The 70,844-nt window shown below is 45.2% G+C and overlaps 3 protein-coding genes across 3 annotated transcripts in view; all 3 read right to left on the bottom strand.

Moving 5' to 3' along the window:
• The window catches only part of LOC128907347 (protein ELYS-like), a 20,357-nt gene extending 15,620 nt beyond the window's left edge, over positions 1-4,737 (bottom strand). The window contains exons 1-5 of the mRNA XM_054196113.1: positions 4,596-4,737; positions 3,623-3,876; positions 1,745-1,925; positions 729-936; positions 1-12 (exon numbers count right to left, since the gene is read on the bottom strand). The exon at positions 1-12 is cut by the window's left edge and continues 105 nt beyond it. Of these exons, the coding sequence (XP_054052088.1) occupies positions 1-12; positions 729-936; positions 1,745-1,925; positions 3,623-3,876; positions 4,596-4,716 (776 nt within the window). The 5' untranslated portion in view covers positions 4,717-4,737. The remainder of the gene's footprint in view (positions 13-728; positions 937-1,744; positions 1,926-3,622; positions 3,877-4,595) is intronic.
• A 12,010-nt stretch (positions 4,738-16,747) lies between these two features.
• LOC128907359 (protein ELYS-like) lies at positions 16,748-37,028 on the bottom strand. The gene is made up of 24 exons (XM_054196141.1): positions 36,887-37,028; positions 35,914-36,167; positions 34,147-34,327; positions 33,131-33,338; positions 32,298-32,414; positions 31,247-31,331; positions 28,081-28,228; positions 27,298-27,430; positions 27,029-27,210; positions 26,586-26,647; positions 25,625-25,753; positions 23,796-23,886; positions 23,618-23,707; positions 23,315-23,455; positions 22,434-22,538; positions 21,569-21,662; positions 20,564-20,687; positions 20,386-20,442; positions 19,271-19,417; positions 18,992-19,179; positions 18,678-18,822; positions 18,451-18,582; positions 17,103-17,250; positions 16,748-17,015 (listed from the first exon to the last, which is right to left on the bottom strand). Exons 1-24 carry the CDS (start codon positions 37,005-37,007, stop codon positions 16,861-16,863), a joined length of 3,237 nt encoding a protein of 1,078 aa, XP_054052116.1. The 5' UTR covers positions 37,008-37,028; the 3' UTR covers positions 16,748-16,860.
• A 12,013-nt stretch (positions 37,029-49,041) lies between these two features.
• LOC128907327 (protein ELYS-like) lies at positions 49,042-69,326 on the bottom strand. The gene is made up of 24 exons (XM_054196059.1): positions 69,185-69,326; positions 68,212-68,465; positions 66,445-66,625; positions 65,429-65,636; positions 64,596-64,712; positions 63,545-63,629; positions 60,375-60,522; positions 59,592-59,724; positions 59,323-59,504; positions 58,880-58,941; positions 57,919-58,047; positions 56,090-56,180; positions 55,912-56,001; positions 55,609-55,749; positions 54,728-54,832; positions 53,863-53,956; positions 52,858-52,981; positions 52,680-52,736; positions 51,565-51,711; positions 51,286-51,473; positions 50,972-51,116; positions 50,745-50,876; positions 49,397-49,544; positions 49,042-49,309 (listed from the first exon to the last, which is right to left on the bottom strand). Exons 1-24 carry the CDS (start codon positions 69,303-69,305, stop codon positions 49,155-49,157), a joined length of 3,237 nt encoding a protein of 1,078 aa, XP_054052034.1. The 5' UTR covers positions 69,306-69,326; the 3' UTR covers positions 49,042-49,154.
• Between the last annotated feature and the right edge of the window lie 1,518 nt (positions 69,327-70,844).

Below are 70,844 nucleotides of genomic sequence, written 5' to 3'. Positions count from 1 at the left end.
TGAGAGTGGTGCCTACAGGTTTAGGGGAAAAAAAAAGCAAAACGAAAAAGAAAACAAAAGGTGAGCCTAGTGGCCCAAACACAGGTAGTTTCTCGTTTCTTGGACTACGTCAAGCATTGTTCTTCCTGACTTCTGAACCTTATTTGTACCTCCACACTCTACTCTTGCCACCTAATTATTCCTCCACTGTCTATTTATGCATCCAACAGCTTCTGGGGAGTCAGTGCAGATCTGCTGAAGTGAATCCCGACCAGAAGTTAGCCAAATATTTCAGGTGAGATTGCTCTTTCGGCCAAAGCTGACATGCAGGAAAGAATACATTTTTCAGGCACAGGTCAGCTATTGAGTTTTCATGTCTCACTAGTTTCACCCTGGACACTTTAGAGAATATCGGCACCAAAATCACATCACTGACATACTTCAGCCTTTCAATGGATGCCCCAGTTGCAGTAACCGGTTCTGAAAACCCCAGGAAGCATGCTTTCCACAGTTCCTCAATCCACAGGCACAATAAGGAAAACAATCCTAGTCCACTGGGGAGAAGGCGGACCACTTGATCCAGGTATGACTGAAAAGTTATGTCAGAAGAGGATTTCTGAACGTGCCAAGATTATACTCATACTCATGTCAGTCCCTGAAAAAGTTCTCTTTACATTCACATACTTCCTTAAGCAACAAATCGAGAGCCCCACACCTCCAGGCATGGCCAAGTGTAAAGGCCTACTTACTCTCTCTTCAAAGTTTTCATATTCCAGAGCGACAGGTAGCCATCCGAGAAACCCACAACGAGCTGGTTGCTTCTGCTTATGTAGCACAGGGCTGATACTGCTGTTCCGGAAGCATTTTGTAGTTGAAAACAGAGATGTCTCCCTTCGCTGGTCACAGTTTCTCTTCTTTGTGCAACTTCAGCAGGATTTTTAGTGACAACTTCTAGATCTACACACACAAAACCAAGCAATAAATGAATACGTTATGCCATTTAGGCTGCATTTTAGGCACTGATGTGACAACCCCTATCATCTAATGCTACCGTGCCAGGCAAAATAGCCATTTATGCAACACTTTTTTTTGCCATTTCCATTATGTATGTCTTCAAAGAACATAAGAACTCTCGGATAAGACAAGTATTCTCACTCACGTTTGAAAGCTAGGTAAAAACGTAACCTTAATAACGTAACCAAATTCTTCCTGGACTCTGAAAAGCAGGAGTTTGGGCCTCGTGATGAAATTTGAAGTGGCACCTCGTGTTTGAAGTGGCACCAATTTCTGAAGCTGCTGTTGTAATAGCCAAAATGGTGTATGCAATCTGAGTACACCTATTCGAGATTTCATTCATCCAAATGCATGGGTGTTGGTAAGTCGGGTTTATTTTAAAAAACAAGCCCAAAATTTGCCCCAAGTCAATTAACACAAGCAGAAGAGCATTCCCGGGAAACAGGGCTCCTCCAACACAACTTCCTACCAGGCGGCCGCACCGGCTCACGTGGCAAAATTCCTACACCTCTCTGGCAAGAATCATAGTGGCACAGGGATCTTGGTGGGAGGGGGCATTTACAACACTGCGAGGAGCAGTCAGACACTCCCAGGTTTAATCAGGTCAGGACTATACGATGTCAAACTGCCACCTGTAACCAGTCGTCAGAAATGTCTGACACAAGGGTCTTCAAAGTGGGATGCATACTGTTTCGTTAGAAGACAGAAGTTTTCTTGCGTTTAAATTCATGTGGAAAAACTGCAGGCTCACCCAATGCTTCGATATCATTCTGAGTGCAGGAGCAATCATCCAAACTAAGGTCAACCAGAAGGAGATGGCCAGCATCTGTAGCCACTGCTGCCACCCCAAAGAGCCATCGCAGACTCTGATGGAGGTGCTGAGTGCTCACGCTGGGTCCTCCGTGATTCGCTATGGGTTCTATAGCGGTTACCTACAGGAAAACTACAAGTTACTATTTGAGCTCTTTGACAAGCTCAATAGAAAAAGTAAATCCAGGAGCATCAAAGCATTGTTTGCAATTAGATCAAGAAAAGAGACAAAGACAAAAAAGCCCCGTACAAAAACCTGTTACTGCCTTCCACTTACTAGATTTCCTGCGGGTAAGTGACTTAACTTCAACTTACATGGGGCATTCTATTAGTACAGCTTAGCAATTTCCATTTCCTACTTCGCAGTAATTAACTGGAGGAAAACACAGAAAATCAGTTATACGCAAGAAACTTTATCGTATTCAAGGGGCTTAAGACAGACAAACACAACTACATCGAGGTCTCCCACCGCTCACAGCCCACCAGCACCGCGATACAGTCTATGCCTTCTTTGACAAACGGGCGTTAGGATAAATCAGGGCTCGAGAGTCAGACGAGGCAGCGGCCAAGTTGCATGGGAGACACGCCATTTCCATGGGAGTGAAACGTATTTAGAAAGCGTTGAAGGGAGAGACCAGCTTAGTAAAATTCACACTAGTCCGCATTTAGAAGAAAAGTAACAACCACATAAAGGAAAAGAAGCTTTAAATGCACACCAGCGCTTTCACGAATGTTGAGAAAAATGTTAAAAGCCAGCCTAAAGCAGCAGCTTCTCAGATAAAAAGGTGACTCCACCTAAAGGAGGAAGCGCACGCTGCTCTTTCACGTGCCCAGCAGTCTGCACGCAACTGTCTCACAAGGCGAAGACAGACCTTTCAGCACACGTTGCAGCACATCCCAGGACAACACTGACTGCTAGAGCAGAGACACGAGCACACGAAGACTCCTGCGCTAAAGCTGCACGTATTTCTCTCTCTCAGTGACCCCAATACGAATGCTTACTACTAGTCATCACACTGTAGCATTACAAACAAACAAAACTCCACCTGTATTCTAGCAAGTCAAACCAAAGCACCTGATGGAAAGCTGGCTAAGAAGTTAGTTAGTTAGTTGTTGCAGATTCTAAGATGATAAAAATGAATCTTCATGTTCTATTGACTTCCACCGATTCTTGTTTACATTAAGATAATGAGGCTAGGGGACACACATCATTTGAGTTTCTGGGTTACAGAAGACAGAAAACATCAGCAACATTACACCAGTGTGTCCCATCTACACAAACACACTAGTCAGAGAGCAGAGATTCAAGGACTGCAGGCTGAAAGGTGACCTCCCAACAATCTGTCAGATAACTCACTAGAGGCTCTTTTTTCCTCTCCTAAGTCAACAGAAAAATGTGTTCTCCTCAGCCTGCTTGCTAGGCTGAGATTCAAGGCAATGTGTCGAAGTCATTTACAGCACAGCTATGGAATTCTGAGCCATTTTAAAGACGGTATTTCTGATGGAAATCAAGCAATTAGGGCCAAAAAAAGGTGCTTTTCAATGCCTTTTTGTGGAAGGAGAGAATCAGGTAACTTTGTGCTCTACAATAAAACCAGAAAACTTGTTTTACTCTCAGTAAACTCAAACAATAATGGCACATTAAGCCCAAGATTTTACAGCAACACCGTCTTGACTGGATACTCTCAAGTGACAGGATGTTAACGCACAATAGAAAAAATACCTCCTACAAAGAGACGCTCCAAAGCTTGTCCTAAAACAGGCCTACGCAGCACCTAACAACATCAAAGCTTCGTTTCTCCAATGAAAAAGTACCTACCCTCCCGGGAAGAACAACTGCTTTAACCACTCTTGAGAGTCCAAGGTCGTACAGACAGAGAACACTTCCCTCTGCGTCTTCCAACCCAACCAGCAGTCCAGTTCTCTTCTCCCAGGAAAACTCCTTCACCACACGAACAGTGGGAGGCTGTTCATTGACTCCACTGAAACGGTACGCAGAGAGCCGCTCTCCTGTCACAGAGTTCACCACCTCAAGGTGAGGACCACGTGCCAACCACGCCAGGCCGTTTCTCCCTGTGAGAGAAAAGAAAGAGGACGGAAGCAAATGTCCAACGGAAGACTGAAAACAGCTGAAAAAAAATCACAGTGCCTGCCCCTTTCCTTCAATAAACGTACCTAGCAGAGGAAGACCGACCTACCTCATTCTAGTCAATGATTCAAAATCACCCGTTGAAATCCCCAAGCAATCCCTCCTAAAATTAACCACCTTGTTATTTTGCATTTGTACTTGTCATTCCCGCACCGAAGAATCTGGGTTGTTTGGGATAAAGATTACAAGGTCCTGATCGACAGCCTTTATACCATATTCGCCTTGGTTTTGCTAGAAATGATCTAAACGCATATGGGAATACAAGTCTTGGAGCGTAGAGGAAGAATTGAAGGCATTTTGTTTCACTGAACTACTGCCAGCCCAAAGGAAGTATGAGCTCAATTCCTGCATTTACACTCAGGTAGATAGATTCTACCTGGTCTTAACAGAAGCCTAGACCTCCAGATAGGCACCCAGCTCTACTGTCACATCACCTGGAAAGTCCACTTCAAAGTTTAACTACACTCACGTTTTAATATTAGCATTTGTCATCGCTGAAGCACCCTTTTTGTTCTCTCTCTCTAAACAGGATGCCCCTTAACAGCACCAACCTGACACAGCTGATACGATGACCTGAGGCTTCAGGTAGCCTCCAGGCAAGAACAGCTTTATACCGAGACCAAATTTAAAGGAAAATGCTCACCTCCAGAAAACCTCCCGCACAGCACAGAGCCGAGGGTTCCCTCATCTTCCCCAAGTGCCTGAAGAGTCACCTCTGGAAACTGCAGCAGACTGCTCGTTACCTCAGCTGTTAGGTCTTGCATTCTTCACTGTAAATACAGGAAAAAATTGCACAACTAGACTCACGCCAGCCAGAAATATTCTTGAGAGTGACAGAAGTTTCATCAGTATGCAGTGAAAAATCCCCTAGACGTCACCTCTAGCTCTTTTTCTTGCAAATAATGGCACTCGGGAGACTTTTTGCTCTCCCAGCAGAGCAAAAGGAGAATCCTTTGCTTTTCTGATGCCTGTGAGATCACCAACAAAAAGTGACCCAGACGTATCAACAGAGAAATAACAGGAAAAAGCCCAATACACTGAGTTCAAGTCTACTCACACAGGTTAGGAAGATGGGAGCTGAGAAAAATCAGATTTTAAAAAGCTTCTCAGTAACAGGTACAACTTTCCATTTGTCCTTTCCCTTGATTTCGTACTTTACCCTTTGTTACTTATTGTCAGTTGTCTTCTAGCAGCCAAAATTACCATTGTTCTTCACCTTAGGTACTTAGGACTTCCAAACTATTTCCAAAGAAAGGAGCGTACCACGAGTCACAGGCTGAGGATAGATTTTTGCATTAAAAAGCTCCAAGAAAAATAAACATGGAGAAATTACATGTTCAAGCAGAATCGCATTCAGCCAAGTCAGGGTTCAGGGACGTCAGTTTTGACTGACGGTAGTACCTGAAAATCCGTTTCAAGGGCCAACAATGCAATGGGCTTACTGACGAAAAAGCTAAAAATATGGCCAGCCGCAGCTGAAGAGATGGTTTCACAAAACATGCTGACTTCCCTGCCACCAAAAGAGAGGACTTGCCGCCGCCTCCCATCTCTCCATCTGCTCCTTTGTTCTACTACCATACTCCTGTGGCTCACCTCGCACTGCCTTAACAGTGCCTTAGAGCACTTTAGGAGCCAAGTTCACTCCCTGAGCAGGCAGGAAACTCACCCAGAAAAGCAGGTGGTGTTCCACCAGCTTCGAGAGCTCAACTGCCTTGCAGAGACAACCAGCAAGCATAAGAGGTGGCACAAGGAAGGAGGCAGGACCACGCATCGGGAAGAAGGAGAGGGAATTTGTCCATCTCCTTTTTGTGGCAGTCAGCCCGGGCTGCTAGCTCATACCCGGGTGAAACGACACACTCCGTTTGCAGGGAGGGCTAAAAACCCCTTTACTTTTAGAAAGGACACCACCCAGGACACAGTCAGGCATCTTTTAAGGCAACTTTTAACTCCCTCTTGCACGGAGAGACTCCCTAGCTCTCTGGGAAAGGCTGCAGCTGACAGGCGTCGTTCTTTCCTTCCGCCAGAGGTGGAAGCTAAAGTGATTTCAGGGAAGGGTTATAAAAGGGTTTATAAAAGTTATACCAATTTTTGAATTGTTGTTAATGACTGGTTCCATGACATTTTCCCCAGAGAAACAGGAAGCAACTCACAAGCACTGGAGGAGCAGCAGATGGAAAAGTCACTTTCTGCACTCTCGTAGTCGTCAGGTTCAGTGAATTTGCACTTTGCCGGATTTTACTCCTGCAGAAAGAGGATTTAGCGAGTGAGTGAGCAGGTGATTTAGGGAGTACCACCGGGTCAGGTCTTTCCTGCTTAGGCAGAAAGCCTCCCCGCTCCCGGCGGTTTAGGCAAAAACCCTACATTTCATCCAAGCCCTAAGCTGTAGTCTAAAAAGCCACCAGCGTGACAGAGACGGTCTGTACCAGAATCCTACAATCGGCCTTATTTCACTCAAGTGCAGCCTACAGATTGTCTTCCAGAGTTTGTGCAGATGCTCCACAAGCACAAAGCTACAGCAGAAGGTGAGACGAGGAAAGAATTTCAGCTCTCTACCCCAACAGCCCCCAACAGCAAAGACCCTGTGTCTGATGCAGACCACAGATTTGACATCCCTCTCCATGAAAACACAAACAAAACCAACACAGATCAGAACTTGACGCTGGAGCCACTTTACCCAGCTACCTCCTGCGGTTATTCCCCAACACGACTATACTTCCGTTCAAGAGTTGCAGTCCCCGTCTACCGTGGCGAAGCTCGCAGCAGTTCCCAAAGGCACTTCTGACCTTACGCTCTTTTTTACCTTGCTCGGTGCACCTGGACAGACAGACGTAGGCGCTGAGTGTCTCAGGACAGAACATACACGCAGCCTTCCCAGCACAGGGAGACAGTGGTGAGCAAGGCACTCCCAGCACACCACACCGCTCGCCTCTCCCAGCACGAATTCCAGAATCCCAGCACGAATTCCAGAATCCCAGCATCACAATGAAGAGAAAGGCCTTCCAGAATCACTGGAGGTCCTCTGGTCCAGCCCCCCTGCTCAGGCAGGGTCACCTACAGCAGGCTGCCCAGGACCGTGTCCAGGCGGCTTTTGCGTATCTCATTCTGAAACATACTTTGACAAAGAGCAACCTGACAAGCCCAACTGCAAATGCATTTGCAACACGTGCAACAGGCCCGGCTTGTTGGTGACTCTCTCCTGCCAATTTAAGGCTTCTCTCCACCACACAAGTCAAGCAATACCACACCAGCAAAGCCTTGTCACCATTAGTTCTCTAAAACTGTATCCGACAGCTTCCTAGGGAGAAGGCACAAAATTAACAGAAGCCTGATTATGTTCGTTTCACTGTCTTAACAAAGCAAACCCCAGGCAGGTCAATGCAGGAAAACCAGTTGATGCAGCAGGTGAACAAGAAGCTGTCCTCAGCAGAACAGGGTACGGTACTGTGTGCCCAAACGCCTGTGCCAGCTGCCAGCCAAGACCGATACAACCATCCAGAGGGAGCACCTGAACGACCCCGGTTAGCCATACACCCCACACAGGGCTCAGCATTCCCGACAGAATTAAGTCCCTAATTTTTATCAAACCCCCATCATTTTATCAAACATGATCAGGAAGCAATTATTAGATCTGAAAGACTGATGCCACGCTTCCTTTCTATTGGCAGAAGTTCCAGACCTGGAGTCACGGTTTATTAAGGAAGGGCAGAGAGGGGCGTGAGTAACAAATCTTAAAGATGACAAAAAGGGGAAAACATCAGACTCAGAAGACCAGAGGTTAATGGATCTGGCCGCAATGCCCGTTACTGGGAAACTCGCCTGAGCCACAGCAATGTACTGGTGCTCCCACTCCTTCCAGGCTTCCTCCGGACGGGACTCCCACGTGGCCTGTGTGCTCCGGATCCGCCACTCATTCCCAGCCAGCAGAAACTCTTCTCCCTCCTGCCTGCAATAGCCTTACTTACACTGGGTTTGGGCTTTTGTCTTGATCAGCACTTGATAAGGGAACTGACTCTGAGCAACTGGATGTGCCCACGCCAGTGCTGCGGATGAGGACAGGGACCATTTCTCAAAGGCAGAGCTGTCTTCTTTTCTTCTCAAGTTTTTAAAAACAATGTGTCTGTGGAGAAAAAAACCCAACAGAACACCTTTGAAAAAAAATCCCAAGTCACAGATATTAAGTACTACTCCTGTATCGCCAGGCAGAAATGCAGCAGTGCTGCTAAGATGCCTTAATAGAGCAGAGCACGAGCTGGCCAGCAGGCAGTAAGGGGAGAGCAGCCGCTGTCAGGGAGCGCCCACCCCAGACAAGGCTTCTGGGGGTCTTGGTTCACATGGGCCTCATCTCCGGGTCAGATGGAGTCCTAATTCAGACACAACAAGGGGTCTGCGTTCATCGGCACGTGAAAGCAATTCAGCTCTTTGCAGGACTGAACTGGTGCGGGAAACGTTAAATCTTCTGGCCACAACTGGAGTACTGTGTCCAGTTTTGGGCTCCCCAGTTCAAGAGGGACAGGGAACTACTGGAGCGAGTCCAGCGTAGGGCAACCAAGATGATTATGGGACTGGAGCACCTCCCTTATGAGGAAAGGCTGAAAGAGCTGGGACTCTTTAGCCTGGAGAAGAGAAGGTTGAGGGGGGACCTGATTAATGTTTACAAGTATCTAAAGGGTGGGTTTAAGGAGGACGGAGCCAGGCTCTTTTCAATGGTTCCCAGCGACAGGACAAGGGGCAATGGGCACAAGCTAGAACATAGGAAGTTCCGTTCAAATACACGGAAAAACTTCTTTACAGTGAGGGTGACAGAGCACTGGAACAGGCTGCCCAGGGAGGTTGTGGAGTCCCCTTCTCTGGAGATTTTCAAGCCCCGCCTGGATGCAGCCCTGAGGGATGTGGTTTAGGCAATCCTGCTCTAGCAGGGGAGTTGGACTAGATGATCTCTAGAGGTCCCTTCCAACTCTGAAGATTCCGTGATTCCGTGATTCTGCTCCTGATATCTCCTCGTAGCCAGGCAGCTGCAGCCACGCGGTCACTGAGCCATGAACCGCGTTGGGACAGCAGACATCTAAGTGCCTGAGCTCTTTTCAGGGGAGCTGGAATAAGAAGGAATAATTAGTGCTGGAGTCCCAGCGAAAGCCTGTCTGGAAGGACTGCAAAGAGGGCCGTTTTCAGTTCTGAGCCCCAGAAAGGCCAGGAGGAGAGAGGGAACCTTCTCTTGCAGAAGGAGACGAGGGACTAGGGAAGTGGCCGGGAAGCAAACTGCTCCTGGGCAGGAAGGAATAGCTCTGTGTGGCACTGTCGCTGGGATCCGGCATCGGGAAGCAGAGACAACCAACGCCTGGCAGCAGGGGTCATCTGTACGCTCTACGTTTCAACTCTGTGCTGCATTGCCGGGAGAGAAAGGGAAGGAAAGAAGCTGAATTAAGCCACGCACACGAGAGAGACCCAGAATTCTCAGGAAAAAGAGCTACCTCCGTCACATAACTTAGCTGTCAAAATATACGCCGTGCGTTAATAAGAATACAGAATAAGCTCTTAATATGCTGCCCTCCCTTATTGGCACATTCACCCTTTCCTTCCTCCTCAGCCGTCAGTCACTTTGAGCTGGTATCTCTTCTCATTTTGCCCAGCACCTGACCGCAATTGGCACCGAGACCAGAGCGGGAAAAACTATGAAAGTGTGCCTTTCAGCGTATCGTCAGGTTGACAGAGTTCCTTCGTAACAGAGGTCTGCTGGAGTCTCGGCTGCAGTCTGTGAGCGTATCAAACGTATTACCTGCCATTGGATTTTGAAGGAGGTTTTTAAAATTAGTTTTAAACCCTACCAAAAATGAGATAGGGATTAACATGGAAAAGATGACCATAAAGTCCTTAAACATAAAAGAAGAATCCTAGTGTCTTAGCAATCTGGCTATAAACTAACTCTTTTTAGCAGGTTAGCAATTTAGGAGAAAGAGAGACAGACAGATGAGAAGACAGAGGTGGTTTTTGTCAAAGTGAATACTGAAGGTGCTCAAATCCCGGTAACTCTGCCTTACGCTAGCACCAACGTAAAAAAAAACTCAAAACCACGTCGATGGTATTGGTACAAGTAACAGTTGAAGAATCTGTCCTTAAATTTGTTCAGAACAGTAAGAAAGTTAGCATTTGAAGAAACTCAGGTAAGCTGTTTGAAGACTGTCAGCATTTACAGTCAACATTTTCACATGTGCACGTTTTCTAGTTGTATTCTTCCATCTTTCATTTGATAGTACTTGCTTTAAGAAAAAATACCTCTTCAAAGGTGCTGGAGTATACAGTTAATTCACCCGAGACAAAGAGGACCCTGTGGGGGTTTCATCTTATTTAGGAATGCAACATCTGGTGCACAGGACCAACAGTAATCTCAGATTCCAGGAAACAAAACTACTTGTTTTATAATACTGCCTCGCTTTATGTAAAGAACACGGCGTTTATATAAAACAGGTGCTTATAGTTTTATAGCTGCATTTATCTCTATTTAGTTAAATTTTTCCAAATATGCAGAGAACTCTTGCAAAAGAAGTGGGGTTTCAATCTCTAACGTAGAAAGCGAGAGATCGATTTTGTGTCAGCCACGTTTCTGTTCTGAAAACAGAAATGGTCTCCATTTGAGTGATGCATTAATAGTGGTACGAATCTTTTAGAATCACAGAATGGTTTGGGTTGGAAGGGACCTTAAAGATCATGTAGTTCCAACCCCCCTGCCCTGGGCAGGGACACCTCCCACTAGGCCAGGCTGCTCAAAGCCCCATCCAGCCTGGCCTTGAACACTTCCAGGGAAGGGGCATCCACAGCTTCTCTGGGCAACCTGTTCCAGTGCCTCACCACCCTGACAGTAAAGAATTTCTGCCTGATATCTAATCTAAATCTACCCTCCTTCAGCTGTAAACCGTTACCCCTCATCCTATCGCTACACTCCCTGATAAAGAGTCCCTCCCCATCCTTCCTGTAGGCCCCCTTTAGGTACTGGAAGGCTGCTATAAGATCTCCCCAGAGCCTTCTCTTCTGCAGGCTGAAGAACCCCAACTCTCTCAGCCTGTCCTCATAGGAGAGGTGCTCCAGCCCTCGGATCTTCCTTCTTAACCCCCTTTTTTCTTCAAAAAAGGAGGACAACCCAGAAAAGAGAAAGAAGGAATGTACTACAAGAGATGAAACAGCTTGGTCAGTGTTACGGCAGAGCAGCCGGGTGGCTCAAGCAGCAAAACAATGCTCTTAGGTCCAGGCAGCACCCACACACTTCAGCCAACATGCCCAGAAGGGTCACGTTAAGAGAGCATAAAGGATGATTTTCAAATTACAATGAGCAAAAAAGAAATCAACGTACACAGAAAACTAAGATTTGTTAATACGGAAGCAAAGCGACCTCATTACCTGGTCATTATAGATTTCCAGCACGTTGAAAGTGTTCTGTAAAGACAAGAAGTAATTAGAAGGTAAAAGAGACAGGCAACAAACAGCAAAAGCTAGGCTCTGTATTTCAGCAGCTTAAAAATTAAGTTTCTGCCCCATGACTTTTCTCTTCTCCCTGTTGCTTATTCCGTGTGCCTGCACTTTCAACAGAACCAAAGCAAGCACCGTGAGCTGCGCTGGAAAACCCGTGATTTCAGCAAAAATCCGGTACTGGTAAACCACTCTTAGAAATCCTTTTGCTCTGAAACAGGATATTTCACCACATCGTTCTAGTAAGAAGCCATTTGCTACAGATAGGAGGGTTTTAAAAAATTTAAAACGGTGTTTAAACTTTGAGAGAAACTAAGGGATATTTTCAACATTTCCTACTAAAACTGTTTTCTCTTATCAGAGAAGACTTTCTAAACTCCATCGTAACATACGTTTCAATACACCATTTTATTGTATTTTTGTTGTATTTTCCCCTAGCCAAATGTGCACGAGGAAACCGCTAGCAGACCTCAGGGTGGGCTAGCCAGTGAGCAGGAGGAAAAGCCATCTCTGGAAAGATGCGGTGTCTCAGCCAGAGGTCAGAGACGGAGCCCAGAGTTGGGGCACAGATGACAGCTGGGCTCAAGGCTCTGCTGATCCTCTGGGGCTCTGCAAATGTGGCTGCGTGGGGGAACCTGCAGAGTGACAGCATGCCTCTGGTGTCACTCGTGAGCTTCAACTGCAACAAGCCAGAGAGGCGGCTTTCTGTGAGCTGCCCCAGTGCAAGATGGCAGGTGGTAAAGGCACGGCCCCGTCTCTGGCAGCCTGCGTAGCCAGCCGCGTTGCTGTCGTGCATGTGTGTGGTGCACCCTCAGCCTTGCTACTGGCCTGACCTGCAAACGGGAAAGCAGCAGCCGCATCCAAGGGTCTGGGACAGAGACACCCCCAGGTCTGGGGTGCACCAGGCCGGGCTCCTGCCGCCAGGAAGGACGAAGCCCGCCCCGGCTCAGCAGATTTGTAACAACCCTTCGCTACTTGGCAGACACCGGCATCAAGCTTTAAGCATCGCAGTATTAAGTTCACCAACGCCAAAAAGAAACCTGTTCTGTACCAGTAAGACTACGGATAAGAAGTAAATGACTCGTGAGACACTATGGATTGGTTTCTGCCCGTAGCTTGTTTTCCCCACCAGAAATCAACAACAAAGCTATTTACGAGTGGTTACATGGGAACTGATGAAATTGCAGCAAACAATTTTATTGAAATAACAAGCCTGAGAGTAGTGTTCCACGAGGGGAAGTTCTGATGGGGGATTAAACTGCTCGGTTATCCTCAGACATATTTGCACACTGGGCATATTCTTGCAATACGATCCATGGCTTTATCCAGTGCACTTCCAAAAGGAGAGACGAATTTTATTTCCACTGGTGGAGGTGACCAAGAGCCTCCTTTTCTTGTGGTCCTGAAAAGAAAGAGAAGTATCAAATTGATTTTTTGATTACCAACAGTATTCAGTAGAGGAAAACGTTTTGCAATGTTGGAATTACAAAATCGATGCCAAAGAATTATTTATGGGCTTCTTTGAAGATAGGGTCAAGGCAGAAAACATACAGAAACAAGCTTCCTTTTGCTTTCGTTCCTTACCAGACTGTCCCAAGCATTCTCACTCAGTATTCGCGTGAGCTTTTTGAGCGCCCCCACGCCCTGATTTTAAGAGGCAACTCTCCCCAGACGGTTTTCCAGAAGGAACCGGAAAACACGGCCAGAAACAAGACGTTCTCTTTACTCGTTGTCTGACCCACTCCTGCCTTCTATGGGGAACTAAAGACCGTAAGAGCGTGGTTTCGTAAGGTGGAATGACAGGAGAGCACGCCATCATTGCAAAGAGTAGCATCCACTTGGCCTTTCCTAGCCCCTCCCTCTTCTGGTTCCAATAGAAAACTGAACCGTGAAGTGGGGAAAACGGTGCCCAGGAGACCAGCAAGCTGGACAGGCTCGCAAAGTCAGAGCAGAACTGTACCGCCAAGTGAGGAAGAGCAAGTGAGGTGGCCAAAAGCTGAATCGCTACCATTGTTTCTTAATGACTGCAACCTGGCTCTGTTCAGGGGAAGAGTGGGATTCTTTCCCCTTCTCAGACACTTTTTCAAGCATTTCATGAAGAAGTTTAGCACTTTTCTCATTTTGCTCAGCTATTGTCTTAGTCATTTTCTCCACCGCCTCCGGGCCGGAGCCGTGGCGTTTGCCGGGGCCCGTGTGGGGGCAGCCCATGCCGCTGGCGGCGGTGTCCCTACGGCCAGGCCGTGGCTTTGGCCTGCATGGGCGGAGGCGTGGCTTTCGCCGGGGCCTCTGGGGGGCGCAGCCGCCGTGGGCCTGGCCGATGCCGGGGCCGGTGGGGGGCAGCCGATGCCGCTCGGGCTGGTGTCGGGGCCGGTGGCGTTGTTTGTGCCTGTGTTGCGGCTTGGGCAGTCATCTGAGTTGTTTGAGTTTCTGCTGTAGCTTTCCGTGGGGGGGTTGTCTGAATTCCTACTGCAGCTTTCGGTGGCAGGGCTGCCCGAGTTTCTGCTGTCTTTGGCTTTGGCCCCGGGGTCTGAGCAGCAACATCACATGTCACATCATACTCACTCCTGCACCGATATTTAACAATAAACCAGCCCTGCAACACACTCGGGAAAACCGACAACAGGATCACGTACGAATGAAAGTAACGTTCACTCTCGAAACGGCCCGAAGGTTTCTCATCCCGATTCTGTTACTGTCGCTTTGGCATCATCACCGAAGGGCAAAGTCAACTTTCCCCAGGTACGACCAAGAGCGTAATTAGGAAAAGAATCCATCCCGAAAGTGTAATTAGGAAAAGCCTCCATCACGAGATGCCCAAGATAGGCAGGCAGAACCGTTATCCAAGCAATTATTTTATACCTCTGAAGGCAAACCCACGCCAACGTGGCACGCTTAGACCACCGCGTCCAAACACAAACGAGAAACAGGCCATGCAATATATTTGACCGGTTAAACCCCACTGCATCCATTAACTTCATACAAAGCTCTCTAAAGGCACGATACCAGATTTCACCTAAGACCGACATGCTGTGAACTCTCTCTTCTCCCTGAACAAGCTGGAATTCAAACTATTCAGGCAATCTATCAGAGCTGCATTCATGCCCCACGTCGGGCGCCAATAAATCTGTCGTGGTTTTGGCCGAATTGGCCAATGGCCGGCGACAGATGCTCCCCCCCAACTTCTCGTACACGGAGAGGAGGAGGAGAGGTAGAGAGAGATTTACGAGCGTAGGAGAAACTAAACTGCTTTCATGAAATCCTAATAATAAAATAAAAAGGGAAATAATGAAATAGATACAGTCTATACAAAACTGGACGAAGCTCCCAGGATGACATCACCGCACAAACCTCAAATCTCAACTTCTCCTAATTCCGAGTGTTCCTGCAGGCAGGCAGGTGACGTTACAGAAGGCCTAACATAGCCGTTTAAGACCAAATTCAAGTCTGCCATTCTGATTTGCAGTTCCAGTTCTCAACGTAAGCAGTTTGAGCAAACTCTATAAAACTGCAAGTGTAATCACGGTCTGTAAAGCCTTTAACTGGAAAAATCACTAACTACAGCCCACCTTACTCCATCAGTCCACGTGGGGTTCGAGTTCTCCATCCTGGAAGATATTCTGGGTTCCTTTGCTCGTAGAGGAGGGAAAACTGATCATCCCGGAGATGCAGAGGGAGCTGCTAGGGGTGCGGTGCGAAGGCTGGGTCTGAGAAAGGACTCAGGAGGAAAAAAGACAAGATCCTGGGAGGGCACGTAGCCAGGACAGCTGACCCAAACTGACCAAAGGGATGTTCCATACCCTCTGCCGTCTGCTCAGCTACAAAAGCTAAGCGAGAGGAGGAGGGCTGGGGGGCATTCCTTATTACAACGCTTGTCTCTGAAAATTACTCTGAGGTGTAAAAAGCTCTCCGTCTCCTTCAGCTGCATCACATTCAACAATGTTTATTGACAGTCAAACAACATGCTAACTATGACTCTGTAGAATCCTAGCTGTATGGACGATCGCCCGATGGATGTCCTTCACTTTATCCTGGTGTTGCCGGTGCTGCTTCTGAGGTTGGTGACTTAAGCGCACTATCTTCCATCACCTACAGTTAAAAAAAAGCCTGTTAATGCAATAGTCATTACCAAACAGACTGACTTCACACTCACACAGATGAAACTGAGGACAGTGAAATGCCGCTTTTCCTTTCAGATCACTGCTGGGTGTAAAGTCAGAAACATACAGTGTACTCTCTGCTACCGATGACAGCTTCTGTGTTTAAGGGACGGAGAAGAGAGTGTTCAGTGTACGCCATCGCGTGCCCCGTTTCTGGTATTTCTGTTCCTGACTACGATTTGCCGCCACTCCTGGACAAAGTGAGCAGTTTTACAATGCGAGCTGTAGCCACAACTGGCAGAAATCATCCCATTGCAGTACTTCCTGCACTGACGACAAATGCCCACACGGCGACCCACTCTGCATCTAACAGGGTAAAAGGCAACGATGAGAGAAAAGCTGAAAGTTCCAGTCGGCAACACTTTGTCAAACTAGCCAGCCCTCACATCCGACAGCTCAACCCTGCACTTCAAGGAATCGCTTGGACTGCCTGAGACAACACAGTATATTCTAAATAGCTCCACCTCGTCTCTTCCCGTTCCCTGTGCTGAGCAAGTATTCGTTCCTTCTAGATCCACGTGAAGATACTCGGGGTTTTATGGTGAGAACAAAAGCAGTAACCGTTACTTATTTCCAGGGACTCGGATGGTCGGGATAATTGAATCCACGTGTAAAGACCTTTGCCCAGCCCTCTAAGTTGCAGTGCTAGCCAACAACGGCAGAAGGAAGCAGCCCCTCAACAGCAGTCTCCATAGAATCAGCTTATTTTCTTGCCTCCCGCCTCGTCAAAACTTGCTAAAGCGATATATTATTAGCAACACGCCATGCTTCAAAACTAAAGTCAAGAAATACTAGTCTGCGTAAACTTTCCTTTTATGCTTACAAATCTACGAACAAGAAAGCAGTAAGCAGTTTGTCCTAAATTCAGTGAGGGCCCACAAGCCAAAACCAGGCGCTTACATCTAAATCAGTACCCACCAGCTATAACGAAAGCAGAAACACCTTCACTGCACTGCTACGGGAATGACTGCGGAAGCTTTGTGACCTGCTGCCTTCTTCCCATCCCAAATTTTCCATTGACTCCCATGAGGGATTTGCGTATTCCCAAGTCCAGCCCCGTCTTCTCTACAGTGTTGTCCTGAATCCCAAAGCCGAGATGAGCTGAATAAGTGAATGCATCTAAGGTCTCTTCTTGTTCCTGTCTCTAGTGAGGGACTGGCGGGTGCTGTTGAAACCCAACTGCTTGCTCTCCTGTTTGGATCTCAACAGGTCCCATTTTAGAAACATCCTCAATTTTAGAAACATCCTGCTGAAGAAACAGCACGTTTAGCAGCTATAAAAACGACATCATCTTTAAAATCCACCTTGTGAGAAACCGGTTTTCTCCTTCATTCCTGCCCAGGATTCTTTAATTCTGGACAATATTTTCGCCAGAAAATTTGGTCTTTGACGCACATTTCCTGCTTTAGCTTGTTTTCTTACTGGAGTTAATGGCTTTGGTCTTGAGACTGTAAAGCAAGAGGGGAAAAATTTCAGCCTGGTGTCATCCAAGTGACAGGGAATTCTCCCCTCTATTTCCCCCCGCTAAAAGTTACCTTCTCTTGAGGCCAATGCAGGCACATGGTAAAGCTTGGCTCTCTCTACGGCCAGCTGCCTTTCAATTCGTGGAAGGATCTTGCCATATTGGGCTAATAGAGAATTTCTGGCAACTGCTCTGTCGGTCAAGCGATGATCGCCGTCGTTCTGATGAAGGAAAAGCGCAAAGCAAAAGCTTAACTAATTACAAGAAGTTCATTGCACAGACCTCTCCGGGCTATTTCGCATTAGTGAGCAGATTTCCTCTACGGGTGTGGTAAAACACCTCCACTGCACAGAACAGCGGCAAGTTCTACCCATCCGCACACACCGATTTCACCTGGTACTTGTAGCAAAGTGGAAGGAAGACTGGAATAGCAACAGAGCCTACAACTTGAAGTTAAAACAATGCTGGCACTCTGCAGAACCTTCTTCTGATACACCTGTTATCACCTGCAATTTTCTGATATCACCTGCAATTTGCAAACGACTTACTACATAGCAGGCTTTCCCTTGTTCTTCCTGAAACGCCAGTGCCCTGAATATACGGGACAACTGGAAATTACCCTGGACAACATGATGTGAAGATTAAAACAAGCAAGAAAAAGCGACCTACGCACACCACCTGGCCACATGACAGTTTTCAAATGCAGGACCTACGACTTCCAAAACCACCTTAGAAGTTTGAGTCACTGGAAAACTATGATTCCAGAAAACGGCAAACGCGTCACAAATCCAGAACACAAGTTCATGTAACACAAAATGTAATCTGGCTATTTTGAGAAATAGAGGTTAGACAAGAATTTTTGTCATAAAAGCCGTGAAATGAAAGTTGCGGAATTGGAGAGCACACTGTAACTCGCAGAAATTAAAAAAAAACAAACAAAACCCACAGAAATTTAACCTGTGGATTGGCACCTAGCCTGCTCTCAGCTAGAAAAATACAGTTGCGTGCAAGACACAAGCGATGACATACAACCTACTCGTCATCCCATAGGAAGGAGTGACACAAACAACTTCCAGTAATCTAAGCCACGCATAACATACGTATCTCAATAACGGAATGGTAAGATTGGCTGATGGGAAAGATACATGTTTATTCCTCAGATGCAAACAAACTGTTCTCAGTGGGGTCAACAGTGGTGTGTAACATTTAATTTATAGCTTCATAGAGTAGCTTTGGAGTAGTGACGTATATTGGTCAACATTTAGCTTCAGCTGTAACCAAAGGTGTAGAAACTTGTTCCGAGTGTTTCAAAGACTGGTATGAAAAAAACAAAGCAGGATTTTTATTGAGTACTATCAAAACCAGTTAGTAACACCCAGCAGAAACGTGCACGCTTGACAGAACAGAACTTTCACGCTTACCATAAGATTTACATTCATGGATTGATTCAGCTCTAGTGCTGCAATGTAGTTGGCACGCTGCAGATGGTGAACTAAAAGGAATTCTTGATTCTGAACACCGGCACTGGTCCTTAAAAACTTCTCCAAACACTCCTATGAGAAAAAAAAAATCATTCCAAAAATCTGTTATGGCTCTGCCTTTTCTCTTTTCAAAAAGACGATGAACATTTTTCCTTGCTCCCACTTACTTGTTCGGTGTCTGTGAAAGGCAGCTTCAGCAAGTCTTCCATCAGGCCCATCTCACGGCACATTCCGTACATGTGTTTTAAGAGGTCTTCTAAGTTTGCCTGAGCGGCATGTTGGTGCAACAGACCCCAAGCCTCCACCATGCACCTGTAATTAATTTTTCAGACGTAAAGGGATGTTAATAGCATAACCAAAGAGATGCCCCAAGAGTCTTGTACTCAAAGTTTAAAGGAAACTTAGGGGATGATGATTTCTATTCTTTGTTCTCCATTTTCACAAGATTTGCGTGACAAAATGGTGGGGTATATTTCTTTACCTATTGGAGAGCAACACAGTGAGGAGAAGCTGCACTTCCCCGCTGCTTGCCGTGGGTGGCCTCATCAGCTGGATGTATCTGAGGGCTTGCCCACGCTCCCCTTGGCACAGGAGGGACTGAATAATTCTCTTGTGCTGCCACGACGCGGTTTTGATTGTAGCGGGATGAAAGAGCAGGGCCAGTGAATTCTGTACAAGTTAGAGATCGGGTTTTAAAATCATTTTCTAGATTATAGCTTTGTACTGCAATGTATGTCTAACTCAACTCTACCATACTTACTTCGTAATCATTGTGATCTAGAAGCCAAAAACCTTCAACAAGCTTAACAAGTCCCCAAGGCATGCCAAAGGCAGTTGCAAAGGAGTCGATTGAAGTTTCTGTCTCACTCGGAAAGGAACGCTTGATATCCAGCAGCAAGTAAATTGTCTGACATCAGGTATCTCATTAAGGCTAATCAGTTTGTAAGACCAAAACTTTATCACATTACCTTTAGAAAAACATAATGAAGTAAGAATATAAAAGTGGTAGGAAGCAGAAAATACATTCAAAACATTGGAGCATCCAATGCTCAATTATTACAGCAAATAAATTCCACAGTTGGGTTTTTCCCTCATGTCCAGCGTCTATAAAACAGTGTAAATTGTGGCATCCTTACAGTACAGCTCAGCTCCGAATGATTAAAACTGGATTTAAACCAGTATGCAGGTCACTCATTGGTAGTGTCATTTTCTCTTTCTGACGTCCGTTTTTAGGGACATCATCTAACAAGACAGCTCTGGGCTATAAGCGTTTCTAAGCCCCTTGCTCTCTAGGCTCCCCTCGCGGGTTAGGCAACAAACAGCAAAAGCAAGGCTGTGTATTTCAGCAGCTTAAAAATTAAGTTTCTGCCCCATGACTTTTCTCTTCTCCCTGTTGCTTATTCCGTGTGCCTGCACTTTCAACGGAACCAAAGCAAGCACTGTGAGCTGCGCTGGAAAACCCGTGATTTCAGCAAAAATCCGGTACTGGTAAACCACTCTTAGAAATCCTTTTGCTCTGAAACAGAAATTGTTTTATAACCCATCATGGGTGTTTTAGAAAATTTTAAACGGTGTTTAAATTTGGAGAAAAACTAAGGACATTTTATATCTTCAACCCTTATTACTAAAACTGTTTTCTCCCTATCGGAGAAGACTTTTGCAACAAAACGTTTAAGAAAAAAGTCATCAAAAATCCACAGTACAAAGAAATAAAACAGCGCTTCTGTCTACAACTTAACGCTAAACTAAATGTTTTCACTTGCATCGTCTTTGAAGCATAAATGAAAAAATGTCATGAAACAGGTCGGCGACCAACACTGAAGAACATTTATGTGCATCCCCTGAAGGTGTAATCAAAATAACTAGAAAGGATACAATTGCGTGTTTGCAGTTTTCTTCAATGCTTTCTAGCAAATAGAGATCCAGCAGTGCCTGAAATGAAAAATTAAAAGTTCTGAAAAAACGCCTGTCTTCCCTAAATCATTGGCTTTTGGGTGGGGTTTGGCGGGGAGGGCGGCCGTTTGTTGTTGTTCTCAGTGAACAGGACACTCACATGCAAACTGGCAGGCGGGTATTTCCCAGTTCCTCCTGCATCTCTCCGCCACAGCTTCTCCACTTGGTCTCCTAACTGGGAAACCATTCCATCAACCATCAAGCAGTCCGAGTCCCATTTTCCTCTGGAACAAAAGGTAGCAAGGATTTGGACAGAGTTAAACACTAATTCCAGCCTCCCAGTGTGACGGCTTTCCTCCGGTCTTCTGCTGACTGCAGCCCTGCCCTTTAATCTCCCGATGGCACAAAGCAGAAAAAGGACACTAGAGGCTCTGTGCTTCGAAGGAACACACGAGCCTGTATGTAAGTTACTTGAGAAGTAAGCCAAGGAAGATGAACTTTGAAGTCAATACCTCATACCCTGCAGCTTCCACCTTAACTCACCTTGCAGCCTCTTGGTCACAGTGCCATCGCCGAAGCTTGGTCAGGTCTTTATTCAGTTTTCAGTACAATTTCCAAAGAAAAACCTATTATCGGCTAATCCAAGGCATGCCGCCTATGTGCTAGGCAGCTAGTCCAGGAAAGAGAGCTGACGTTAGCAAGTGCCTTCTATCCGACAGCCAGGAGAGTGCGAGGCGTGCCAACTCCATGTAACTCCAACCATCTTACGAAATCACACCACGTACTTGTGAGAAGGGGACTTAGGCCAATACAGTTATGACCCTCTATTGGTCATGTGGTCATAATCGGTCATATGGAGGTGACTGATCCTGTCCTAATCACGTGGCCTTTTTCAGTAGTCAGAAATTATACACATTAGCCAATGAATAAAGTAGACTACCGAAAAATGATGATACCAACCAGTGGTACTAAGCAGAGGTAGATATCAACATTTTAACACAGGAAAGTAACCTCTCTGTTCAACAGAACACACGTGTCACTGAAGTCAAGAGTATTGCTGGCAGCGCCATTACGCATAGCCCATGCAACTGTTGAGATAAAAGCCATTCCCTTCCACTTCTGAATTTGCCGTGGAAGTGTTCTAGAGTCTTCCTCTAGCTCTTACCTTGATAAACGCTCAAGTTTCTGTCGGTGACCAGTATAGTAGCTCTCAATCAGAGGATAATTGTAGAAAGGTCTCGACAAACGCGTATCGTCATCTACAGGCAACAAAGTAGAAGCAAGTTAAAGCAGTCATATCACACTTGTAAAGGAAAATTTTTGCCTAAAGAGACAGAAGATCGTACAAGCTAAGCATCAAGAAGCCTCCAACTCTGAAAGAAGCCAATCCTCTTTCTGCCTTTGCTAAAAGAACTCTAAGAGACAAGACTCAATTCCTTCTTGCCCCAAGTGCCGTTTCAAGGTTACAGTTCACGCAGCATTCACAACATGTAGGGTAAGCTGAAGTTCACCTTAAAAAAAACCACCCAGTTCTCAAAGGGAATGGTTTCTAAACATGCCGCGTGAGCATCTGTGAGACAATTAAGGCTGACAATGGAATTTATAATCCATCCAACTAAAGAAGGATTTCCAAGGTGTACTTTCTCCTCAAGCAACTGATAGAAAGTTCAAAACATGCAGGTAATGCTCTCACTGTAAAAACAAGCATTCCGGTACTTGTTGTTTAATAGTACTTTGTTTAAAATCTCAAGTAGTTCAAGCTGTGGACACAAGCAGCGCCTTGAAGTCAGAGGCCCATTGCTATCCCTAAAATCCACCCAGGAAAGAAACTGCCTGCCTCATTCTACGCTGTGTACTTGACAACCCAGCAAAATCTCAACTTCACCCACAGAACTTCAGCACACCCTGCCACTGAACCAGCACGACTTCTTCCTGACGAAACCGTTACAAAAACATGGCTAAGCATGCGTTCGTGGGAGTCACTCACTGGATGGTCGCCTTCTTACAAACGTATGTCAGGTCACGCTTACCTAAACCCTCTGGAAGGAGACCGGATCGACAGAACCAGATGACCACTCGTGCATACAAAGAAATGAGGCCGGTTACCGCTTGCTTATTTGTCACGTCTGCAAAACCTGAAAAAAGGCAGGAGATGATTAGCGTTATGCAATTCTGTTCATTTTCACAAAACTCCCTTCATCCTACTAAACCAAAAGTATAAAAATAGCACATTAGAAATCTTTGTCTTTGCGTTTTTCATGCTGTATCGCTTTCTTATTTGAAGAAAAAACCCACTATCACCACCAAAACAAAAAGCAACCCCTATAAAGAACTAAACTCACTAAAGGCTAAAATAAAAAAAAAAAAACAAAAACCCCAAAGCCTGAACTACTAAATGCACGCAGGAATAAGACATCTGTTTCTCACGTAGCAGAGATTCTTCTGATAGCAAAGGGATATTCTTTTCTTTTCTCAATAGGCCAAGAACCATTTCTAAGAGAAAAAGCTGTAGAAACTCAAGTAACTTACTTTGCACGTTACTCGTTTACGCTTCCTTCGTATTGTTTAGCAATTTGCAACACGGTGTCTGCATGCAACTAGAACTTGCTAGCTAAGAATTCAAAGGAATACTTTTCAGCAATACCACATTCGGTTGCTGTAATTTCAGCCCAGTTGCCTACAAAGCTTCTCTCTGAATGTAGCCTCCCCCACCCCCTTGCATGAGCTCCACCATAAACTGTTGCCCTGAACTCAATGCGTGTTTTGTGGTGGTCCCAAGCGCTCAGCTTTAAGCCCCTTCTCCCAGCTAAATGTGACTGTCTTCCAATCCTCAAAAACAACAAAAGCCCATGTTGCCACAATTCCAAATCTTAATAAAACATACCAAAGATTTTGTAGCACTACTACAAACCTTTTTCAGTAAGCTCTTGTGCTTCTGTGAGAAAACAGTTTAAGACCGTGCTAAGGTTGCTCAAAAGCAACTGGCAGCGCTGGAGAGACCGTAATGTCTGGGGGTCAATGAAGTTGCAAGAGCCATCAAACAGCGGAACACCTTTTCAAGAATAAATATTAAATCGTTAGCCGACAGAGCAATTCCAGAGTTTCAAGGCGCACTTCAAGGACCGCGTGCAATATCCTATAGCGGCGTATTACTGAGGAAGCTCAATCAGAAAGAACGACTTTAGGTTTGCAGAATGACTACGCTAGTACTCACAGATTTGGTCAAATTCTTCCTTTGTAGAGATCACTTGGTTCCATGTCCACTCAAGAACAAACCGTAAATTACCAGCAGACCTTGGCTGCTCTTTAAACAAAGAGAACAAAAAAGAAATGAATCAACAGGCTCCAACTCAAAGAGGTACCACGTAAAAAAACAACGTTCCAAGTATTACCTTCAGATATCCAATGTTTAATGCATCCAGTCAGAAGTCCCACAGAACCTGTCTGGACAGCAGCTGACAATACTGCTTCCAGCTGCTCCTCCTAAACGTAACAGACAAACTCAAATGAGAATCTTACCTACTTGCACCATGTGAACCATCAACAGTAAATGTTTCTTTCTAACTGTATACTCATTCAGACATCACAAAGTCAATCAGGACACAGGCCAGGAACGCCACGTCCTTTCTCTTAATTCCAGCCACAGGCTGGACTGCCCACTGCTCTGAGGAACACATTAACACACTTTTCCTCTGACATTTCAACTTACTGCAGCCTAATTCTAATCTTTCTTCGCATGCCTCTGCATTACAGTCTTCACGTACTGAGTTCCAACTTACTACGTCCAGAAACATCCTCTGCTAATACGCGTTACACATCTGTGCATATAAGTTTGCCATCAGGAACGCAGGAAGGGGACAGGACAAACACAACTGTGCAACGTTTGCATGGAAACAGTGAAGCTACGGCCAAGCAGCTTTCTAGACTATGAAGACATGAAGCAGTTCTGACACCCAAAACAGTACGTTGGAATTTTGTAACGTGACAGAAAAGAAGCGAAACATTTACATCCTAATGGTTTAAATGTTAGGCTCTTCAAATACTGTATCATAGTGTAGTGGTAATCCTTACAAGGATAAATCACAGGTACGCACAGACGCGCGATATTAAGTAGTAGCTTATCTCAGCTGGTGTTCTCGTACTTCTCTCAGGTGAAAGGACCCTTCATAAGTTTTTACTTTGGTTTTTGGGATGGGATTTGTTTGGTTGGTTGGGTTTTTTTAAACACATTCAAAAGTATCTTTCCCTTCTAGGCAAAATCATGACATTCAAAGCGACTTCTACACATGTAGAACACACATGTGATATTGCCATCTTTTTCGGAAAACTGGTTTCAGACAAGGAAACACACCATTGGCCAGCTTGCCAAGAAATTTCTTTGAGCTACCACACTGTGCAGAAGCGTTCATGTCCTAACACACGTCCACAAATGTGGTGACGAATGCAGGAGACAGGAAGAGGAGGGCAGCGGGAAGGCTGCTCTCCCCTTCCTGCTGATTGCTCCAGGGAAAGGTTGGTGCATTGCAAATGGAAAACCTATGGCAGGGGGAGTGAAGTCACTGTGGTGGCATAAAGCACATAGAAGGTAGCGAGTGTCATGAGATAAAGGTGATTAAGGTGTTGCAGCTGCAAGAGGGCAGTCTCAGAGGAGCAAATTGGGCTACTGCAGCACAAGGCAGAGGCTACAGGGGTGAAGATCCGCCCGGAGAGGATGCAGAAAAGCCTACCGATGAAGGGAAAACGAGGGCAAGCCGTGAAGAAATTGCCAGGGAGAGCTGACAGCAGTAATCCTTTACCACAGCCCACTTCCTTGGAAGCAAATGATCACGTACAGTGCAGCAAGCCGACGTCTGCAAGAGCTCGCATCCCAGTGAGACGCCCCCATCGTCGGCTACTGCACTGAACCACTGCTTTGAGAAACTGACAGGGATGGGGGTTGCTCTGGGGGACACATGCGTTATGTTGGGCATGACCAGCACTGACTGCACGCTTCCTTGTGCGCATCTGTGTGTGGCACCGAATTAAGAGAGGGGTCTCTAAAGACAGATCTCTTAGGGCTGTTCCCAGTCAAAGTCACTACTTTGGATCTAAGGATACGATTACTTCTGCTAGCTCAGGTCAACACCTGTATTTCAAATTGGAGTATCGTGTCTTGTAGCCCCTCCAGCCCTGTCAGACCAGATGGATGTATTTCCCCCTTGATTCCCTCATAGGCACTCACCTGACTCAAACTGGATGGCTGGACATCAACTGGTCTTGGAGACAGCAAGCCAGCTACAAGACACCTATTGTAGCTATCCTGAATGGCTTCCCATATCGAAGGGCCAGATTTCTTCAAAAAATTCAAGGTCTGAAACATCAATCGAAAACCACAGATTAAGACAGCATTGTTATTCCGTCACTACGCTTCTGGATAACCTCTAAAAGGAAGAATCTAAATGTTCACTGACACCGTCAGACAGCCTGAACCACTAAGATGCTTTAGGTTAGCAATCTGCGTAATTAAGTCTTTTCTACCTTCTCTGTCTATACACAGGCCTTGCTCTTTCCCTCAACACTGACACAAAATACATTCTATATAAGCTAAGCTAACATGCAACTTCACGCTTTGGAAGATCCTTTCTATGCCTATTCGTATGGAAGCCGATTCATGTTGGAAACATTTAGTGAGCTGAAACTTCACTCAAAATTATCTGTCACAATCTGTGCCGTGGCTCAGAAGTTATAATTTGGCCGAGTTTGGGAGAAAACAAAATTTTCACTCCTCAAACAGTTATGTGATTTTTCATTTTCTCCATTCCCTCCTTTTTCAAGAGAATTGGGGATCAAAACTCTAACTCAAGACTATGCAGGCAGTTCGACTGAGGGGCAATAAAGAAGTAACACCTTTCCCCGCCTTCTACAGTGGTTTTGTTCTTGCTCCTGGAGCAACGTTGCATTCCTTTCTAGACATTCAATCCCCGATCGTGCTTCAAGAGGAGACAACGGCAGTTGTACAGTCCCAAGAGGGGACCTAAAACATTACCATTTGCATACAACTGGCGACAGGATACAATTGCAACTATGCGTGTGGACGGGCAGGATGAGCGTGAAACGGTCCCTAACACGGAAAGCAGTGCAACAGAAAACTTAGAAAAGCTACATCTCCTGCCACTCGCAATAAAGATACAGTAAAAGATCACCTCCTTCTGGAAGCCGGTGCAAGTCATGTGAACGACTCCGGAGGTCAGCAAGCACGTACCATCTGCAGAAACAGGGAACGTTTGACAACCTTCCGTACTCTCACAGTTATGGCATGACCAGTTTACATTTTTTACACACCGGTATCTAGAAACATATAACTGAGTGCTTTGAGCTTCAGTTCACAGGCATTTCAGGCTATAACCAGCACCACTTCACCGCCTACATTACAAAAGCACCAAAACTCAGCCGGCTGTCAGATATGTTCCACAATAGTAAATACCTTGTCAGTACAACGTGATCAGAGTTGGGTTTGTGGGCGACTGGGTGTTTTTTTGGTTTGGTTTGGGTTTTGAATGACAAACAATGACTGAACAAGAGAACCAATGAATGGCATTTGACCTCATTTTAAGCTTATCACTCTCAAAAGCAGTGAAATACCTACCAAAGTTATAGTTGCCTGGATGAAAAAACTGCTCAGGTGGTGGATAAGAAGGAGGAACTCCCCGACTTAGACTCCGCTCATGGACCAGAATATCCAAAAGGAGCTTCGGAGAAGTCACGCTCACTACAGTATCCAGCGACCACAGTGCAAAATAGGGGCACTCATGAGGGAATTCTTCCGGCCTTAAAGAAAACAAGCGCGTAAGCTAAATGCCGACATTCAAATGAATTATTGGCAGGCATATGGAAAACTACTGAAGAAAAATCTACCTTAGTGAATCTGGCATTTGAGCAGAATACCAGCGATTAATGTCAAATACACCCAGGTAAGTAGATGGTTTTCCCTGACCGTACGTATTCACTTGCCAACTGAAGACTGAGACACTGGTGTCAGGAGACGTGACTGTAAAAGACAAGACATTGTTTCTGACTTGTAGAAAATACGATAGATCCGATATTTTTAAAACACCACTTTCTATTTTGGCTTCATTCTGTTCTGTCACTCGTGAAACACAACACTTCCTAAGAGTGATTACAGTACTTACGGAATAGCAAACATCTCTGTGATAGGTTTCAGTCACACTGCCCCTTTTTCTTGTCCCCTCGTCCAGATCACTGGTCAAGATACTAAAGAGAAGTGGCCCCAGTGCAGTGCCCTGGGGAGCACCACTTGTGACGGGCTACCATCTGGATGCAGATGCGGACATCGGTTTGAAGAAGGGAAAAAATTCTGGTCACATTCCTAAGCAATGGAGAGTTTGAACTTCTTGTTCAAAGATGGCAGCTGGAGGAGTAAAACGACTGACCATCATCATACAAACGGCCCCACCATACATCGCGATAGCATGTCAGCAAGCATAAAATAAAACATATATTTTCGCTTAAAGAAGTCCCACATAACTTAAGCATCCATTTTTTCTTCGTAAATAATCCCAACAATCTAGTCTATGCAGATAGGCAAGACTTTCAGACTGTGGGGACAGAACAGCATTCGTTGCTTAGGTTCCAAAAGCACTTCTTTTAAAATCACCAAACACGGACATCAGAACAAACCTTCATTTACGCTATCCTCTCCGTCAACGTCGCTGCGGAATTTTTCGACAGTCTGGCAGCTGATTAATTTAGTACTCATCTGGCCTCTCAAGGGAAAGGCTCCACCCGTGAGATCTAAACTGAACTTTTCGCCACGGTATTCCAAACCCTGGGGGAAAAAATCAGAGAAGAGAGCAAAGGTCATTCTAAGATAAAAACATACAGTATGGCTAAATATGAAAGACAGTCTAACAGAATAGGCTTATTATACTGTGTATTTCGCATGAGCCTATTTCTGATGGTAAACAGAAACTACGCCTGACATGCAAGAGAATGCAGTGTCAAATCGTAACGGGTAAGTTTGGCTGTAAAGGCTTTGCACTTTTTCAAAATTTAGAATTTCCCTAACATTATTCAGATCTAAACATGTTTTGCAGAATTCCTTGCGACATCCAAGAATGTTCTTTATAAAAATAAATATATCGCTACAAAGAGATATCTAAAATGATGCAACACACATGCATGCAAAGCTCTTTGCTCCATGTCTTGATTGCAGAACTGATGAAGTTAGAGAAGCCCCAGCATTAGAGCAGCTAAAGCTGTCAAGAGGTATTTTCTATGGGCACACCACCAGAGTGACCGTGCACCCCTCTCTAGTTACTGTGAGAACTTCATACTGATTAGCAATCTTCTTTCAAGCCACGTAAGCTATGACAGCTCCTCCTCTCATCTTGTCAGAGACTAACGGGTGAAATATCCCTCAGCTCCTTCACCAAGCACAGCCAACAGCAAAAGGGAAAACCAGAAAGGACACGGGGTGCACGTGGCCAAGGCTTTTAGCATCACGAATTACTACACAGTAAACAAACTAATTTTGAGATACACAGAAACCCCGGCACGATTGTGGTGAACCTCTGATAGCGCCATTTTTTAAGTAAGCGTGAAGTGAAATACCGTCTTTCCAAATACAGCATTCATTCAAACTGTCTACCATACAACACATGAATGGGTGTACTGGGGACAAATAGCAGCTCTATAATTAAAAAAAAAAAAAAAAAGAGGGAAAAAGAAACCCAACCCACACAACCCATAAACTGATAACGCCACATTCTACCCAAGTTTCCTAAACTTGCAGAGCTCTGAAACGAACTGGCATGAAACCACACATTCCCGTATGATCTCATAGGATACATCTAATTCACCTAATCTGAGAAGAGGCGAGCTTTCTCTTAATGATTCCAGGAAGTGTTACAAATAAATATGAAGGTTGTCTAAAAAGAAAAATTAAATAATTAAAAAAAGTCTTTCATAACTAAAAAGAAAATGCTTCTGAAGCAAAGCAGTGCATTTTAAACTTTCCACGCCGGGCAAAGTCATTCTAAGGAACTCCATTGTATGGGAGATGTTAAGTAATGACTCCATTGACTAGCAAAACACAAAAACAAGTTTTCAAACGAGATGCACTGGTCAAACTCTGATATCAAAGTAGAGAGTGTATACTCTGCCCATCCGCAAGCATTGTGCAGAACGAGGGTAAAGATGCGCTCTACGATCGTGATTTGATGCACCAGATTTAGCAACTGCTGCGACAGTACAAAAAAGGTCTTTGGAAGCATTACTTAAACATACCTTTCTGTTTAATTACTTAAGCAGACTTAAACCAGCCTTGAAGGCAATGGAGACAAGAGTTTGACACGCGTATAGAAAAACACAGTACCACATGTTCCATAAGTCCTATTTGTGACTTTTACCATGACACACAGTCAAAGAGGCACTGCTTCATAGCCTCAAACCTAATTCCCGGAACAAAAAGCACTGCTGTATTGAAAAAGTCTTTTGAGCTCCTATGAACTCTATCCAATGAACAAGGATCAACAGTAGATTCCTCCTTCTTTACTCAAACTTGGCCTAGCAAACGGGAGACACTTAAATTTTCTACCCCTGAAGATGGACAAGAAACTTGACTCAGACAGCCATGCAGGCAGACAGTCATGTAGTACTAACCAATCTGTGACTACAAGGAAGTGTTCTGAGACTAAAAGTATCCGCTGTGGAGCACAGGTCCCGCACATCAACAAAGATAAAGAGATAGCATCCAGCACGCGATGAATCACTGGAAGATCCTTCTACTTGGTCACCGTGATAGATAATGCATTTTAAAGAAACACCACCTTTTCCAAACACCTAACCTCTCTCTATGCAAAAGCAACAGTGGCAAATGAGGAAGCACCTTTCCTACACATAAGCAAAACACTCAAAATCTAAATTAATCCAAAAAAATCAAAAGGCACAGTCCCTACAAAAACCAGAGTACCACGATACAAGAGTCACCCCTGTTTCGTTCCATAGCTATTGAGAACATGCAAGAGAAAGTACCAAATCAGGAGGAAAGACTTGCTCTGAACTAAGATTACTGTCCCCTCAAAAAGATTTTGGAAGACTTCCAGGCGTACAACTGAATGGAATTACACATCTAACAGATGCGCCTTGTCTCTGTTAGCTATCTGAGATACAAGGATACCTCACATCTGTATTTTAAACGCATCCTCTTGGAGCCAGATCTAACATTTAGGTACACTCTTCTGACCAAATTACATATTTTCCTGGCTTTAAGAGTAGATTGAATAGGTCACCCAGCCAAAAAGAAGAACAAGTTATCTTTACAGCTACTAAGTGTCAGGATCAACACTGAAGAGACACTGTAGGTGCATTTCATGTCAGAAGTCCGGCTGACAAAGCTCTAAGGGAAACCAAGAATATAAAACTGAAGATCAGCAAAGAATAGAGTATGACTGTATTTTAAGAAAGGGAGAGAGACAGAAGCTTATTCAAGTCCGAAGCTTGGTTAAACCAAGCGATTCAAGGCCCAATCTTCTCTTCCTACATGCCATTCGTTTGGTATTTCAGAATAATTTTATTTGCAAAAGCCGCGTCCTCTTCAGGAATTTCATTTATACGGGCTCTTTGCAGATGAATCTAGCTGGAACACACGACACTGCAGTATAAAATGGTATGCCTTCTTTCCAAAAGGTATGGACAAAGGCCGTGCCCAAGAAGACTCAGCAAAACATTATTATTTTTTCAGCCAGCTCTGAAGTTTGATGGTAAATCTCACCCCTGTAACTCAACTGATACTCCCTTAGAGAAAATTACTATTGTCTGCTTTTCCCACGCATGCACCTCTTACCTCATACATGACTTGTCCTGAGGCCACGCGTTTTCTGTCACCAAACGCTAACTGCAGCAGGTGTAAACTCACCACATCACCTTCACTGAAAAAGGGATAAATTATGAAATTTGGTTACAAAGCTGCTTTATAGTCCTCATTGTCGTGTTAGTAGACCTAGACGTTTTCTTAATAGCATGCTCCTGCTGAAAAGAACACCGCCTCTTCCCAAAACATGATCATCGGCCACATTTAGCCACTGAAACATGAAGGAGGGCGTTTTGACACTAACAACTTCAGGGGCAAAAGCCAACCGTACAATTGGAAAGCTGTAATATGTTGTATGGACTAAGAATTGTTGGAAATAGTTCTTCACAATGAAGAGTTCTCCATCAAAACTGCTTTGAAGTCAAATTTTAAAAGACTGCCACTCTACCAACAGCTGAGCTGATGGAATCGCTTGCTGATGCAGAAAGAGAGATCTCTCTGCCCTTCCCTTACCACCAAAGTTCCCCTCCCCCTCTTGCACACTCTGCACCCTTCCAAGTCCGATTTGATTCAGCAGAACAGCAGGAACCCATTGGCTTTTCTGCTGAATCGTTTGCTGCCAGGGGAGCTGCACTGGCTCACCAAGGCTCCACAGACTGCTGACGCTGGCACAAGGCCATCGGCAATACTGTCACCGCCGCCTTTAGGGGCGGCAGGCTGTTGTGTGGGCACATCTGGTGTTCTAGATCTGCAGCCTCAACTGCTCCTAGTGGTATTTTAATACCACGGTGTGACTATCAAACAAATGATGAAGCGGTCATCGAGGAACAAAAGCAAACCATTTGAGAATGCGAGCAGAAGAATATGGCCACTGTTGCTTTGCCTTCTGACAGAAGGCAGGAACTAGTAGGTCCCTCTTCACGTCTGGTAAATCCTGTAAAAATTGCATTCTAAGTTTAACACCTTCCGTACCGGAAAGAATCGCAGACACACAACAAATACACATGTTCAACTGTATGGGAACAAATATCCTTAAAAAAAAAAAGAATTAATTCAGTGGCTGATAGTTAAAGTTTTTATTCACCTTTCCTGCGTAGACTGAACAGCCCACAAGTAGCAACAATTGCGAGGATCATTCTCGGGCTCTTGAAAAGTGACAGCATAGACAGGAATCCTCCCTCCTTCAAGCTGAGAGTGGTGCCTACAGGTTTAGGGGAAAAAAAAAGCAAAACGAAAAAGAAAACAAAAGGTGAGCCTAGTGGCCCAAACACAGGTAGTTTCTCGTTTCTTGGACTACGTCAAGCATTGTTCTTCCTGACTTCTGAACCTTATTTGTACCTCCACACTCTACTCTTGCCACCTAATTATTCCTCCACTGTCTATTTATGCATCCAACAGCTTCTGGGGAGTCAGTGCAGATCTGCTGAAGTGAATCCCGACCAGAAGTTAGCCAAATATTTCAGGTGAGATTGCTCTTTCGGCCAAAGCTGACATGCAGGAAAGAATACATTTTTCAGGCACAGGTCAGCTATTGAGTTTTCATGTCTCACTAGTTTCACCCTGGACACTTTAGAGAATATCGGCACCAAAATCACATCACTGACATACTTCAGCCTTTCAATGGATGCCCCAGTTGCAGTAACCGGTTCTGAAAACCCCAGGAAGCATGCTTTCCACAGTTCCTCAATCCACAGGCACAATAAGGAAAACAATCCTAGTCCACTGGGGAGAAGGCGGACCACTTGATCCAGGTATGACTGAAAAGTTATGTCAGAAGAGGATTTCTGAACGTGCCAAGATTATACTCATACTCATGTCAGTCCCTGAAAAAGTTCTCTTTACATCCACATACTTCCTTAAGCAACAAATCGAGAGCCCCACACCTCCAGGCATGGCCAGGTGTAAAGGCCTACTTACTCTCTCTTCAAAGTTTTCATATTCCAGAGCGACAGGTAGCCATCCGAGAAACCCACAACGAGCTGGTTGCTTCTGCTTATGTAGCACAGGGCTGATACTGCTGTTCCGGAAGCATTTTGTAGTTGAAAACAGAGACACCTCCATTCGCTGGTCACAGTTTCTCTTCTTTGTGCAACTTCAGCAGGATTTTTAGTGACAACTTCTAGATCTACACACACAAAACCAAGCAATAAATGAATACGTTATGCCATTTAGGCTGCATTTTAGGCACTGACGTGACAACCCCTATCATCTAATGCTACCGTGCCAGGCAAAATAGCCATTTATGCAACACTTTTTTTTGCCATTTCCATTATGTATGTCTTCAAAGAACATAAGAACTCTCGGATAAGACAAGTATTCTCACTCACGTTTGAAAGCTAGGTAAAAACGTAACCTTAATAACGTAACCAAATTCTTCCTGGACTCTGAAAAGCAGGAGTTTGGGCCTCGTGATGAAATTTGAAGTGGCACCTCGTGTTTGAAGTGGCACCAATTTCTGAAGCTGCTGTTGTAATAGCCAAAACGGTGTATGCAATCTGAGTACACCTATTCGAGATTTCATTCATCCAAATGCATGGGTGTTGGTAAGTCGGGTTTATTTTAAAAAACAAGCCCAAAATTTGCCCCAAGTCAATTAACACAAGCAGAAGAGCATTCCCGGGAAACAGGGCTCCTCCAACACAACTTCCTACCAGGCGGCCGCACGGGCTCACGTGGCAAAATTCCTACACCTCTCTGGCAAGAATCATAGTGGCACAGGGATCTTGGTGGGAGGGGGCATTTACAACACTGGGAGGAGCAGTCAGACACTCCCAGGTTTAATCAGGTCAGGACTATACGATGTCAAACTGCCACCTGTAACCAGTCGTCAGAAATGTCTGACACAAGGGTCTTCAAAGTGGGATGCATACTGTTTCGTTAGAAGACAGAAGTTTTCTTGCGTTTAAATTCATGTGGAAAAACTGCAGGCTCACCCAATGCTTCGATATCATTCTGAGTGCAGGAGCAATCATCCAAACTAAGGTCAACCAGAAGGAGATGGCCAGCATCTGTAGCCACTGCTGCCACCCCAAAGAGCCATCGCAGACTCTGATGGAGGTGCTGAGTGCTCACGCTGGGTCCTCCGTGATTCGCTATGGGTTCTATAGCGGTTACCTACAGGAAAACTACAAGTTACTATTTGAGCTCTTTGACAAGCTCAATAGCAAAAGTAAATACAGGAGCATCAAAGCATTGTTTGCAATTAGATCAAGAAAAGAGACAAAGACAAAAAAGCCCCGTACAAAAACCTGTTACTGCCTTCCATTTACTAGATTTCCTGCGGGTAAGTGACTTAACTTCAACTTACATGGGGCATTCTATTAGTACAGCTTAGCAATTTCCATTTCCTACTTCGCAGTAATTAACTGGAGGAAAACACAGAAAATCAGTTATACGCAAGAAACTTTATCGTATTCAAGGGGCTTAAGACAGACAAACACAACTACATCGAGGTCTCCCACCGCTCACAGCCCACCAGCACCGCGATACAGTCTATGCCTTCTTTGACAAACGGGCGTTAGGATAAATCAGGGCTCGAGAGTCAGACGAGGCAGCGGCCAAGTTGCATGGGAGACACACCATTTCCATGGGAGTGAAACGTATTTAGAAAGCGTTGAAGGGAGAGACCAGCTTAGTAAAATTCACACTAGGCCGCATTTAGAAGAAAAGTAACAACCACATAAAGGAAAAGAAGCTTTAAATGCACACCAGCGCTTTCACGAATGTTGAGAAAAATGTTAAAAGCCAGCCTAAAGCAGCAGCTTCTCAGATAAAAAGGTGACTCCACCTAAAGGAGGAAGCGCACGCTGCTCTTTCACGTGCCCAGCAGTCTGCACGCAACTGTCTCACAAGGCGAAGACAGACCTTTCAGCACACGTTGCAGCACATCCCAGGACAACACTGACTGCTAGAGCAGAGACACGAGCACACGAAGACTCCTGCGCTAAAGCTGCACGTATTTCTCTCTCTCAGTGACCCCAATACGAATGCTTACTACTAGTCATCACACTGTAGCATTACAAACAAACAAAACTCCACCTGTATTCTAGCAAGTCAAACCAAAGCACCTGATGGAAAGCTGGCTAAGAAGTTAGTTAGTTAGTTGTTGCAGATTCTAAGATGATAAAAATGAATCTTCATGTTCTATTGACTTCCACCGATTCTTGTTTACATTAAGATAATGAGGCTAGGGGACACACATCATTTGAGTTTCTGGGTTACAGAAGACAGAAAACATCAGCAACATTACACCAGTGTGTCCCATCTACACAAACACACTAGTCAGAGAGCAGAGATTCAAGGACTGCAGGCTGAAAGGTGACCTCCCAACAATCTGTCAGATAACTCACTAGAGGCTCTTTTTTCCTCTCCTAAGTCAACAGAAAAATGTGTTCTCCTCAGCCTGCTTGCTAGGCTGAGATTCAAGGCAATGTGTCGAAGGAGAGAATCAGGTAACTTTGTGCTCTACAATAAAACCAGAAAACTTGTTTTACTCTCAGTAAACTCAAACAATAATGGCACATTAAGCCCAAGATTTTACAGCAACGCCGTCTTGACTGGATACTCTCAAGTGACAGGATGTTAACGCACAATAGAAAAAATACCTCCTACAAAGAGACGCTCCAAAGCTTGTCCTAAAACAGGCCTACGCAGCACCTAACAACATCAAAGCTTCGTTTCTCCAATGAAAAAGTACCTACCCTCCCGGGAAGAACAACCGCTTTAACCACTCTTGAGAGTCCAAGGTCGTACAGACAGAGAACACTTCCCTCTGCGTCTTCCAACCCAACCAGCAGTCCAGTTCTCTTCTCCCAGGAAAACTCCTTCACCACACGAACAGTGGGAGGCTGTTCATTGACTCCACTGAAACGGTACGCAGAGAGCCGCTCTCCTGTCACAGAGTTCACCACCTCAAGGTGAGGACCACGTGCCAACCACGCCAGGCCGTTTCTCCCTGTGAGAGAAAAGAAAGAGGACGGAAGCAAATGTCCAACGGAAGACTGAAAACAGCTGAAAAAAAATCACAGTGCCTGCCCCTTTCCTGCAATAAACGTACCTAGCAGAGGAAGACCGACCTACCTCATTCTAGTCAATGATTCAAAATCACCCGTTGAAATCCCCAAGCAATCCCTCCTAAAATTAACCACCTTGTTATTTTGCATTTGTACTTGTCATTCCCGCACCGAAGAATCTGGGTTGTTTGGGATAAAGATTACAAGGTCCTGATCGACAGCCTTTATACCATATTCGCCTTGGTTTTGCTAGAAATGATCTAAACGCATATGGGAATACAAGTCTTGGAGCGTAGAGGAAGAATTGAAGGCATTTTGTTTCACTGAACTACTGCCAGCCCAAAGGAAGTATGAGCTCAATTCCTGCATTTACACTCAGGTAGATAGATTCTACCTGGTCTTAACAGAAGCCTAGACCTCCAGATAGGCACCCAGCTCTACTGTCACATCACCTGGAAAGTCCACTTCAAAGTTTAACTACACTCACGTTTTAATATTAGCATTTGTCATCGCTGAAGCACCCTTTTTGTTCTCTCTCTCTAAACAGGATGCCCCTTAACAGCACCAACCTGACACAGCTGATACGATGACCTGAGGCTTCAGGTAGCCTCCAGGCAAGAACAGCTTTATACCGAGACCAAATTTAAAGGAAAATGCTCACCTCCAGAAAACCTCCCGCACAGCACAGAGCCGAGGGTTCCCTCATCTTCCCCAAGTGCCTGAAGAGTCACCTCTGGAAACTGCAGCAGACTGCTCGTTACCTCAGCTGTTAGGTCTTGCATTCTTCACTGTAAATACAGGAAAAAATTGCACAACTAGACTCACGCCAGCCAGAAATATTCTTGAGAGTGACAGAAGTTTCATCATTATGCAGTGAAAAATGCCCTAGACATCACCTCTAGCTCTTTTCCTTGCAAATAATGGCACTCGGGAGACTTTTTGCTCTCCCAGCAGAGCAAAAGGAGAATCCTTTGCTTTTCTGATGCCTGTGAGATCACCAACAAAAAGTGACCCAGACGTATCAACAGAGAAATAACAGGAAAAAGCCCAATACACTGAGTTCAAGTCTACTCACACAGGTTAGGAAGATGGGAGCTGAGAAAAATCAGATTTTAAAAAGCTTCTCAGTAACAGGTACAACTTTCCATTTGTCCTTTCCCTTGATTTCGTACTTTACCCTTTGTTACTTATTGTCAGTTGTCTTCTAGCAGCCAAAATTACCATTGTTCTTCACCTTAGGTACTTATGACTTCCAAACTATTTCCAAAGAAAGGAGCGTACCACGAGTCACAGGCTGAGGATAGATTTTTGCATTAAAAAGCTCCAAGAAAAATAAACATGCAGAAATTACATGTTCAAGCAGAATCGCATTCAGCCAAGTCAGGGTTCAGGGACGTCAGTTTTGACTGACGGTAGTACCCGAAAATCCGTTTCAAGGGCCAACAATGCAATGGGCTTACTGACGAAAAAGCTAAAAATATGGCCAGCCGCAGCTGAAGAGATGGTTTCACAAAACATGCTGACTTCCTGGCCACCAAAAGAGAGGACTTGCCGCCGCCTCCCATCTCTCCATCTGCTCCTTTGTTCTACTACCGTACTCCTGTGGCTCACCTCGCACTGCCTTAACAGTGCCTTAGAGCACTTTAGGAGCCAAGTTCACTCCCTGAGCAGGCAGGAAACTCACCCAGAAAAGCAGGTGGTGTTCCACCAGCTTCGAGAGCTCAACTGCCTTGCAGAGACAACCAGCAAGCATAAGAGGTGGCACAAGGAAGGAGGCAGGACCACGCATCGGGAAGAAGGAGAGGGAATTTGTCCATCTCCTTTTTGTGGCAGTCAGCCCGGGCTGCTAGCTCATACCCGGGTGAAACGACACACTCCGTTTGCAGGGAGGGCTAAAAACCCCTTTACTTTTAGAAAGGACACCACCCAGGACACAGTCAGGCATCTTTTAAGGCAACTTTTAACTCCCTCTTGCACGGAGAGACTCCCTAGCTCTCTGGGAAAGGCTGCAGCTGACAGGCGTCGTTCTTTCCTTCCGCCAGAGGTGGAAGCTAAAGTGATTTCAGGGAAGGGTTATAAAAGGGTTTATAAAAGTTATACCAATTTTTGAATTGTTGTTAATGACTGGTTCCATGACATTTTCCCCAGAGAAACAGGAAGCAACTCACAAGCACTGGAGGAGCAGCAGATGGAAAAGTCACTTTCTGCACTCTCGTAGTCGTCAGGTTCAGTGAATTTGCACTTTGCCGGATTTTACTCCTGCAGAAAGAGGATTTAGCGAGTGAGTGAGCAGGTGATTTAGGGAGTACCACCGGGTCAGGTCTTTCCCGCTTAGGCAGAAAGCCTCCCCGCTCCCGGCGGTTTAGGCAAAAACCCTACATTTCATCCAAGCCCTAAGCTGTAGTCTAAAAAGCCACCAGCGTGACAGAGACGGTCTGTACCAGAATCCTACAATCGGCCTTATTTCACTCAAGTGCAGCCTACAGATTGTCTTGCAGAGTTTGTGCAGATGCTCCACAAGCACAAAGCTACAGCAGAAGGTGAGACGAGGAAAGAATTTCAGCTCTCTACCCCAACAGCCCCCAACAGCGAAGACCCTGTGTCTGATGCAGACCACAGATTTGACATCCCTCTCCATGAAAAAACAAACAAAACCAACACAGATCAGAACTTGACGCTGGAGCCACTTTACCCAGCTACCTCCTGCGGTTATTCCCCAACACGACTATACTTCCGTTCAAGAGTTGCAGTCCCCGTCTACCGTGGCGAAGCTCGCAGCAGTTCCCAAAGGCACTTCTGACCTTACGCTCTTTTTTACCTTGCTCGGTGCACCTGGACAGACAGACGTAGGCGCTGAGTGTCTCAGGACAGAACATACACGCAGCCTTCCCAGCACAGGGAGACAGTGGTGAGCAAGGCACTCCCAGCACACCACACCGCTCGCCTCTCCCAGCACGAATTCCAGAATCCCAGCACGAATTCCAGAATCCCAGCATCACAATGAAGAGAAAGGCCTTCCAGAATCACTGGAGGTCCTCTGGTCCAGCCCCCCTGCTCAGGCAGGGTCACCTACAGCAGGCTGCCCAGGACCGTGTCCAGGCGGCTTTTGCGTATCTCATTCTGAAACATACTTTGACAAAGAGCAACCTGACAAGCCCAACTGCAAATGCATTTGCAACACGTGCAACAGGCCCGGCTTGTTGGTGACTCTCTCCTGCCAATTTAAGGCTTCTCTCCACCACACAAGTCAAGCAATACCACACCAGCAAAGCCTTGTCACCATTAGTTCTCTAAAACTGTATCCGACAGCTTCCTAGGGAGAAGGCACAAAATTAACAGAAGCCTGATTATGTTCGTTTCACTGTCTTAACAAAGCAAACCCCAGGCAGGTCAATGCAGGAAAACCAGTTGATGCAGCAGGTGAACAAGAAGCTGTCCTCAGCAGAACAGGGTACGGTACTGTGTGCCCAAACGCCTCTGCCAGCTGCCAGCCAAGACCGATACAACCATCCAGAGGGAGCACCTGAACGACCCCGGTTAGCCATACACCCCACACAGGGCTCAGCATTCCCGACAGAATTAAGTCCCTAATTTTTATCAAACCCCCATCATTTTATCAAACATGATCAGGAAGCAATTATTAGATCTGAAAGACTGATGCCACGCTTCCTTTCTATTGGCAGAAGTTCCAGACCTGGAGTCACGGTTTATTAAGGAAGGGCAGAGAGGGGCGTGAGTAACAAATCTTAAAGATGACAAAAAGGGGAAAACATCAGACTCAGAAGACCAGAGGTTAATGGATCTGGCCGCAATGCCCGTTACTGGGAAACTCGCCTGAGCCACAGCAATGTACTGGTGCTCCCACTCCTTCCAGGCTTCCTCCGGACGGGACTCCCACGTGGCCTGTGTGCTCCGGATCCGCCACTCATTCCCAGCCAGCAGAAACTCTTCTCCCTCCTGCCTGCAATAGCCTTACTTACACTGGGTTTGGGCTTTTGTCTTGATCAGCACTTGATAAGGGAACTGACTCTGAGCAACTGGATGTGCCCACGCCAGTGCTGCGGATGAGGACAGGGACCATTTCTCAAAGGCAGAGCTGTCTTCTTTTCTTCTCAAGTTTTTAAAAACAATGTGTCTGTGGAGAAAAAAACCCAACAGAACACCTTTGAAAAAAAATCCCAAGTCACAGATATTAAGTACTACTCCTGTATCGCCAGGCAGAAATGCAGCAGTGCTGCTAAGATGCCTTAATAGAGCAGAGCACGAGCTGGCCAGCAGGCAGTAAGGGGAGAGCAGCCGCTGTCAGGGAGCGCCCACCCCAGACAAGGCTTCTGGGGGTCTTGGTTCACATGGGCCTCATCTCCGGGTCAGATGGAGTCCTAATTCAGACACAACAAGGGGTCTGCGTTCATCGGCACGTGAAAGCAATTCAGCTCTTTGCAGGACTGAACTGGTGCGGGAAACGTTAAATCTTCTGGCCACAACTGGAGTACTGTGTCCAGTTTTGGGCTCCCCAGTTCAAGAGGGACAGGGAACTACTGGAGCGAGTCCAGCGTAGGGCAACCAAGATGATTATGGGACTGGAGCACCTCCCTTATGAGGAAAGGCTGAAAGAGCTGGGACTCTTTAGCCTGGAGAAGAGAAGGTTGAGGGGGGACCTGATTAATGTTTACAAGTATCTAAAGGGTGGGTTTAAGGAGGACGGAGCCAGGCTCTTTTCAATGGTTCCCAGCGACAGGACAAGGGGCAATGGGCACAAGCTAGAACATAGGAAGTTCCGTTCAAATACACGGAAAAACTTCTTTACAGTGAGGGTGACAGAGCACTGGAACAGGCTGCCCAGGGAGGTTGTGGAGTCCCCTTCTCTGGAGATTTTCAAGACCCGCCTGGATGCAGCCCTGAGGGATGTGGTTTAGGCAATCCTGCTCTAGCAGGGGAGTTGGACTAGATGATCTCTAGAGGTCCCTTCCAACTCTGAAGATTCCGTGATTCCGTGATTCTGCTCCTGATATCTCCTCGTAGCCAGGCAGCTGCAGCCACGCGGTCACTGAGCCATGAACCGCGTTGGGACAGCAGACATCTAAGTGCCTGAGCTCTTTTCAGGGGAGCTGGAATAAGAAGGAATAATTAGTGCTGGAGTCCCAGCGAAAGCCTGTCTGGAAGGACTGCAAAGAGGGCCGTTTTCAGTTCTGAGCCCCAGAAAGGCCAGGAGGAGAGAGGGAACCTTCTCTTGCAGAAGGAGACGAGGGACTGGGGAAGTGGCCGGGAAGCAAACTGCTCCTGGGCAGGAAGGAATAGCTCTGTGTGGCACTGTCGCTGGGATCCGGCATCGGGAAGCAGAGACAACCAACGCCTGGCAGCAGGGGTCATCTGTACGCTCTACGTTTCAACTCTGTGCTGCATTGCTGGGAGAGAAAGGGAAGGAAAGAAGCTGAATTAAGCCACGCACACGAGAGAGACCCAGAATTCTCAGGAAAAAGAGCTACCTCCGTCACATAACTTAGCTGTCAAAATATACGCCGTGCGTTAATAAGAATACAGAATAAGCTCTTAATATGCTGCCCTCCCTTATTGGCACATTCACCCTTTCCTTCCTCCTCAGCTGTCAGTCACTTTGAGCTGGTATCTCTTCTCATTTTGCCCAGCACCTGACCGCAATTGGCACCGAGACCAGAGCGGGAAAAACTATGAAAGTGTGCCTTTCAGCGTATCGTCAGGTTGACAGAGTTCCTTCGTAACAGAGGTCTGCTGGAGTCTCGGCTGCAGTCTGTGAGCGTATCAAACGTATTACCTGCCATTGGATTTTGAAGGAGGTTTTTAAAATTAGTTTTAAACCCTACCAAAAATGAGATAGGGATTAACATGGAAAAGATGACCATAAAGTCCTTAAACATAAAAGAAGAATCCTAGTGTCTTAGCAATCTGGCTATAAACTAACTCTTTTTAGCAGGTTAGCAATTTAGGAGAAAGAGAGACAGACAGATGAGAAGACAGAGGTGGTTTTTGTCAAAGTGAATACTGAAGGTGCTCAAATCCTGGTAACTCTGCCTTACGCTAGCGCCAACGTAAAAAAAAACCCTCAAAACCACGTCGATGGTATTGGTACAAGTAACAGTTGAAGAATCTGTCCTTAAATTTGTTCAGAACAGTAAGAAAGTTAGCATTTGAAGAAACTCAGGTAAGCTGTTTGAAGACTGTCAGCATTTACAGTCAACATTTTCACATGTGCACGTTTTCTATTTGTATTCTTCCATCTTTCATTTGATAGTACTTGCTTTAAGAAAAAATACCTCTTCAAAGGTGCTGGAGTATACAGTTAATTCACCCGAGACAAAGAGGACCCTGTGGGGGTTTCATCTTATTTAGGAATGCAACATCTGGTGCACAGGACCAACAGTAATCTCAGATTCCAGGAAACAAAACTACTTGTTTTATAATACTGCCTCGCTTTATGTAAAGAACACGGCGTTTATATAAAACAGGTGCTTATAGTTTTATAGCTGCATTTATCTCTATTTAGTTAAATTTTTCCAAATATGCAGAGAACTCTTGCAAAAGAAGTGGGGTTTCAATCTCTAACGTAGAAAGCGAGAGATCAATTTTGTGTCAGCCACGTTTCTGTTCTGAAAACAGAAATGGTCTCCATTTGAGTGATGCATTAATAGTGGTACGAATCTTTTAGAATCACAGAATGGTTTGGGTTGGAAGGGACCTTAAAGATCATGTAGTTCCAACCCCCCTGCCCTGGGCAGGGACACCTCCCACTAGGCCAGGCCGCTCAAAGCCCCATCCAGCCTGGCCTTGAACACTTCCAGGGAAGGGGCATCCACAGCTTCCCTGGGCAACCTGTTCCAGTGCCTCACCACCCTGACAGTAAAGAATTTCTGCCTGATATCTAATCTAAATCTACCCTCCTTCAGCTGTAAACCGTTACCCCTCATCCTATCGCTACACTCCCTGATAAAGAGTCCCTCCCCATCCTTCCTGTAGGCCCCCTTTAGGTACTGGAAGGCTGCTATAAGATCTCCCCAGAGCCTTCTCTTCTGCAGGCTGAAGAACCCCAACTCTCTCAGCCTGTCCTCATAGGAGAGGTGCTCCAGCCCTCGGATCTTCCTTCTAAACCCCCTTTTTTCTTCAAAAAAGGAGGACAACCCAGAAAAGAGAAAGAAGGAATGTACTACAAGAGATGAAACAGCTTGGCCAGTGTTACGGCAGAGCAGCCGGGTGGCTCAAGCAGCAAAACGATGCTCTTAGGTCCAGGCAGCACCCACACACTTCAGCCAACATGCCCAGAAGGGTCACGTTAAGAGAGCATAAAGGATGATTTTCAAATTACAATGAGCAAAAAAGAAATCAACGTACACAGAAAACTAAGATTTGTTAATACGGAAGCAAAGCGACCTCATTACCTGGTCATTATAGATTTCCAGCACGTTGAAAGTGTTCTGTAAAGACAAGAAGTAATTAGAAGGTAAAAGAGACAGGCAACAAACAGCAAAAGCTAGGCTCTGTATTTCAGCAGCTTAAAAATTAAGTTTCTGCCCCATGACTTTTCTCTTCTCCCTGTTGCTTATTCCGTGTGCCAGCACTTTCAACAGAACCAAAGCAAGCACCGTGAGCTGCGCTGGAAAACCCGTGATTTCAGCAAAAATCCGGTACTGGTAAACCACTCTTAGAAATCCTTTTGCTCTGAAACAGGATATTTCACCACATCATTCTAGTAAGAAGCCATTTGCTACAGATAGGAGGGTTTTAAAAAATTTAAAACGGTGTTTAAACTCTGAGAGAAACTAAGGGATTTGATATTTTCAACATTTCCTACTAAAACTGTTTTCTCTTATCAGAGAAGACTTTCTAAACTCCATCGTAACATACGTTTCAGTACACCATTTTATTGTATTTTTGTTGTATTTTCCCCTAGCCAAATGTGCACGAGGAAACCGCTAGCAGACCTCAGGGTGGGCTAGCCAGTGAGCAGGAGGAAAAGCCATCTCTGGAAAGATGCGGTGTCTCAGCCAGAGGTCAGAGACGGAGCCCAGAGTTGGGGCACAGACGACAGCTGGGCTCAAGGCTCTGCTGATCCTCTGGGGCTCTGCAAATGTGGCTGCGTGGGGGAACCTGCAGAGTGACAGCATGCCTCTGGTGTCACTCGTGAGCTTCAACTGCAACAAGCCAGAGAGGCGGCTTTCTGTGAGCTGCCCCAGTGCAAGATGGCAGGTGGTAAAGGCACGGCCCCGTCTCTGGCAGCCTGCGTAGCCAGCCGCGTTGCTGTCGTGCATGTGTGTGGTGCACCCTCAGCCTTGCTACTGGCCTGACCTGCAAACGGGAAAGCAGCAGCCGCATCCAAGGGTCTGGGACAGAGACACCCCCAGGTCTGGGGTGCACCAGGCCGGGCTCCTGCCGCCAGGAAGGACGAAGCCCCGGCTCAGCAGATTTGTAACAACCCTTCGCTACTTGGCAGACACCGGCATCAAGCTTTAAGCTTCGCAGTATTAAGTTCACCAACGCCAAAAAGAAACCTGTTCTGTACCAGTAAGACTACGGATAAGAAGTAAATGACTCGTGAGACACTATGGATTGGTTTCTGCCCGTAGCTTGTTTTCCCCACCAGAAATCAACAACAAAGCTATTTACGAGTGGTTACATGGGAACTGATGAAATTGCAGCAAACAATTTTATTGAAATAACAAGCCTGAGAGTAGTGTTCCACGAGGGGAAGTTCTGATGGGGGATTAAACTGCTCGGTTATCCTCAGACATATTTGCACACTGGGCATATTCTTGCAATACGATCCATGGCTTTATCCAGTGCACTTCCAAAAGGAGAGACGAATTTTATTTCCACTGGTGGAGGTGACCAAGAGCCTCCTTTTCTTGTGGTCCTGAAAAGAAAGAGAAGTATCAAATTGATTTTTTGATTACCAACAGTATTCAGTAGAGGAAAACGTTTTGCAATGTTGGAATTACAAAATCGATGCCAAAGAATTATTTATGGGCTTCTTTGAAGATAGGGTCAAGGCAGAAAACATACAGAAACAAGCTTCCTTTTGCTTTCGTTCCTTACCAGACTGTCCCAAGCATTCTCACTCAGTATTCGCGTGAGCTTTTTGAGCGCCCCCACGCCCTGATTTTAAGAGGCAACTCTCCCCAGACGGTTTTCCAGAAGGAACCGGAAAACACGGCCAGAAACAAGACGTTCTCTTTACTCGTTGTCTGACCCACTCCTGCCTTCTATGGGGAACTAAAGACCGTAAGAGCGTGGTTTCGTAAGGTGGAATGACAGGAGAGCACGCCATCATTGCAAAGAGTAGCATCCACTTGGCCTTTCCTAGCCCCTCCCTCTTCTGGTTCCAATAGAAAACTGAACCGTGAAGTGGGGAAAACGGTGCCCAGGAGACCAGCAAGCTGGACAGGCTCGCAAAGTCAGAGCAGAACTGTACCGCCAAGTGAGGAAGAGCAAGTGAGGTGGCCAAAAGCTGAATCGCTACCATTGTTTCTTAATGACTGCAACCTGGCTCTGTTCAGGGGAAGAGTGGGATTCTTTCCCCTTCTCAGACACTTTTTCAAGCATTTCATGAAGAAGTTTAGCACTTTTCTCATTTTGCTCAGCTATTGTCTTAGTCATTTTCTCCACCGCCTCCGGGCCGGAGCCGTGGCGTTTGCCGGGGCCCGTGTGGGGGCAGCCCATGCCGCTGGCGGCGGTGTCCCTACGGCCAGGCCGTGGCTTTGGCCTGCATGGGCGGAGGCGTGGCTTTCGCCGGGGCCTCTGGGGGGCGCAGCCGCCGTGGGCCTGGCCGATGCCGGGGCCGGTGGGGGGCAGCCGATGCCGCTCGGGCTGGTGTCGGGGCTGGTGGCGTTGTTTGTGCCTGTGTTGCGGCTTGGGCAGTCATCTGAGTTGTTTGAGTTTCTGCTGTAGCTTTCCGTGGGGGGGTTGTCTGAATTCCTACTGCAGCTTTCGGTGGCAGGGCTGCCCGAGTTTCTGCTGTCTTTGGCTTTGGCCCCGGGGTCTGAGCAGCAACATCACATGTCACATCATACTCACTCCTGCACCGATATTTAACAATAAACCAGCCCTGCAACACACTCGGGAAAACCGACAACAGGATCACGTACGAATGAAAGTAACGTTCACTCTCGAAACGGCCCGAAGGTTTCTCATCCCGATTCTGTTACTGTCGCTTTGGCATCATCACCGAAGGGCAAAGTCAACTTTCTCCAGGTACGACCAAGAGCGTAATTAGGAAAAGAATCCATCCCGAAAGTGTAATTAGGAAAAGCCTCCATCACGAGATGCCCAAGATAGGCAGGCAGAACCGTTATCCAAGCAATTATTTTATACCTCTGAAGGCAAACCCACGCCAACGTGGCACGCTTAGACCACCGCGTCCAAACACAAACGAGAAACAGGCCATGCAATATATTTGACCGGTTAAACCCCACTGCATCCATTAACTTCATACAAAGCTCTCTAAAGGCACGATACCAGATTTCACCTAAGACCGACATGCTGTGAACTCTCTCTTCTCCCTGAACAAGCTGGAATTCAAACTATTCAGGCAATCTATCAGAGCTGCATTCATGCCCCACGTCGGGCGCCAATAAATCTGTCGTGGTTTTGGCCGAATTGGCCAATGGCCGGCGACAGATGCTCCCCCCCAACCTCTCGTACACGGAGAGGAGGAGGAGAGGTAGAGAGAGATTTACGAGCGTAGGAGAAACTAAACTGCTTTCATGAAATCCTAATAATAAAATAAAAAGGGAAATAATGAAATAGATACAGTCTATACAAAACTGGACGAAGCTCCCAGGATGACATCACCGCACAAACCTCAAATCTCAACTTCTCCTAATTCCGAGTGTTCCTGCAGGCAGGCAGGTGACGTTACAGAAGGCCTAACATAGCCGTTTAAGACCAAATTCAAGTCTGCCATTCTGATTTGCAGTTCCAGTTCTCAACGTAAGCAGTTTGAGCAAACTCTATAAAACTGCAAGTGTAATCACGGTCTGTAAAGCCTTTAACTGGAAAAATCACTAACTACAGCCCACCTTACTCCATCAGTCCACGTGGGGTTCGAGTTCTCCATCCTGGAAGATATTCTGGGTTCCTTTGCTCGTAGAGGAGGGAAAACTGATCATCCCGGAGATGCAGAGGGAGCTGCTAGGGGTGCGGTGCGAAGGCTGGGTCTGAGAAAGGACTCAGGAGGAAAAAAGACAAGATCCTGGGAGGGCACGTAGCCAGGACAGCTGACCCAAACTGACCAAAGGGATGTTCCATACCCTCTGCCGTCTGCTCAGCTACAAAAGCTAAGCGAGAGGAGGAGGGCTGGGGGGCATTCCTTATTACAACGCTTGTCTCTGAAAATTACTCTGAGGTGTAAAAAGCTCTCCGTCTCCTTCAGCTGCATCACATTCAACAATGTTTATTGACAGTCAAACAACATGCTAACTATGACTCTGTAGAATCCTAGCTGTATGGACGATCGCCCGATGGATGTCCTTCACTTTATCCTGGTGTTGCCGGTGCTGCTTCTGAGGTTGGTGACTTAAGCGCACTATCTTCCATCACCTACAGTTAAAAAAAAGCCTGTTAATGCAATAGTCATTACCAAACAGACTGACTTCACACTCACACAGATGAAACTGAGGACAGTGAAATGCCGCTTTTCCTTTCAGATCACTGCTGGGTGTAAAGTCAGAAACATACAGTGTACTCTCTGCTACCGATGACAGCTTCTGTGTTTAAGGGACGGAGAAGAGAGTGTTCAGTGTACGCCATCGCGTGCCCCGTTTCTGGTATTTCTGTTCCTGACTACGATTTGCCGCCACTCCTGGACAAAGTGAGCAGTTTTACAATGCGAGCTGTAGCCACAACTGGCAGAAATCATCCCATTGCAGTACTTCCTGCACTGACGACAAATGCCCACACGGCGACCCACTCTGCATCTAACAGGGTAAAAGGCAACGATGAGAGAAAAGCTGAAAGTTCCAGTCGGCAACACTTTGTCAAACTAGCCAGCCCTCACATCCGACAGCTCAACCCTGCACTTCAAGGAATCGCTTGGACTGCCTGAGACAACACAGTATATTCTAAATAGCTCCACCTCGTCTCTTCCCGTTCCCTGTGCTGAGCAAGTATTCGTTCCTTCTAGATCCACGTGAAGATACTCGGGGTTTTATGGTGAGAACAAAAGCAGTAACCGTTACTTATTTCCAGGGACTCGGATGGTCGGGATAATTGAATCCACGTGTAAAGACCTTTGCCCAGCCCTCTAAGTTGCAGTGCTAGCCAACAACGGCAGAAGGAAGCAGCCCCTCAACAGCAGTCTCCATAGAATCAGCTTATTTTCTTGCCTCCCGCCTCGTCAAAACTTGCTAAAGCGATATATTATTAGCAACACGCCATGCTTCAAAACTAAAGTCAAGAAATACTAGTCTGCGTAAACTTTCCTTTTATGCTTACAAATCTACGAACAAGAAAGCAGTAAGCAGTTTGTCCTAAATTCAGTGAGGGCCCACAAGCCAAAACCAGGCGCTTACATCTAAATCAGTACCCACCAGCTATAACGAAAGCAGAAACACCTTCACTGCACTGCTACGGGAATGACTGCGGAAGCTTTGTGACCTGCTGCCTTCTTCCCATCCCAAATTTTCCATTGACTCCCATGAGGGATTTGCGTATTCCCAAGTCCAGCCCCGTCTTCTCTACAGTGTTGTCCTGAATCCCAAAGCCGAGATGAGCTGAATAAGTGAATGCATCTAAGGTCTCTTCTTGTTCCTGTCTCTAGTGAGGGACTGGCGGGTGCTGTTGAAACCCAACTGCTTGCTCTCCTGTTTGGATCTCAACAGGTCCCATTTTAGAAACATCCTCAATTTTAGAAACATCCTGCTGAAGAAACAGCACGTTTAGCAGCTATAAAAACGACATCATCTTTAAAATCCACCTTGTGAGAAACCGGTTTTCTCCTTCATTCCTGCCCAGGATTCTTTAATTCTGGACAATATTTTCGCCAGAAAATTTGGTCTTTGACGCACATTTCCTGCTTTAGCTTGTTTTCTTACTGGAGTTAATGGCTTTGGTCTTGAGACTGTAAAGCAAGAGGGGAAAAATTTCAGCCTGGTGTCATCCAAGTGACAGGGAATTCTCCCCTCTATTTCCCCCCGCTAAAAGTTACCTTCTCTTGAGGCCAATGCAGGCACATGGTAAAGCTTGGCTCTCTCTACGGCCAGCTGCCTTTCAATTCGTGGAAGGATCTTGCCATATTGGGCTAATAGAGAATTTCTGGCAACTGCTCTGTCGGTCAAGCGATGATCGCCGTCGTTCTGATGAAGGAAAAGCGCAAAGCAAAAGCTTAACTAATTACAAGAAGTTCATTGCACAGACCTCTCCGGGCTATTTCGCATTAGTGAGCAGATTTCCTCTACGGGTGTGGTAAAACACCTCCACTGCACAGAACAGCGGCAAGTTCTACCCATCCGCACACACCGATTTCACCTGGTACTTGTAGCAAAGTGGAAGGAAGACTGGAATAGCAACAGAGCCTACAACTTGAAGTTAAAACAATGCTGGCACTCTGCAGAACCTTCTTCTGATACACCTGTTATCACCTGCAATTTTCTGATATCACCTGCAATTTGCAAACGACTTACTACATAGCAGGCTTTCCCTTGTTCTTCCTGAAACGCCAGTGCCCTGAATATACGGGACAACTGGAAATTACCCTGGACAACATGATGTGAAGATTAAAACAAGCAAGAAAAAGCGACCTACGCACACCACCTGGCCACATGACAGTTTTCAAATGCAGGACCTACGACTTCCAAAACCACCTTAGAAGTTTGAGTCACTGGAAAACTATGATTCCAGAAAACGGCAAACGCGTCACAAATCCAGAACACAAGTTCATGTAACACAAAATGTAATCTGGCTATTTTGAGAAATAGAGGTTAGACAAGAATTTTTGTCATAAAAGCCGTGAAATGAAAGTTGCGGAATTGGAGAGCACACTGTAACTCGCAGAAATTAAAAAAAAACAAACAAAACCCACAGAAATTTAACCTGTGGATTGGCACCTAGCCTGCTCTCAGCTAGAAAAATACAGTTGCGTGCAAGACACAAGCGATGACATACAACCTACTCGTCATCCCATAGGAAGGAGTGACACAAACAACTTCCAGTAATCTAAGCCACGCATAACATACGTATCTCAATAACGGAATGGTAAGATTGGCTGATGGGAAAGATACATGTTTATTCCTCAGATGCAAACAAACTGTTCTCAGTGGGGTCAACAGTGGTGTGTAACATTTAATTTATAGCTTCATAGAGTAGCTTTGGAGTAGTGACGTATATTGGTCAACATTTAGCTTCAGCTGTAACCAAAGGTGTAGAAACTTGTTCCGAGTGTTTCAAAGACTGGTATGAAAAAAACAAAGCAGGATTTTTATTGAGTACTATCAAAACCAGTTAGTAACACCCAGCAGAAACGTGCACGCTTGACAGAACAGAACTTTCACGCTTACCATAAGATTTACATTCATGGATTGATTCAGCTCTAGTGCTGCAATGTAGTTGGCACGCTGCAGATGGTGAACTAAAAGGAATTCTTGATTCTGAACACCGGCACTGGTCCTTAAAAACTTCTCCAAACACTCCTATGAGAAAAAAAAAATCATTCCAAAAATCTGTTATGGCTCTGCCTTTTCTCTTTTCAAAGAGACGATGAACATTTTTCCTTGCTCCCACTTACTTGTTCGGTGTCTGTGAAAGGCAGCTTCAGCAAGTCTTCCATCAGGCCCATCTCACGGCACATTCCGTACATGTGTTTTAAGAGGTCTTCTAAGTTTGCCTGAGCGGCATGTTGGTGCAACAGACCCCAAGCCTCCACCATGCACCTGTAATTAATTTTTCAGACGTAAAGGGATGTTAATAGCATAACCAAAGAGATGCCCCAAGAGTCTTGTACTCAAAGTTTAAAGGAAACTTAGGGGATGATGATTTCTATTCTTTGTTCTCCATTTTCACAAGATTTGCGTGACAAAATGGTGGGGTATATTTCTTTACCTATTGGAGAGCAACACAGTGAGGAGAAGCTGCACTTCCCCGCTGCTTGCCGTGGGTGGCCTCATCAGCTGGATGTATCTGAGGGCTTGCCCACGCTCCCCTTGGCACAGGAGGGACTGAATAATTCTCTTGTGCTGCCACGACGCGGTTTTGATTGTAGCGGGATGAAAGAGCAGGGCCAGTGAATTCTGTACAAGTTAGAGATCGGGTTTTAAAATCATTTTCTAGATTATAGCTTTGTACTGCAATGTATGTCTAACTCAACTCTACCATACTTACTTCGTAATCATTGTGATCTAGAAGCCAAAAACCTTCAACAAGCTTAACAAGTCCCCAAGGCATGCCAAAGGCAGTTGCAAAGGAGTCGATTGAAGTTTCTGTCTCACTCGGAAAGGAACGCTTGATATCCAGCAGCAAGTAAATTGTCTGACATCAGGTATCTCATTAAGGCTAATCAGTTTGTAAGACCAAAACTTTATCACATTACCTTTAGAAAAACATAATGAAGTAAGAATATAAAAGTGGTAGGAAGCAGAAAATACATTCAAAACATTGGAGCATCCAATGCTCAATTATTACAGCAAATAAATTCCACAGTTGGGTTTTTCCCTCATGTCCAGCGTCTATAAAACAGTGTAAATTGTGGCATCCTTACAGTACAGCTCAGCTCCGAATGATTAAAACTGGATTTAAACCAGTATGCAGGTCACTCATTGGTAGTGTCATTTTCTCTTTCTGACGTCCGTTTTTAGGGACATCATCTAACAAGACAGCTCTGGGCTATAAGCGTTTCTAAGCCCCTTGCTCTCTAGGCTCCCCTCGCGGGTTAGGCAACAAACAGCAAAAGCAAGGCTGTGTATTTCAGCAGCTTAAAAATTAAGTTTCTGCCCCATGACTTTTCTCTTCTCCCTGTTGCTTATTCCGTGTGCCTGCACTTTCAACGGAACCAAAGCAAGCACTGTGAGCTGCGCTGGAAAACCCGTGATTTCAGCAAAAATCCGGTACTGGTAAACCACTCTTAGAAATCCTTTTGCTCTGAAACAGAAATTGTTTTATAACCCATCATGGGTGTTTTAGAAAATTTTAAACGGTGTTTAAATTTGGAGAAAAACTAAGGACATTTTATATCTTCAACCCTTATTACTAAAACTGTTTTCTCCCTATCGGAGAAGACTTTTGCAACAAAACGTTTAAGAAAAAAGTCATCAAAAATCCACAGTACAAAGAAATAAAACAGCGCTTCTGTCTACAACTTAACGCTAAACTAAATGTTTTCACTTGCATCGTCTTTGAAGCATAAATGAAAAAATGTCATGAAACAGGTCGGCGACCAACACTGAAGAACATTTATGTGCATCCCCTGAAGGTGTAATAAAAATAACTAGAAAGGATACAATTGCGTGTTTGCAGTTTTCTTCAATGCTTTCTAGCAAATAGAGATCCAGCAGTGCCTGAAATGAAAAATTAAAAGTTCTGAAAAAACGCCTGTCTTCCCTAAATCATTGGCTTTTGGGTGGGGTTTGGCGGGGAGGGCGGCCGTTTGTTGTTGTTCTCAGTGAACAGGACACTCACATGCAAACTGGCAGGCGGGTATTTCCCAGTTCCTCCTGCATCTCTCCGCCACAGCTTCTCCACTTGGTCTCCTAACTGGGAAACCATTCCATCAACCATCAAGCAGTCCGAGTCCCATTTTCCTCTGGAACAAAAGGTAGCAAGGATTTGGACAGAGTTAAACACTAATTCCAGCCTCCCAGTGTGACGGCTTTCCTCCAGTCTTCTGCTGACTGCAGCCCTGCCCTTTAATCTCCCGATGGCACAAAGCAGAAAAAGGACACTAGAGGCTCTGTGCTTCGAAGGAACACACGAGCCTGTATGTAAGTTACTTGAGAAGTAAGCCAAGGAAGATGAACTTTGAAGTCAATACCTCATACCCTGCAGCTTCCACCTTAACTCACCTTGCAGCCTCTTGGTCACAGTGCCATCGCCGAAGCTTGGTCAGGTCTTTATTCAGTTTTCAGTACAATTTCCAAAGAAAAACCTATTATCGGCTAATCCAAGGCATGCCGCCTATGTGCTAGGCAGCTAGTCCAGGAAAGAGAGCTGACGTTAGCAAGTGCCTTCTATCCGACAGCCAGGAGAGTGCGAGGCGTGCCAACTCCATGTAACTCCAACCATCTTACGAAATCACACCACGTACTTGTGAGAAGGGGACTTAGGCCAATACAGTTATGACCCTCTATTGGTCATGTGGTCATAATCGGTCATATGGAGGTGACTGATCCTGTCCTAATCACGTGGCCTTTTTCAGTAGTCAGAAATTATACACATTAGCCAATGAATAAAGTAGACTACCGAAAAATGATGATACCAACCAGTGGTACTAAGCAGAGGTAGATATCAACATTTTAACACAGGAAAGTAACCTCTCTGTTCAACAGAACACACGTGTCACTGAAGTCAAGAGTATTGCTGGCAGCGGCATTACGCATAGCCCATGCAACTGTTGAGATAAAAGCCATTCCCTTCCACTTCTGAATTTGCCGTGGAAGTGTTCTAGAGTCTTCCTCTAGCTCTTACCTTGATAAACGCTCAAGTTTCTGTCGGTGACCAGTATAGTAGCTCTCAATCAGAGGATAATTGTAGAAAGGTCTCGACAAACGCGTATCGTCATCTACAGGCAACAAAGTAGAAGCAAGTTAAAGCAGTCATATCACACTTGTAAAGGAAAATTTTTGCCTAAAGAGACAGAAGATCGTACAAGCTAAGCATCAAGAAGCCTCCAACTCTGAAAGAAGCCAATCCTCTTTCTGCCTTTGCTAAAAGAACTCTAAGAGACAAGACTCAATTCCTTCTTGCCCCAAGTGCCGTTTCAAGGTTACAGTTCACGCAGCATTCACAACATGTAGGGTAAGCTGAAGTTCACCTTAAAAAAAACCACCCAGTTCTCAAAGGGAATGGTTTCTAAACATGCTGCGTGAGCATCTGTGAGACAATTAAGGCTGACAATGGAATTTATAATCCATCCAACTAAAGAAGGATTTCCAAGGTGTACTTTCTCCTCAAGCAACTGATAGAAAGTTCAAAACATGCAGGTAATGCTCTCACTGTAAAAACAAGCATTCCGGTACTTGTTGTTTAATAGTACTTTGTTTAAAATCTCAAGTAGTTCAAGCTGTGGACACAAGCAGCGCCTTGAAGTCAGAGGCCCATTGCTATCCCTAAAATCCACCCAGGAAAGAAACTGCCTGCCTCATTCTACGCTGTGTACTTGACAACCCAGCAAAATCTCAACTTCACCCACAGAACTTCAGCACACCCTGCCACTGAACCAGCACGACTTCTTCCTGACGAAACCGTTACAAAAACATGGCTAAGCATGCGTTCGTGGGAGTCACTCACTGGATGGTCGCCTTCTTACAAACGTATGACAGGTCACGCTTACCTAAACCCTCTGGAAGGAGACCGGATTGACAGAACCAGATGACCACTCGTGCATACAAAGAAATGAGGCCGGTTACCGCTTGCTTATTTGTCACGTCTGCAAAACCTGAAAAAAGGCAGGAGATGATTAGCGTTATGCAATTCTGTTCATTTTCACAAAACTCCCTTCATCCTACTAAACCAAAAGTATAAAAATAGCACATTAGAAATCTTTGTCTTTGCGTTTTTCATGCTGTATCGCTTTCTTATTTGAAGAAAAACCCCACTATCACCACCAAAACAAAAAGCAACCCCTATAAAGAACTAAACTCACTAAAGGCTAAAATAAAAAAAAAAAAACAAAAACCCCAAAGCCTGAACTACTAAATGCACGCAGGAATAAGACATCTGTTTCTCACGTAGCAGAGATTCTTCTGATAGCAAAGGGATATTCTTTTCTTTTCTCAATAGGCCAAGAACCATTTCTAAGAGAAAAAGCTGTAGAAACTCAAGTAACTTACTTTGCACGTTACTCGTTTACGCTTCCTTCGTATTGTTTAGCAATTTGCAACACGGTGTCTGCATGCAACTAGAACTTGCTAGCTAAGAATTCAAAGGAATACTTTTCAGCAATACCACATTCGGTTGCTGTAATTTCAGCCCAGTTGCCTACAAAGCTTCTCTCTGAATGTAGCCTCCCCCACCCCCTTGCATGAGCTCCACCATAAACTGTTGCCCTGAACTCAATGCGTGTTTTGTGGTGGTCCCAAGCGCTCAGCTTTAAGCCCCTTCTCCCAGCTAAATGTGACTGTCTTCCAATCCTCAAAAACAACAAAAGCCCATGTTGCCACAATTCCAAATCTTAATAAAACATACCAAAGATTTTGTAGCACTACTACAAACCTTTTTCAGTAAGCTCTTGTGCTTCTGTGAGAAAACAGTTTAAGACCGTGCTAAGGTTGCTCAAAAGCAACTGGCAGCGCTGGAGAGACCGTAATGTCTGGGGGTCAATGAAGTTGCAAGAGCCATCAAACAGCGGAACACCTTTTCAAGAATAAATATTAAATCGTTAGCCGACAGAGCAATTCCAGAGTTTCAAGGCGCACTTCAAGGACCGCGTGCAATATCCTATAGCGGCGTATTACTGAGGAAGCTCAATCAGAAAGAACGACTTTAGGTTTGCAGAATGACTACGCTAGTACTCACAGATTTGGTCAAATTCTTCCTTTGTAGAGATCACTTGGTTCCATGTCCACTCAAGAACAAACCGTAAATTACCAGCAGACCTTGGCTGCTCTTTAAACAAAGAGAACAAAAAAGAAATGAATCAACAGGCTCCAACTCAAAGAGGTACCACGTAAAAAAACAACGTTCCAAGTATTACCTTCAGATATCCAATGTTTAATGCATCCAGTCAGAAGTCCCACAGAACCTGTCTGGACAGCAGCTGACAATACTGCTTCCAGCTGCTCCTCCTAAACGTAACAGACAAACTCAAATGAGAATCTTACCTACTTGCACCATGTGAACCATCAACAGTAAATGTTTCTTTCTAACTGTATACTCATTCAGACATCACAAAGTCAATCAGGACACAGGCCAGGAACGCCACGTCCTTTCTCTTAATTCCAGCCACAGGCTGGACTGCCCACTGCTCTGAGGAACACATTAACACACTTTTCCTCTGACATTTCAACTTACTGCAGCCTAATTCTAATCTTTCTTCGCATGCCTCTGCATTACAGTCTTCACGTACTGAGTTCCAACTTACTACGTCCAGAAACATCCTCTGCTAATACGCGTTACACATCTGTGCATATAAGTTTGCCATCAGGAACGCAGGAAGGGGACAGGACAAACACAACTGTGCAACGTTTGCATGGAAACAGTGAAGCTACGGCCAAGCAGCTTTCTAGACTATGAAGACATGAAGCAGTTCTGACACCCAAAACAGTACGTTGGAATTTTGTAACGTGACAGAAAAGAAGCGAAACATTTACATCCTAATGGTTTAAATGTTAGGCTCTTCAAATACTGTATTATAGTGTAGTGGTAATCCTTACAAGGATAAATCACAGGTACGCACAGACGCGCGATATTAAGTAGTAGCTTATCTCAGCTGGTGTTCTCGTACTTCTCTCAGGTGAAAGGACCCTTCATAAGTTTTTACTTTGGTTTTTGGGATGGGATTTGTTTGGTTGGTTGGGTTTTTTTAAACACATTCAAAAGTATCTTTCCCCTCTAGGCAAAATCATGACATTCAAAGCGACTTCTACACATGTAGAACACACATGTGATATTGCCATCTTTTTCGGAAAACTGGTTTCAGACAAGGAAACACACCATTGGCCAGCTTGCCAAGAAATTTCTTTGAGCTACCACACTGTGCAGAAGCGTTCATGTCCTAACACACGTCCACAAATGTGGTGACGAATGCAGGAGACAGGAAGAGGAGGGCAGCGGGAAGGCTGCTCTCCCCTTCCTGCTGATTGCTCCAGGGAAAGGTTGGTGCATTGCAAATGGAAAACCTATGGCAGGGGGAGTGAAGTCACTGTGGTGGCATAAAGCACATAGAAGGTAGCGAGTGTCATGAGATAAAGGTGATTAAGGTGTTGCAGCTGCAAGAGGGCAGTCTCAGAGGAGCAAATTGGGCTACTGCAGCACAAGGCAGAGGCTACAGAGGTGAAGATCCGCCCGGAGAGGATGCAGAAAAGCCTACCGATGAAGGGAAAACGAGGGCAAGCCGTGAAGAAATTGCCAGGGAGAGCTGACAGCAGTAATCCTTTACCACAGCCCACTTCCTTGGAAGCAAATGATCACGTACAGTGCAGCAAGCCGACGTCTGCAAGAGCTCGCATCCCAGTGAGACGCCCCCATCGTCGGCTACTGCACTGAACCACTGCTTTGAGAAACTGACAGGGATGGGGGTTGCTCTGGGGGACACATGCGTTATGTTGGGCATGACCAGCACTGACTGCACGCTTCCTTGTGCGCATCTGTGTGTGGCACCGAATTAAGAGAGGGGTCTCTAAAGACAGATCTCTTAGGGCTGTTCCCAGTCAAAGTCACTACTTTGGATCTAAGGATACGATTACTTCTGCTAGCTCAGGTCAACACCTGTATTTCAAATTGGAGTATCGTGTCTTGTAGCCCCTCCAGCCCTGTCAGACCAGATGGATGTATTTCCCCCTTGATTCCCTCATAGGCACTCACCTGACTCAAACTGGATGGCTGGACATCAACTGGTCTTGGAGACAGCAAGCCAGCTACAAGACACCTATTGTAGCTATCCTGAATGGCTTCCCATATCGAAGGGCCAGATTTCTTCAAAAAATTCAAGGTCTGAAACATCAATCGAAAACCACAGATTAAGACAGCATTGTTATTCCGTCACTACGCTTCTGGATAACCTCTAAAAGGAAGAATCTAAATGTTCACTGACACCGTCAGACAGCCTGAACCACTAAGATGCTTTAGGTTAGCAATCTGCGTAATTAAGTCTTTTCTACCTTCTCTGTCTATACACAGGCCTTGCTCTTTCCCTCAACACTGACACAAAATACATTCTATATAAGCTAAGCTAACATGCAACTTCACGCTTTGGAAGATCCTTTCTATGCCTATTCGTATGGAAGCCGATTCATGTTGGAAACATTTAGTGAGCTGAAACTTCACTCAAAATTATCTGTCACAATCTGTGCCGTGGCTCAGAAGTTATAATTTGGCCGAGTTTGGGAGAAAACAAAATTTTCACTCCTCAAACAGTTATGTGATTTTTCATTTTCTCCATTCCCTCCTTTTTCAAGAGAATTGGGGATCAAAACTCTAACTCAAGACTATGCAGGCAGTTCGACTGAGGGGCAATAAAGAAGTAACACCTTTCCCCGCCTTCTACAGTGGTTTTGTTCTTGCTCCTGGAGCAACGTTGCATTCCTTTCTAGACATTCAATCCCCGATCGTGCTTCAAGAGGAGACAACGGCAGTTGTACAGTCCCAAGAGGGGACCTAAAACATTACCATTTGCATACAACTGGCGACAGGATACAATTGCAACTATGCGTGTGGACGGGCAGGATGAGCGTGAAACGGTCCCTAACACGGAAAGCAGTGCAACAGAAAACTTAGAAAAGCTACATCTCCTGCCACTCGCAATAAAGATACAGTAAAAGATCACCTCCTTCTGGAAGCCGGTGCAAGTCATGTGAACGACTCCGGAGGTCAGCAAGCACGTACCATCTGCAGAAACAGGGAACGTTTGACAACCTTCCGTACTCTCACAGTTATGGCATGACCAGTTTACATTTTTTACACACCGGTATCTAGAAACATATAACTGAGTGCTTTGAGCTTCAGTTCACAGGCATTTCAGGCTATAACCAGCACCACTTCACCGCCTACATTACAAAAGCACCAAAACTCAGCCGGCTGTCAGATATGTTCCACAATAGTAAATACCTTGTCAGTACAACGTGATCAGAGTTGGGTTTGTGGGCGACTGGGTGTTTTTTTGGTTTGGTTTGGGTTTTGAATGACAAACAATGACTGAACAAGAGAACCAATGAATGGCATTTGACCTCATTTTAAGCTTATCACTCTCAAAAGCAGTGAAATACCTACCAAAGTTATAGTTGCCTGGATGAAAAAACCGCTCAGGTGGTGGATAAGAAGGAGGAACTCCCCGACTTAGACTCCGCTCATGGACCAGAATATCCAAAAGGAGCTTCGGAGAAGTCACGCTCACTACAGTATCCAGCGACCACAGTGCAAAATAGGGGCACTCATGAGGGAATTCTTCCGGCCTTAAAGAAAACAAGCGCGTAAGCTAAATGCCGACATTCAAATGAATTATTGGCAGGCATATGGAAAACTACTGAAGAAAAATCTACCTTAGTGAATCTGGCATTTGAGCAGAATACCAGCGATTAATGTCAAATACACCCAGGTAAGTAGATGGTTTTCCCTGACCGTACGTATTCACTTGCCAACTGAAGACTGAGACACTGGTGTCAGGAGACGTGACTGTAAAAGACAAGACATTGTTTCTGACTTGTAGAAAATACGATAGATCCGATATTTTTAAAACACCACTTTCTATTTTGGCTTCATTCTGTTCTGTCACTCGTGAAACACAACACTTCCTAAGAGTGATTACAGTACTTACGGAATAGCAAACATCTCTGTGATAGGTTTCAGTCACACTGCCCCTTTTTCTTGTCCCCTCGTCCAGATCACTGGTCAAGATACTAAAGAGAAGTGGCGCCAGTGCAGTGCCCTGGGGAGCACCACTTGTGACGGGCTACCATCTGGATGCAGATGCGGACATCGGTTTGAAGAAGGGAAAAAATTCTGGTCACATTCCTAAGCAATGGAGAGTTTGAACTTCTTGTTCAAAGATGGCAGCTGGAGGAGTAAAACGACTGACCATCATCATACAAACGGCCCCACCATACATCGCGATAGCATGTCAGCAAGCATAAAATAAAACATATATTTTCCCTTAAAGAAGTCCCACATAACTTAAGCATCCATTTTTTCTTCGTAAATAATCCCAACAATCTAGTCTATGCAGATAGGCAAGACTTTCAGACTGTGGGGACAGAACAGCATTCGTTGCTTAGGTTCCAAAAGCACTTCTTTTAAAATCACCAAACACGGACATCAGAACAAACCTTCATTTACGCTATCCTCTCCGTCAACGTCGCTGCGGAATTTTTCGACAGTCTGGCAGCTGATTAATTTAGTACTCATCTGGCCTCTCAAGGGAAAGGCTCCACCCGTGAGATCTAAACTGAACTTTTCGCCACGGTATTCCAAACCCTGGGGGAAAAAATCAGAGAAGAGAGCAAAGGTCATTCTAAGATAAAAACATACAGTATGGCTAAATATGAGAGACAGTCTAACAGAATAGGCTTATTATACTGTGTATTTCGCATGAGCCTATTTCTGATGGTAAACAGAAACTACGCCTGACATGCAAGAGAATGCAGTGTCAAATCGTAACGGGTAAGTTTGGCTGTAAAGGCTTTGCACTTTTTCAAAATTTAGAATTTCCCTAACATTATTCAGATCTAAACATGTTTTGCAGAATTCCTTGCGACATCCAAGAATGTTCTTTATAAAAATAAATATATCGCTACAAAGAGATATCTAAAATGATGCAACACACATGCATGCAAAGCTCTTTGCTCCATGTCTTGATTGCAGAACTGATGAAGTTAGAGAAGCCCCAGCATTAGAGCAGCTAAAGCTGTCAAGAGGTATTTTCTATGGGCACACCACCAGAGTGACCGTGCACCCCTCTCTAGTTACTGTGAGAACTTCATACTGATTAGCAATCTTCTTTCAAGCCACGTAAGCTATGACAGCTCCTCCTCTCATCTTGTCAGAGACTAACGGGTGAAATATCCCTCAGCTCCTTCACCAAGCACAGCCAACAGCAAAAGGGAAAACCAGAAAGGACACGGGGTGCACGTGGCCAAGGCTTTTAGCATCACGAATTACTACACAGTAAACAAACTAATTTTGAGATACACAGAAACCCCGGCACGATTGTGGTGAACCTCTGATAGCGCCATTTTTTAAGTTAAGCGTGAAGTGAAATACCGTCTTTCCAAATACAGCATTCATTCAAACTGTCTACCATACAACACATGAATGGGTGTACTGGGGACAAATAGCAGCTCTATAATTAAAAAAAAAAAAAAAAAAAAGAGGGAAAAAGAAACCCAACCCACACAACCCATAAACTGATAACGCCACATTCTACCCAAGTTTCCTAAACTTGCAGAGCTCTGAAACGAACTGGCATGAAACCACACATTCCCGTATGATCTCATAGGATACATCTAATTCACCTAATCTGAGAAGAGGCGAGCTTTCTCTTAATGATTCCAGGAAGTGTTACAAATAAATATGAAGGTTGTCTAAAAAGAAAAATTAAATAATTAAAAAAAGTCTTTCATAACTAAAAAGAAAATGCTTCTGAAGCAAAGCAGTGCATTTTAAACTTTCCACGCCGGGCAAAGTCATTCTAAGGAACTCCATTGTATGGGAGATGTTAAGTAATGACTCCATTGACTAGCAAAACACAAAAACAAGTTTTCAAACGAGATGCACTGGTCAAACTCTGATATCAAAGTAGAGAGTGTATACTCTGCCCATCCGCAAGCATTGTGCAGAACGAGGGTAAAGATGCGCTCTACGATCGTGATTTGATGCACCAGATTTAGCAACTGCTGCGACAGTACAAAAAAGGTCTTTGGAAGCATTACTTAAACATACCTTTCTGTTTAATTACTTAAGCAGACTTAAACCAGCCTTGAAGGCAATGGAGACAAGAGTTTGACACGCGTATAGAAAAACACAGTACCACATGTTCCATAAGTCCTATTTGTGACTTTTACCATGACACACAGTCAAAGAGGCACTGCTTCATAGCCTCAAACCTAATTCCCGGAACAAAAAGCACTGCTGTATTGAAAAAGTCTTTTGAGCTCCTATGAACTCTATCCAATGAACAAGGATCAACAGTAGATTCCTCCTTCTTTACTCAAACTTGGCCTAGCAAACGGGAGACACTTAAATTTTCTACCCCTGAAGATGGACAAGAAACTTGACTCAGACAGCCATGCAGGCAGACAGTCATGTAGTACTAACCAATCTGTGACTACAAGGAAGTGTTCTGAGACTAAAAGTATCCGCTGTGGAGCACAGGTCCCGCACATCAACAAAGATAAAGAGATAGCATCCAGCACGCGATGAATCACTGGAAGATCCTTCTACTTGGTCACCGTGATAGATAATGCATTTTAAAGAAACACCACCTTTTCCAAACACCTAACCTCTCTCTATGCAAAAGCAACAGTGGCAAATGAGGAAGCACCTTTCCTACACATAAGCAAAACACTCAAAATCTAAATTAATCCAAAAAAATCAAAAGGCACAGTCCCTACAAAAACCAGAGTACCACGATACAAGAGTCACCCCTGTTTCGTTCCATAGCTATTGAGAACATGCAAGAGAAAGTACCAAATCAGGAGGAAAGACTTGCTCTGAACTAAGATTACTGTCCCCTCAAAAAGATTTTGGAAGACTTCCAGGCGTACAACTGAATGGAATTACACATCTAACAGATGCGCCTTGTCTCTGTTAGCTATCTGAGATACAAGGATACCTCACATCTGTATTTTAAACGCATCCTCTTGGAGCCAGATCTAACATTTAGGTACACTCTTCTGACCAAATTACATATTTTCCTGGCTTTAAGAGTAGATTGAATAGGTCACCCAGCCAAAAAGAAGAACAAGTTATCTTTACAGCTACTAAGTGTCAGGATCAACACTGAAGAGACACTGTAGGTGCATTTCATGTCAGAAGTCCGGCTGACAAAGCTCTAAGGGAAACCAAGAATATAAAACTGAAGATCAGCAAAGAATAGAGTATGACTGTATTTTAAGAAAGGGAGAGAGACAGAAGCTTATTCAAGTCCGAAGCTTGGTTAAACCAAGCGATTCAAGGCCCAATCTTCTCTTCCTACATGCCATTCGTTTGGTATTTCAGAATAATTTTATTTGCAAAAGCCGCGTCCTCTTCAGGAATTTCATTTATACGGGCTCTTTGCAGATGAATCTAGCTGGAACACACGACACTGCAGTATAAAATGGTATGCCTTCTTTCCAAAAGGTATGGACAAAGGCCGTGCCCAAGAAGACTCAGCAAAACATTATTATTTTTTCAGCCAGCTCTGAAGTTTGATGGTAAATCTCACCCCTGTAACTCAACTGATACTCCCTTAGAGAAAATTACTATTGTCTGCTTTTCCCACGCATGCACCTCTTACCTCATACATGACTTGTCCTGAGGCCACGCGTTTTCTGTCACCAAACGCTAACTGCAGCAGGTGTAAACTCACCACATCACCTTCACTGAAAAAGGGATAAATTATGAAATTTGGTTACAAAGCTGCTTTATAGTCCTCATTGTCGTGTTAGTAGACCTAGACGTTTTCTTAATAGCATGCTCCTGCTGAAAAGAACACCGCCTCTTCCCAAAACATGATCATCGGCCACATTTAGCCACTGAAACATGAAGGAGGGCGTTTTGACACTAACAACTTCAGGGGCAAAAGCCAACCGTACAATTGGAAAGCTGTAATATGTTGTATGGACTAAGAATTGTTGGAAATAGTTCTTCACAATGAAGAGTTCTCCATCAAAACTGCTTTGAAGTCAAATTTTAAAAGACTGCCACTCTACCAACAGCTGAGCTGATGGAATCGCTTGCTGATGCAGAAAGAGAGATCTCTCTGCCCTTCCCTTACCACCAAAGTTCCCCTCCCCCTCTTGCACACTCTGCACCCTTCCAAGTCCGATTTGATTCAGCAGAACAGCAGGAACCCATTGGCTTTTCTGCTGAATCGTTTGCTGCCAGGGGAGCTGCACTGGCTCACCAAGGCTCCACAGACTGCTGACGCTGGCACAAGGCCATCGGCAATACTGTCACCGCCGCCTTTAGGGGCGGCAGGCTGTTGTGTGGGCACATCTGGTGTTCTAGATCTGCAGCCTCAACTGCTCCTAGTGGTATTTTAATACCACGGTGTGACTATCAAACAAATGATGAAGCGGTCATCGAGGAACAAAAGCAAACCATTTGAGAATGCGAGCAGAAGAATATGGCCACTGTTGCTTTGCCTTCTGACAGAAGGCAGGAACTAGTAGGTCCCTCTTCACGTCTGGTAAATCCTGTAAAAATTGCATTCTAAGTTTAACACCTTCCGTACCGGAAAGAATCGCAGACACACAACAAATACACATGTTCAACTGTATGGGAACAAATATCCTTAAAAAAAAAAAGAATTAATTCAGTGGCTGATAGTTAAAGTTTTTATTCACCTTTCCTGCGTAGACTGAACAGCCCACAAGTAGCAACAATTGCGAGGATCATTCTCGGGCTCTTGAAAAGTGACAGCATAGACAGGAATCCTCCCTCCTTCAAGCTGAGAGTGGTGCCTACAGGTTTAGGGGAAAAAAAAAGCAAAACGAAAAAGAAAACAAAAGGTGAGCCTAGTGGCCCAAACACAGGTAGTTTCTCGTTTCTTGGACTACGTCAAGCATTGTTCTTCCTGACTTCTGAACCTTATTTGTACCTCCACACTCTACTCTTGCCACCTAATTATTCCTCCACTGTCTATTTATGCATCCAACAGCTTCTGGGGAGTCAGTGCAGATCTGCTGAAGTGAATCCCGACCAGAAGTTAGCCAAATATTTCAGGTGAGATTGCTCTTTCGGCCAAAGCTGACATGCAGGAAAGAATACATTTTTCAGGCACAGGTCAGCTATTGAGTTTTCATGTCTCACTAGTTTCACCCTGGACACTTTAGAGAATATCGGCACCAAAATCACATCACTGACATACTTCAGCCTTTCAATGGATGCCCCAGTTGCAGTAACCGGTTCTGAAAACCCCAGGAAGCATGCTTTCCACAGTTCCTCAATCCACAGGCACAATAAGGAAAACAATCCTAGTCCACTGGGGAGAAGGCGGACCACTTGATCCAGGTATGACTGAAAAGTTATGTCAGAAGAGGATTTCTGAACGTGCCAAGATTATACTCATACTCATGTCAGTCCCTGAAAAAGTTCTCTTTACATCCACATACTTCCTTAAGCAACAAATCGAGAGCCCCACACCTCCAGGCATGGCCAAGTGTAAAGGCCTACTTACTCTCTCTTCAAAGTTTTCATATTCCAGAGCGACAGGTAGCCATCCGAGAAACCCACAACGAGCTGGTTGCTTCTGCTTATGTAGCACAGGGCTGATACTGCTGTTCCGGAAGCATTTTGTAGTTGAAAACAGAGATGTCTCCCTTCGCTGGTCACAGTTTCTCTTCTTTGTGCAACTTCAGCAGGATTTTTAGTGACAACTTCTAGATCTACACACACAAAACCAAGCAATAAATGAATACGTTATGCCATTTAGGCTGCATTTTAGGCACTGATGTGACAACCCCTATCATCTAATGCTACCGTGCCAGGCAAAATAGCCATTTATGCAACACTTTTTTTTGCCATTTCCATTATGTATGTCTTCAAAGAACATAAGAACTCTCGGATAAGACAAGTATTCTCACTCACGTTTGAAAGCTAGGTAAAAACGTAACCTTAATAACGTAACCAAATTCTTCCTGGACTCTGAAAAGCAGGAGTTTGGGCCTCGTGATGAAATTTGAAGTGGCACCTCGTGTTTGAAGTGGCACCAATTTCTGAAGCTGCTGTTGTAATAGCCAAAACGGTGTATGCAATCTGAGTACACCTATTCGAGATTTCATTCATCCAAATGCATGGGTGTTGGTAAGTCGGGTTTATTTTAAAAAACAAGCCCAAAATTTGCCCCAAGTCAATTAACACAAGCAGAAGAGCATTCCCGGGAAACAGGGCTCCTCCAACACAACTTCCTACCAGGCGGCCGCACGGGCTCACGTGGCAAAATTCCTACACCTCTCTGGCAAGAATCATAGTGGCACAGGGATCTTGGTGGGAGGGGGCATTTACAACACTGGGAGGAGCAGTCAGACACTCCCAGGTTTAATCAGGTCAGGACTATACGATGTCAAACTGCCACCTGTAACCAGTCGTCAGAAATGTCTGACACAAGGGTCTTCAAAGTGGGATGCATACTGTTTCGTTAGAAGACAGAAGTTTTCTTGCGTTTAAATTCATGTGGAAAAACTGCAGGCTCACCCAATGCTTCGATATCATTCTGAGTGCAGGAGCAATCATCCAAACTAAGGTCAACCAGAAGGAGATGGCCAGCATCTGTAGCCACTGCTGCCACCCCAAAGAGCCATCGCAGACTCTGATGGAGGTGCTGAGTGCTCACGCTGGGTCCTCCGTGATTCGCTATGGGTTCTATAGCGGTTACCTACAGGAAAACTACAAGTTACTATTTGAGCTCTTTGACAAGCTCAATAGCAAAAGTAAATACAGGAGCATCAAAGCATTGTTTGCAATTAGATCAAGAAAAGAGACAAAGACAAAAAAGCCCCGTACAAAAACCTGTTACTGCCTTCCATTTACTAGATTTCCTGCGGGTAAGTGACTTAACTTCAACTTACATGGGGCATTCTATTAGTACAGCTTAGCAATTTCCATTTCCTACTTCGCAGTAATTAACTGGAGGAAAACACAGAAAATCAGTTATACGCAAGAAACTTTATCGTATTCAAGGGGCTTAAGACAGACAAACACAACTACATCGAGGTCTCCCACCGCTCACAGCCCACCAGCACCGCGATACAGTCTATGCCTTCTTTGACAAACGGGCGTTAGGATAAATCAGGGCTCGAGAGTCAGACGAGGCAGCGGCCAAGTTGCATGGGAGACACACCATTTCCATGGGAGTGAAACGTATTTAGAAAGCGTTGAAGGGAGAGACCAGCTTAGTAAAATTCACACTAGTCCGCATTTAGAAGAAAAGTAACAACCACATAAAGGAAAAGAAGCTTTAAATGCACACCAGCGCTTTCACGAATGTTGAGAAAAATGTTAAAAGCCAGCCTAAAGCAGCAGCTTCTCAGATAAAAAGGTGACTCCACCTAAAGGAGGAAGCGCACGCTGCTCTTTCACGTGCCCAGCAGTCTGCACGCAACTGTCTCACAAGGCGAAGACAGACCTTTCAGCACACGTTGCAGCACATCCCAGGACAACACTGACTGCTAGAGCAGAGACACGAGCACACGAAGACTCCTGCGCTAAAGCTGCACGTATTTCTCTCTCTCAGTGACCCCAATACGAATGCTTACTACTAGTCATCACACTGTAGCATTACAAACAAACAAAACTCCACCTGTATTCTAGCAAGTCAAACCAAAGCACCTGATGGAAAGCTGGCTAAGAAGTTAGTTAGTTAGTTGTTGCAGATTCTAAGATGATAAAAATGAATCTTCATGTTCTATTGACTTCCACCGATTCTTGTTTACATTAAGATAATGAGGCTAGGGGACACACATCATTTGAGTTTCTGGGTTACAGAAGACAGAAAACATCAGCAACATTACACCAGTGTGTCCCATCTACACAAACACACTAGTCAGAGAGCAGAGATTCAAGGACTGCAGGCTGAAAGGTGACCTCCCAACAATCTGTCAGATAACTCACTAGAGGCTCTTTTTTCCTCTCCTAAGTCAACAGAAAAATGTGTTCTCCTCAGCCTGCTTGCTAGGCTGAGATTCAAGGCAATGTGTCGAAGGAGAGAATCAGGTAACTTTGTGCTCTACAATAAAACCAGAAAACTTGTTTTACTCTCAGTAAACTCAAACAATAATGGCACATTAAGCCCAAGATTTTACAGCAACGCCGTCTTGACTGGATACTCTCAAGTGACAGGATGTTAACGCACAATAGAAAAAATACCTCCTACAAAGAGACGCTCCAAAGCTTGTCCTAAAACAGGCCTACGCAGCACCTAACAACATCAAAGCTTCGTTTCTCCAATGAAAAAGTACCTACCCTCCCGGGAAGAACAACCGCTTTAACCACTCTTGAGAGTCCAAGGTCGTACAGACAGAGAACACTTCCCTCTGCGTCTTCCAACCCAACCAGCAGTCCAGTTCTCTTCTCCCAGGAAAACTCCTTCACCACACGAACAGTGGGAGGCTGTTCATTGACTCCACTGAAACGGTACGCAGAGAGCCGCTCTCCTGTCACAGAGTTCACCACCTCAAGGTGAGGACCACGTGCCAACCACGCCAGGCCGTTTCTCCCTGTGAGAGAAAAGAAAGAGGACTGAAGCAAATGTCCAACGGAAGACTGAAAACAGCTGAAAAAAAATCACAGTGCCTGCCCCTTTCCTTCAATAAACGTACCTAGCAGAGGAAGACCGACCTACCTCATTCTAGTCAATGATTCAAAATCACCCGTTGAAATCCCCAAGCAATCCCTCCTAAAATTAACCACCTTGTTATTTTGCATTTGTACTTGTCATTCCCGCACCGAAGAATCTGGGTTGTTTGGGATAAAGATTACAAGGTCCTGATCGACAGCCTTTATACCATATTCGCCTTGGTTTTGCTAGAAATGATCTAAACGCATATGGGAATACAAGTCTTGGAGCGTAGAGGAAGAATTGAAGGCATTTTGTTTCACTGAACTACTGCCAGCCCAAAGGAAGTATGAGCTCAATTCCTGCATTTACACTCAGGTAGATAGATTCTACCTGGTCTTAACAGAAGCCTAGACCTCCAGATAGGCACCCAGCTCTACTGTCACATCACCTGGAAAGTCCACTTCAAAGTTTAACTACACTCACGTTTTAATATTAGCATTTGTCATCGCTGAAGCACCCTTTTTGTTCTCTCTCTCTAAACAGGATGCCCCTTAACAGCACCAACCTGACACAGCTGATACGATGACCTGAGGCTTCAGGTAGCCTCCAGGCAAGAACAGCTTTATACCGAGACCAAATTTAAAGGAAAATGCTCACCTCCAGAAAACCTCCCGCACAGCACAGAGCCGAGGGTTCCCTCATCTTCCCCAAGTGCCTGAAGAGTCACCTCTGGAAACTGCAGCAGACTGCTCGTTACCTCAGCTGTTAGGTCTTGCATTCTTCACTGTAAATACAGGAAAAAATTGCACAACTAGACTCACGCCAGCCAGAAATATTCTTGAGAGTGACAGAAGTTTCATCATTATGCAGTGAAAAATGCCCTAGACATCACCTCTAGCTCTTTTCCTTGCAAATAATGGCACTCGGGAGACTTTTTGCTCTCCCAGCAGAGCAAAAGGAGAATCCTTTGCTTTTCTGATGCCTGTGAGATCACCAACAAAAAGTGACCCAGACGTATCAACAGAGAAATAACAGGAAAAAGCCCAATACACTGAGTTCAAGTCTACTCACACAGGTTAGGAAGATGGGAGCTGAGAAAAATCAGATTTTAAAAAGCTTCTCAGTAACAGGTACAACTTTCCATTTGTCCTTTCCCTTGATTTCGTACTTTACCCTTTGTTACTTATTGTCAGTTGTCTTCTAGCAGCCAAAATTACCATTGTTCTTCACCTTAGGTACTTATGACTTCCAAACTATTTCCAAAGAAAGGAGCGTACCACGAGTCACAGGCTGAGGATAGATTTTTGCATTAAAAAGCTCCAAGAAAAATAAACATGCAGAAATTACATGTTCAAGCAGAATCGCATTCAGCCAAGTCAGGGTTCAGGGACGTCAGTTTTGACTGACGGTAGTACCCGAAAATCCGTTTCAAGGGCCAACAATGCAATGGGCTTACTGACGAAAAAGCTAAAAATATGGCCAGCCGCAGCTGAAGAGATGGTTTCACAAAACATGCTGACTTCCTGGCCACCAAAAGAGAGGACTTGCCGCCGCCTCCCATCTCTCCATCTGCTCCTTTGTTCTACTACCGTACTCCTGTGGCTCACCTCGCACTGCCTTAACAGTGCCTTAGAGCACTTTAGGAGCCAAGTTCACTCCCTGAGCAGGCAGGAAACTCACCCAGAAAAGCAGGTGGTGTTCCACCAGCTTCGAGAGCTCAACTGCCTTGCAGAGACAACCAGCAAGCATAAGAGGTGGCACAAGGAAGGAGGCAGGACCACGCATCGGGAAGAAGGAGAGGGAATTTGTCCATCTCCTTTTTGTGGCAGTCAGCCCGGGCTGCTAGCTCATACCCGGGTGAAACGACACACTCCGTTTGCAGGGAGGGCTAAAAACCCCTTTACTTTTAGAAAGGACACCACCCAGGACACAGTCAGGCATCTTTTAAGGCAACTTTTAACTCCCTCTTGCACGGAGAGACTCCCTAGCTCTCTGGGAAAGGCTGCAGCTGACAGGCGTCGTTCTTTCCTTCCGCCAGAGGTGGAAGCTAAAGTGATTTCAGGGAAGGGTTATAAAAGGGTTTATAAAAGTTATACCAATTTTTGAATTGTTGTTAATGACTGGTTCCATGACATTTTCCCCAGAGAAACAGGAAGCAACTCACAAGCACTGGAGGAGCAGCAGATGGAAAAGTCACTTTCTGCACTCTCGTAGTCGTCAGGTTCAGTGAATTTGCACTTTGCCGGATTTTACTCCTGCAGAAAGAGGATTTAGCGAGTGAGTGAGCAGGTGATTTAGGGAGTACCACCGGGTCAGG

The sequence above is a fragment of the Rissa tridactyla genome, chromosome 3 (assembly GCF_028500815.1).
Source record: "Rissa tridactyla isolate bRisTri1 chromosome 3, bRisTri1.patW.cur.20221130, whole genome shotgun sequence".
NCBI classification, from domain to species: Eukaryota; Metazoa; Chordata; class Aves; order Charadriiformes; family Laridae; genus Rissa; species Rissa tridactyla.
This window is presented reverse-complemented; position numbering and strand designations above follow the sequence as displayed.

What these genes read in the sequence shown, in the direction of transcription:
- LOC128907359 (XM_054196141.1), bottom strand. Translation starts at nt 37,007, where the DNA reads ATGCAAGACCTAACAGCTGAGGTAACGAGCAGTCTGCTGCAGTTTCCA. An exon ending in CAGGACAAGTCATGTATGAG is followed by an intron (nt 28,229 to 31,246) that starts GTAAGAGGTGCA and finishes TTTTTCCCCCAG; the next exon opens with GGTTTGGAATACCGTGGCGA. An exon ending in TGCATTGGCCTCAAGAGAAG is followed by an intron (nt 17,016 to 17,102) that starts GTAACTTTTAGC and finishes CTTGCTTTACAG; the next exon opens with TCTCAAGACCAAAGCCATTA.
- LOC128907327 (XM_054196059.1), bottom strand. Translation starts at nt 69,305, where the DNA reads ATGCAAGACCTAACAGCTGAGGTAACGAGCAGTCTGCTGCAGTTTCCA. An exon ending in AGAGGATAGCGTAAATGAAG is followed by an intron (nt 59,725 to 60,374) that starts GTTTGTTCTGAT and finishes TGTCTTTTACAG; the next exon opens with TCACGTCTCCTGACACCAGT. An exon ending in TCCAGGCAACTATAACTTTG is followed by an intron (nt 58,942 to 59,322) that starts GTAGGTATTTCA and finishes CTGTTTCTGCAG; the next exon opens with ATGGTACGTGCTTGCTGACC.